General features: G+C 39.6%; 1 protein-coding gene and 1 long non-coding RNA gene across 2 annotated transcripts; one reads left to right on the top strand and one right to left on the bottom strand.

Moving 5' to 3' along the window:
- Window positions 1–11,515: 11,515 nt before the first annotated feature.
- On the bottom strand, window positions 11,516–15,595 carry LOC142175147 (uncharacterized). Its single transcript, XM_075241723.1, has 5 exons — window positions 15,497–15,595; window positions 14,319–15,404; window positions 12,819–13,072; window positions 12,302–12,392; window positions 11,516–12,187 (listed from the first exon to the last, which is right to left on the bottom strand). Exons 1-5 carry the CDS (start codon window positions 15,593–15,595, stop codon window positions 11,516–11,518), a joined length of 2,202 nt encoding a protein of 733 aa, XP_075097824.1.
- A 15,294-nt stretch (window positions 15,596–30,889) lies between these two features.
- LOC107822853 (uncharacterized) lies at window positions 30,890–37,259 on the top strand. Its single transcript, XR_001656486.2, has 3 exons — window positions 30,890–31,316; window positions 32,781–32,884; window positions 36,923–37,259. It is a non-coding gene; the product is annotated as an uncharacterized LOC107822853 (long non-coding RNA).
- The last annotated feature ends 34,830 nt before the right edge of the window (window positions 37,260–72,089 follow it).

Raw genomic sequence — 72,089 nt, forward strand, 5'->3', positions numbered from 1 at the left:
TTGGGTCCGCCCCTGCAAAGAAGTATACGCATGCTCAGAAGAAGATGTGATGAGCTTGAATTGCATCGTCTATTTTCATTGGAATTCCGGAGGAGGAGGAGAAATGGGGCTGAAATTGTTTAAAAAGTGGGTACAAGTTAAAACTTTTAAAAAATGGGTATAGCTTAAATGGGGGCGACCAAATAGGGCGCCCCGTACAATTTTTACAAAATTATACTATATGCCTATAAAAGATAAATTATTTACCTGCTTATGCTCATCTTAAAAGTTAGAACTACTTACCATTTTGAGCAAATATCATTTATAGCCACTCGGGCCAAATCTATAACATTCGGTAGCCCAAAATTACAATACACATTTTATAGTCCAAAAGTAATTCCAATGGCTAGCCCAAACGTACCGCTTTCTGCTTCTTTCTTCAGTAATTCGGATTTTTCCTTGTGAGATACCTCGATTGAGCTCTTCAGTTTCTCGATTCTCTGTTTGATCACATCGTTCTCTTGAAGAAGCTGGGATTTCTCTTGCTCCAGCGCCGCTATCTTCTATTTTCACAATATCAAGAGAGCTTTATATGTTTTCTGCTTCTACAGAAGTTACGAGGAGAGCGTTAAATCGCTCAAACATCATCCTTCCCCTCGGAGCAAGAACAGGTTCATCATGACTGTTCTCATATGCTATCTACTACTACATGGAATCAAAACTGAAGAGAAATGCTAAACAGCAATTGTCGTACATTTTAAATCACCGAATAAACATGTTAATTCCTATTTCAAAGTTGATCGTCAAGTAACACACAAAATTGGTGGTGTTCACATATGCTAGATAAAATTTTAGGGGCTCACAGTTAGTACAATCTAATTTTGGGGGTTCCTAATAAATCAAGTGGTTGAAATTAAGGGTGTTTAACGGGTGGACCGGGTTGGGTTAGGATTTTTTGTACCCGTATGAGTTATGGTCCGGGCCGGTTATGGATTGGGGCTTACCTGGTTTAACGGATTCGGGTTCATTCGGGTAAAAATTGAACCGTACGTGTTACAGGTTGAGGGGGCCGGGCCGGGTTTAGTGTATTTTTTTTTTGTATTTTGTATAACTATTGTAAGTTATATTAATATAAAGAGTACAAGTAAGATGGAAAAAAATTGCACTTATAAATTTCAAGTGCTACATTTATTTCAAAATTCAAACTTACAAATTGAAAGTTTTACACTTTACATTTAACAACTAAATTAACCAAAAAAGAGTAAATTCAAAGGTTTTGCATTGTCTTAGTAAGTTCTTCATAATCAATATGAACTAAGCGACCTTCTTCTGGAGTGTTAAATTCTCATGGGTTACCATGTGTTAATATATCTCCAAGTTTCTCGTCTTCTAGGCTATCAACATCTTCACGTCGTTGATTTCTTCGTTCCGATCTAATCCAATCTCTGAAACAACTAAAACTTTCAAAGCATTGCTTTCCAATGAGTGACGGGTGTCTCCAAGTTGTTGTTTTGCTTGGCTAAATGCACTCTCTGATGCAACAGTTGAAATTGGCACATTCAGCACGTCCCGAGCCATAGCAAAAAGAACAGAAAATTGCTTTCCATTCTCATGCCACCATTCCAACGGTGAAAATTCCTTTGTGCGAGGCTCTTTTTGCTTCTGCAAGTAGAATTGAAGTTCATCAATGTTCCTGCTACTGGTTTGAGTGTTAGAAAATATAGAAAAAATATTAAAACTATCAAGGCCTTCTTCATCATCCACAGTAGCAGAAGTGGTACAATGCATAGTGGGATTAACATTGCTTACATTAAGAGCAGCATCATCAACTACATTTGCATAATAATTGTATAATTGTTGTAAATATTCATTTAGCTTGTTCATACAAGTATATAAATCTGGGTTTCAGTTGGTCCAATCTCCATATAAGTATATAAAGCATTCATTAATTGGTGACAATCAGACATCTTAATAGAAGGATTTAAAACAACACCAATTAAGTAAATCGGAGGAATTGGAAAGAAATATTTTTTGAATTTTGCTTGCATTTTTTCAACAACATCCCTATATTTTTCTTTCTTCTTAAATTCAAAGAGTAGAAAAGAAATTTCAGCTATATGTACTAAAGCCATAGTAACAGTAGGGTAATATGCTCCAGAAAACTCAACAATAGCTGTATAAAATTTATGTAAAAATTTAACAACATCATTAATGACCTCCCAAGTAGTAGTTGTTAACATACGATTTGGATCAGTACAATGCGCATTAGCAACTTCAGTTATTGGGAATCTATATTTGTAGCAACATTTTAAAAATATATATGTATAATTCCATCTAGTAACAATTTCGTATGGCATGAATCTGGGTTTAAGGTTATACTGGACACACTTATTCTTAAATTTCTTTATTCTAGATTGTCTATTATTTCCTTGAATAACACTAACTGCTCTTCTAACATGAGTAATCTCAATTGAAAATAAATCAAGACCACTTTTAACAATTAAATTATAAACATGACATGCACACCTAACATGAAAAATTTCATCAAGAGGTGGTTGCAAATGCAGTTTTAATATTGAAATTGCGGCATTATTGTTAGAAACATTAGCAAAAGACATACATAATACTTTTTGCTTGAGATTATAAAATTCAACAACTTAACAAATAGTACTACTTATAAAAGCAACAGTATGACTGTGATCTTCATCATATCTAAAAGAGATAATACGTTTTTGCATATAAGTAGTATCATCTATCCAATGACATGTAATTGTCAAATAATCATTTCCATTAACAGCATGACCAATATCAGAAGTTAGACAAACTCTACAAGGAAGGTGGCTAAACAAATAACATATGTATGTTTGATATTGTCCATGAAGTCTAAAGATATCAGCTCTACAAGTACTTATAGGGATACCTTTAAATAAAGGATTGTAAATCCTTTGAATATACATAATAAGATATGATGAAGAAGCAAAAGAAAAAGGTAGACAACCCAAAACAATCATTTTTGCTAACTCCTCACGATCCTTTATTTTATCATATTTTACAGGACCACCAGTAGTAGGGTTTAGAGTTGATTGATTTCCATCTCCTTCAGATCCCCATTTTATAGGATGCTCAATTCTCATATGTCTACTAAGTGTCCCAATCCCCCCTAATTTTCCCCCAGTCTTATGTTTAAAAGTATCATTACAAAGTTTACATTTAACTCTATCACTACCATTTATTTCCTAAAAGAATTTCCAAACCTTACTTCCTTTTTTACGATTACTAGTCGAGGCCACAGGTGGTCTAGTACTAGCAACACGACCACCACCCCTGCTAGCAGCTCCAACACTACTAGGTGTAAGTGGTATCTCATCTTTCATTTCTAATTCATTATCATCTATACCGAAATCTTCCTGCAATTGTTCATAATCTATATTATTATCAGGTAATGTTTCAGGAATATTTGGAGAGGTATTTAAATTACTACCAGATGTTGAACCTGAAGTACTACCTCTTTTTTATTTCCCCGATTAGTAACCTTGTTACAAACTCTTTTTGCAGCATTAAACATATTGTAAAAATTTAACTACTAGCAACAAAACAAATAAATATGCAAATAAAATAGTAAATAAGAGAAAGAGTTGGAGGGAGTGAACCGAATTCGGCAATAAATTGAGCACTTGATGATTCCACAACTCCAATGTTACCACGAATAAACGTCAATTGTTCTAATTTTGAAGTTCAATTGTTCAAACTTCGAAAAATAAATACTACGATAAATTAAACTCCAAAAAAAAAAGTTAAATAGTTGATTGCACTTTAATAGGTGAAGAATGAAGATTGAAGAATGAGAGAATATGAGAATTGAAAGATGAGTGAAAAAATGAGGAAGAGGGGGGGGGGGGTATTTATAGATTTTGAAAGGGGAGTTAATTTTTTTAAAACAAAATTGGGCTATTTGTGCAATTCACCCGTTGGGCAACGACCATTTTCTGAAATAGACCGTTGCCAACGGTTAGATCCGGCCCAAATTAAAAAAAAAAAAAAATTTAAAATAAATTTTTTTTACCGTTAAACCGGGCCGGGCCAGGCCGGTTAACCGATTTACGAACACTGTTCATCTAACGGGTTGGACCGGTCCGAGTAACCGGTATCCCAAACGTAAACGGAGCAACCTGCGCGTCCCCTGTAACCCACCCCAACCCAACCACCTTTAACCGGTCCGGGCCGATTCCCGTTTTAACCGATCTGGGTCGGTCCGAAACCGGGCTGACCCGGCCCGTTTAACCTTAGTTGAAATCCAATTGCTCGCACGGACATCAAGGGTGTAAAATTGGGTCTCTTCCAACAAACTACTTAGGACCCTTTGGGATAAAAAACCAAATCACAAGAACGAACTATCGAGAGAGGCATTGGAAAGATGTAAGAAAATATTAGCCAGATCGAAAAGTCATACCTTTATACGGGGTGGAGGTAAATTAATTTTGGCAAAAAGTGCAAGGATTCTCTACCTACATATATCATATTATTATTCTATTTAATATATACAAAATAGATTATCATTATACAAAAATTATATAAAATAAATTATTACTATACAAAACATATACAAAAATAAACTGTCACCATACAAAATATATACTAAATAGAATTTCACTGTACAAAATTTTTTATTTAGAAGCCAAACTTTAGATGTACGAACATGTTCATCAACGAGTAAAATCGTTTTCTTATAATCTTATTCATTAACTATTAAATTGCCTTTTATTCGAAGACACATGGACTTCTGGTAGAGCACGTGTCATACATCTTAACATGGGTAGCATATGCAAAGCACTATTCTCTCTTACCAGGTTGTATCACCTCTGTAAGTTATTAAAAATTTTCTCCTCCTCTCTTATGTTCGCTCTGGATGAGTTATTTTTTGCACTATTTGTTTAATCCAAAAAATAGTTTTCAAGGTCAAAACAATAATTTTATATAACGGGCCACAAGCAATCGATTCAATCCGAAAAATATAAAATTTCGTTAATACAATGTGATAGAGAAGTGATAAATAAATCAATGACAGATAATATAATAAAAATAAAGCAGAGAAGAAAGAATTCTTATTGAATGATCCTTGATGGGATAATGAGCCGAACAGAGCTTGAAGGGCCGAACTATGGCTAACTTGAGAGCAAGATGCTATGAATTACAACAATGTATAGAATTGTAGAGAAGAAAATTAGATTCCCCTAATGGTGGTAAAAGTATGTCTATTTATAGGGTTAAATCTAAGTAAATATTCTCCTTTAAATATGGGTTCATTATGAGCATTTACTCAATCAATCCATTACTTTTGGAAGACCTGTAACAACTATGTAAATGCTGGAATTCCGTAACTGATGAGTTAATTCCATAACTGATGAGTTAATTCCGTAACTAATGAGTAATCCCGTGTCTGTTGCGTCAATCTCGTGTCTATTGAGTCAATCTTGTAATTGATTGTCTTGTTCTGACCGTTACAATCATTTATTGCATTTATTAATAATTGATTTGTAACTGATGGTGTATGATGGTAAATCTCATATAATCCGGGATTAATTGATTTCTTCATCATTTGTAATTATGAGATATTCTCCTGCACCTGATCTGGGCTATTTCATGATGATCAGTTCCGAGGCTAACATGCACAGTACGAGTATGTTCGGTCCCGGGGGTGTTTCACATATCATCTTTACATGTCATTGTTCACTTTTCTTCAAACTTTGCTGATACGTGTCGCCATTTGATAAACCCACATGACGAGTCTAATTTTTACTAATACAAATAGTCCCCCCACTTTTCGGTTACTCACTATGATGTGACCGAAAAGTGGAAGATTTTATCCTTTTTATCATTGCCTTTGCCTCATTAAAAACCTTGCCAGAAAAATCCAATAGGGACAAAAATCGGATGAAGGAAAAAAGAGTGCAGAACTTAGATATTCAGATGATAACTCCATCGCTTATGTTCCTTTCGTCAATAATCGGTTGGTTTACTACTATCTTGTTTCGGGGTTTTGAAGACAAATCTGTCTTATGTTTGCAAAGTTTGATATATAAATTTTGGCTTTATTTTATGCCTATTTTAATGTTTGTGTTTTTGTTTCACCCTTTAACTTTGCATTAAAAATGCTTCAATGCTCTGTGACTTTTTTGAATAAGCACGAATTATAAAAGAGGGCCCTTTTATGAATGACACTTAATGAAGAAGGCATCTCAACTTCATAATGGTGTAAACATACGAAAGAAGAAATAGGAACACACATATTTCTTTGAACAACTTTGAGGAAAGTTTTGTATCATTCTATCTTTCGACTTATATAATAGTTTACATGTATTTAAGTACTATCTATAACTTTTTCGTAACTGTTTTCTTTACAACAGATTTATAAAAAATTCAAGGGTATATCTTGTAACCCATGATTAAATATTGTCTTTAACCTAAACATTCGTAAGATTTTGAAATTTACATCCACGAGTGTATTCTTCATAGGTTTTTGAATCAGGATTGCGTTTTTGGTTCATGACTTTGCTCTTAACTTTCGATTTGTTGGGTAGACCTTAGGCTTGACTTTAATTGTGATTTTTCTAGTCTTCTTTGCCTTCCATATATATGGTCCCCCAAGTGTTAGAGCTTTGAAGTATGAAATCTCGAGCATTTGATTATTCCTTCCATGTGGTCCATTTCCTGAAAAGGAAAACATACAGGACTCGGAGTTAACTCATCAGAAGGGTTGTAACCTAGACCGGGAATAATACAGTGTTCCTCGTGTCTTTCGGGTCTAATATCATCATTTGGCATTTTAGGGAATTTATCCGAGTACTAATTTTTCTTGGCACTTTAGAAAATTATTTGAGTGCTCATACTTAGTCTTTTAGACTTAATATATATTTGGATGCATCTATATATATATTTGGATGCATCGTTACTTGTACGATGTCTAAAGTTGTATGATAACGCCAAACTATGCCTTATACAAAGACACACATGGACGTAGCAAATATAATCTGAGTAATTCTGCCCAGAGTCGAACCACAGAGAATTAACCTATCAATTACTTTTTGACTGATTTACCAAATTCACCGAATCAATTTTCCCCAAACTTTGTAATTCACAATTGATGATATTTCTAACAACTAAAGTCCGAAAATAATTAACAGCTGAAAATTAACTATGCTTGATGTGTAAACAGTTGGAATAAGGTCTAAGGTAATGGTGTCTCCCGTTGGTGATTTCCTTGGTTGTACGTTTCTTATTGTGATGCCTTAGTTGTCTCTATCAATCAAGAACTCTCCGACTATCATAAATCTCTATCAAGCAATTATGATAATTTACTAGACGCACTCTCTCAAGCTACGCTAGCTAGATTCACATTACCGTTCTTTTAGATTGCACCCGAGAAATCGTTATCTCTAATCCAATCTCTAAACCCTCGTTTATGACTCTCGTCTATACTCCGGGAATGATGTTGTTCAAATAACTACCTAAATATGCACTCTCTCTCAAGAAGATACATAATAAATAAGAACGGATAATTGAGGGCCCTTTCAACTAACCACAATCAAAATGTAGATGAACAAATAGAGATTAGCAACCAATTCAAACTATATTAATATAACAACCAAGTCATCCCCAACGGGTTTCACCAAAACCTTAGATTAAAGTATTTAGCTACTCATGACAACGTAAGAATAAACTACGAAAATATTCATAATGGAAAAATCGCAAGAAAATTAGAAGAGAATAAGAACTATGATGTTTTGGGTGATCTCTCACACTTGTTCTTCTTGCCAAAATAATCTCAAAATTAGCTCTCCCCTCTTGGGCGAGTTTCCTACATCTTATAAGGGTTTTACAAAAGTTTTCCCGACTTGACACTTTGGCCCCTTAAATTCTGGGCTGTGGACATGCCGCCGCAGCCGCGGCGTCGACCGCGGTGCTGACCGCGGAGAACACTGCCTCCAACCGCGGCGCGGGCCGCGGTGGCAACCGCGGTTCGTGTGTTGGGCCTTTTTGTCTCCGTGTTCCTTTTCTTTTTGCTCTTTTGTGTTTGAGTACTTCTTGAGTGGGTGTTTTCTTCACGTTATTGCCTCTAAACACTTCATGTTGCTTCCTCACATCTTATATTCCCTGCGAAACCAAATAGCATTAATTAAAGCATTTTATTGGCAACTTACATTATAAAACAACAACAAAGCATGTGCAATTATGGTATAAATAACAACTATATAGCCTATTATCAACACTCCATACTTAATTTATTGCTAGTTCTCGAGCAATTCACCACACTCCATAAAAATTCATTTCCTATGCTTTTCCCTCAACGACTCACACCATGAACATTTCACAAGAGTTACACCTAGTAGTGAACAACTTTTACCTCAAGAATCAAGTTTTTCGTACCCTGTAACATTTGCACTTACTCAAACCACTCTACACAATAGTCAAGATGCACCTTTCCTTTGTGAATCACATGCCCTCACATCACACAAGAGAGTAGTTCCATATATATAATAATAGTGATAACAATTAGGAACTCAAATAGATAGAATTCGCTCACTCTCCAAAAAGAACATTCACATGCCACAAAGATGCACCATAGGCTTGCCCCTAGTGTAGTACTCGACTAATCGAGCCCCACTTAGTCTAAGATCAATAGGACTTTATTTGGTTGTAATGTAGGCTAAGGGACGAGTAGGATACATTTGGATATAGTGACTAACCTCCCTAAGCACTTTTAGTACAATTACGTTGAATTTAAAAATGATCATTTTGTAAGCCAATACTCCCCCATATTTATTTAAACATCCCCATGCATTAGGTGCAATTTCTACAAGCTACCACTTATTAATTACTACAAAATATATATGAACTTTTTTTTTCGTGGTGCTTTTCTTTTTACGCTTCACATTTTGCACCTTTTCTCTATTTCCATGGTTCCACTTCAAAAACCAAACCACCACCCCACACTTTGTTTTCACATAATCTCAATACCAATCTAGTGCTTAGTGAGAGGGAGGAAAATTGGTTCAAACAGCAGGCTATTCAAACAAATGGTTAAAGTTCACATTGTGGTTGCCAAAGAAATAGGCTTATAGGCTCAATGGGGTTAACTAAGATGTAATGCATTCAGGTGGGTTCACTTTATATGTCTGGCTCAACAAAGAAATGCCTATATCACTTCTAAAACCGAATGAAGCTGCTATTTCGCTTTGCAAACACACAGGGCAAGTTCTAGGCATCAAATGTACAATATGGAATACAATGATACTCACACCCACATGGCACATGACTCACTCCGGATTAGTTTATCAAAACATTCTCTTTTGAGTGTTCAAGTTAGGAACAAACATACAATTTTTAAGGCACTTAAACAAGATTCAACCCTTGAAGCTAAGCGCTACACTCTAGCATCTATTGTGTTCGGGTGTAAGAACGCTAAGGGTTTTTCTTCTTCAATTTTAAGCTCGTCACCCATTAATACTAACCTAAAACAATTTTTTTTTACCTATACCCGGTTCAAGCTAAACCCTTGGAAAAGAACCGTGGCCCAAAGAAAAACCAAGGGGGAGTTACTATACTGTCTAAGAGATAAAAGATCTTTTTGGTGTTTTCTATAGACTAGCTTCCCTCAAGAAAATTTGTCTAAAGAATCCGTCATTAGGAAGAGTCTTTATATTTCAAAGTTTTTTTTTCTCGACTTAGTCCCTCAAGAACCCCGCCGAAAGAGATCCATCGTCGGGACAAGTCGCTTCTATTTTAACTTTTTTTTAAAAAAAACTGTTACTCTATTTCTAAAGCAACTAACACAAAACAAAAACAAACAGATAATATTCACAAGTACAACATACAACGAAGTTTCCCCTACCCCACTCTTAAAATTAAGACATGTCCCCATGGCTTGACAATATAAAGAGTAGTGAGGTAAAGAAACTTCCCTGAAGAGTCACTCTTGATCTGAAACTGTGTCTGGGTTAACGTTGCAGGTGCGACCCAGTGCTCTCAACCAACCCATGAATTTCTTTTCCGACTTCACCTGTCGGTCAGCCACAACATCCATGCGGGACCCCAAGCCAGTGACGGAGGTCCACAGTCCAGTCATTTCCCGCTCCAAAGCATCCATCCTAGTGCTCCAGCGTGGCTGTGACGATCCTACCTCATCCCCTCTAGGAGGGGCTGTTATCTCAACAGCTTCAGCAGCATCAAAATCATCCTCAGACTCAGACTCATCAGACGAGTCATCATTGCGTTGTACTGGCTCTCTTCCCTCTTGCCCAATTTTTCTCGCCCGGAAATGGGTGTTTATAGGTAATTTCCCATCAACTCGGGAGTTCTCAGGAACATTAGCAAGGCGGCATATACGGGTGACAAGCGAAGGGAAGTAGTGGCCTTTGCTTAGTTCGGGTGATCGGATGAACATTTCTTCAGAGAGGACTCAAGCGACATCAAACCCTTGGTGAGTCATGAAGTAGTAGATCATAGCGGCCCGTGGCCCATTTACTTCGGTGGTATTGCTGGATGGTAGCAACCGAGTGGTGATGACAGTGAGCCAACATTTGGCCTCCGAAGTAAGAGACTTGGAATGCAGAGTCATCGATTGCCGCTATCCATTTGGGCTGTCTGCCCGGTATACAGATGACCTCCAGAATTCTGTCTCAGTCAACCATCGGGCGACTAGTCATGATGTAATGATCATCACCCGTGAATGTACACTCTACGAATGACCTCTATAGTAGCATTGGCCGGGGTGTTGCGCACAGTCACAACCTTGTCCTCGTGTTCTGGCAGGTTTGCATAGAATTCCCTTACTAGCTGAATATTTGCTTCCTCGAGAGCCTCAAAGAAGATGTCCAGCTGACACCTCCGTAGCTCATCAAACATATTGGGGCATTCCCTCACCAAATCCTTCCTGTCGATATGGACCTCATGGAGTAACTTCCTGGCAAGTTTCTGATTGTACATTGCCTTTGCTTCATTAGAGACGAACCGAGTGCTATCAAACCGTGGTGCACTGGTTTGGCCCCTAGCTCGTGAGGAGCCTCCTGGGCCACTAGCAGAGGACCCGGTATTTTGTCTCTTACGGGCTAAACTCATAATACCTTGGGGGGAAGAAGATGAGGGAGGGGTGTTGTGAAGGAGGAAGAAGAAGAAGAGAGTATGGAGGGGAGGGTTTGGAGGGGAGGGTTAGAGAGAGAGAGAGAGAGAGAAGTGGGGATTTTAGGAGGGGGGAATTGTTGGGAAGGGTTTTAAAATTTAAAAGAAGAGTGGGAAAAAAGATTTTTTTTAACATTTCAGCGGACGTCGTCGCGGTTTGAGACAGAGTCTCCCGCGGTCGACATCGCGGTTCAAGCCGCGACCGCGGTGAAAAATCTGACGTCCAGGGATTTTCGCGGTCCTCGCCATGGTCCACGGTCGTGACTGGAAATTTCTTTTATTACACTTAGAACACATTTGTGGGTTGCCTCCCACGTAGCGCCTGATTTAACGTTGCGGCACGACGCAAGTAGTTGAGCCATCACTCCTGCTTCGCGTACTGGGGCTCTTTCAAATTGATCACCACTATATCCCCTTTTTCTTCAGCTATTCCAAGGTAATGTTTTAACCTTTGCCCATTTACTGAGAACTTGTTTGTCCCATCTTCCGACTCAATCTCGACAGCTCCAATTGCGAACATTTGCACCACTCTAAATGGTCCTAACCATCGGGACTTTAACTTACCCAGAAACAATCTCAGCCTTGAATTATACAATAATACCTTATCACCGGGTTTGAAATTTCTATCCACAATGTGCTTATCATGCATCTTCTTCATTCTTTCCTTGTAGAGCCTCATGCTCTCAAAGGCTTGATATCTAAATTCTTCTAGCTCATGCAACTCTGCCAGTCGATTTTGTCCAGCTGCTTTGAGATCCATGTTCAATTGTTTCAGTGCCCACCAAGCTCGATGTTCTAGCTCCACAGGCAGGTGACAGGCCTTCCCAAATACCAACTTGTATGGTGACATACCTATTGGTGTTTTGAACGCAGTTCTATAGGCCCAGAGTGCGTCATCAAGCTTCTTTTCCCAATCAATTCGTGTGGCATTCATCACCTTGGTTAGTACACTTTTTATCTCCCTGCTGGACACTTCAACTTGCCCACTGGTTTGTGGATCGTAAGGGGTGGCCACCTTGTGGCGTACATCATACTTTGCAAGCAATTTCTCGAAGGCTCTGTTACAGAAGTGAGTGCCTCCATCACTGATGATCGCTCTTGGTATCCCAAATCGGGTGAATATATTCTTTTTCACAAAACCTATCACCACTCTTGTATCATTAATGGGCAACGCTGCAGCTTCCACCCATTTAGACACGTAATCCACAACAACAAGTATGTATTTATTGCCAAATGAGCTGACGAAGGGGCCCATGAAGTCAATCCTCCAAACATCAAACACCTCTACCTCTTGAATCGGGTTCATGGGCATCTCGTGGCGACGAGAAATGTTCCCGGTTCGCTGACATTCGTCGCAGCCCTTCACCCATTGGTGTGCATCTCTAAACACTGTTGGCCAAAAGAACCCGGCCTCTAGCACTTTCGCAGTTGTCCTGGCTCCTCCAAAATGTCCTCCATATGCTGATGCGTGACAAGCCTGCAAAACAGAAGATTGTTCTATCTCGGGGACACACATCCGGATCATATTATCAACACAGATTCTAAACAAATAAGGATCGTCCCAATAATACATGTGGCAATCACGATAAAACTTTTTCTTTTGGACAGATGAAAGGTCATAGGGAACAATACCGCAGGCCAGGTAGTTTGCAAAATCTGCATACCATGGAGCTTCCTCAAGACTAGCTACGAGCAACTGCTCGTCTGGAAAGGTTTCCAGGATCTCTTCGACCTCGACTGATTTTTCAGCTCCTTCAAGTCGCGATAGATGATCAGCGACTTGATTTTTTGTGCCCTTACGGTCATGAATTTCGAGGTCAAATTCTTGTAACATTAGCACCCAACGAATCAGGCACGACTTAGACTCCTTTTTCTCAATTAGGTACTTGAGTGCTGCATGGTCAGTGTATACAATTACCTTGGAACCAATCAGATATGATCAGAACTTGTCAAACGCAAAGACCACCGCCAACATCTCCTTCTCCGTCACTGTGTAATTGAGCTGTACACCGCTTAGCGTTCTCTTTGCGTAGTAAATTGGGTGCATCAACTTATCTTTTCGCTGCCCCAAGACTGCTCCTATAGCATAGTCGCTGGCATCACACATGAGCTCAAATGATTGCTCCCAGTTGGGTGCAACAATGATGGGTGCAGTGATCAATCTCTTCTTCAAGTCCTCAAATGCCAACCTGCAATCATTAGAAAACACAAAGGGCTGATCCTTTTAAGGAGTTTGCATAATGGGTTAGCAATTTTGGAAAAATCTTTTATGAAACGCCGGTAGAATCCAGCGTGTCCAAGAAAACTTCTCACCGCCTTGACTGAAGTGGGCATTGGTAACTTCTCAATCACGTCAACCTTAGCATGGTTGACCTCAATTCCTTTACTGGACACTCGATGCCCCAGGACTATACCTTCTTGTACCATAAAATGGCACTTCTCCCAGTTTAGCACTAAGTTTGTCTCAACACATCGTTTAAGCACTCTCCTTAAGTTGTGAAGACAGTCTTCGAATGAATCTCCCACCACAGAGAAATCATCCATAAAGACCTCCATAATATCCTCCATCATGTCTGTGAAGATTGCTAACATGCACCGTTGAAAAGTCGCGGGTGCATTGCAAAGCCCAAAAGGCATTCTCCGAAAGGCAAAGATGCCATACGGACAGGTGAAAGACATTTTATCTCTATCTTCGGGGGCTATTGATATCTGATTGTACCCCAAATATCCATCCAAGAAACAGAAGTGCGATCGCCCAGTTAGCCTGTCCAACATTTGGTCAATGAAAGGTAGGGGGAAATGGTCCTTCCGGGTGGTTGTGTTTAATTTCTTGTAATCCATGCAGATACGCCACCCTGTGACTGTACGAGTTGAGATCAACTCATTGTTCTCATTTTTTACAACAGTCATCCCCCCTTTTTCGGCACACATTGGACAGGGCTGACCCAATTACTATCAGAGATAGGGAAGATGATTCCCGCATCTAACCATTTGATTACTTCTTTCTTTACAACCTCTTTCATGTTTGGGTTCAGCCTTCGCTGGTGTTTCCTGGAAGGTCTGTGCCCCTCTTCCAGGAGAATCTTATGCATACAGAAGGCTGGGCTGATACCCTTTATGTCTGCCATGGTCCAGCCAATGGTAGTCTTGTTTTCCTGCAGTACCTGTACGAGCCGTTCTACCTGCACATCTAACAAACCGGATGATATGATAACAGGCAAGGTCGAATTAGGGCCTAAGAACGCATACCTGAGGTGATCTGGGAGTGGCTTCAATTCCAACTTGGGTGGTTCCTCTATTGATGGCTTTGCTGGAGGAGTGGCCCTTTTTTCTAGCTTAAGGGACTCGAACTGAGGTTCCCTTGACCAGAATCCTCGGCCTTCCAGTGCCATGACCCATTCAGCTAACCCTTCACCATCCATTTCTTCTAAATTCTTCAGACATGCCTCCAATGGATCTTTTATAGTTAGGGTCATATCATCTTTTTGCAGGATTACATCCACTGCTTCAACTAGAGAGCAATTAGCATATTCATTGGGTCTCCTCATAGATTGCTGAACATTGAATATGACTTCTTCATCGTTCAATCTCATTTTTAATTCCCCAGTTTCACAGTCGATCAGTGCTCTCCCCGTGGCTAAAAATGGTCTCCCTAAAGTAAGGGGTATCTCCTTATCTACCTGACAATCCAAGATAACAAAGTCTGCAGGGAACACAAACTTCCCCACTTGTACCAACACATCATCAAGAATACCAGTGGGCCTCTTCACTGTGCGGTCAACCAGCTGTAGCAGCATCGAAGTTGGCCTAGCTCTACCAATGCCCAGTTTGGTGTACACAGCCAGTGACATCAGATTTATGATGGCTCCCAAATCACACAACGCTTTTGCAAAGGCATAACTTCCAATTGTGCATGGAATAGTGAAGCTACCTGGGTCCGACATCTTTTGTGCCATCAGTTTTGCCACCACTGCGCTGCAGGTCTGTGTCAAAGTTACAGTGGATAGATCTTGAAAATCAAACTTCCGTGACATTAGATCTTTCATCATCTTAGCATAGCCGAGCATCTCCCTCAAGGCATCCATCAATGGAATATTCAACTGAATTTGACGCAGCATCTCCATGAACTTCTTATATTGGTCTGTCTTCTTTTGTTTGACCAGTCTCTGAGGGAAGGGTGCAGGTATCACTCTTTGTGCATTGCTTGCTGGCTTCTCTCTGTTAGAATTTTCTGGCACAAGAGGTGCCACCTATTCTGCAACTTGCTCATTCATCTTATCTTTGCCTTTTTCCTCCTGACTCTGCTCAACCACTACTTCAGTAAATTTGTTGGCTCCTCTACCTCTAATTGAACTGGAGTGGCTGGTGTAGTGTCCTTGCTGGCTTGTGCAATTTCTTGCTCTCTGTCTAAATCTCTCCCATTCTGGAGACTTACTGCCATCAGCTGATTCGGGTTTTGGTCCTTGGGGTTTATGTTTGTGTCTACAGGCAAAGTTTACTGAGGACGGTTGTTCAAAGCCATGGATAGCTGACCCAGCTGCGTTTCAATATTCTTTATGGCTGAATCATGCACTGCCAATTTTTCCTGCACTTTATTATTTGTCCCAATGAGTTGCTGAAGCATACCCCTGATTTTCACCATGTTGTTATCTTGCTGCAGAGGGGGTGGTTGGTATGTCAATTGTTGCTGATTTTGCTGTGGATAGCCCTGTGGTTTCTGATATGGTATTGGCACCAATTGGTTTTGAGGGTGCATACCCCCAGGCTGCTGCATATTAGGCCTGTACTGCTGATTTTGCTGCGGTCTCCACTGCTGTGCTCCTTGCCTCTGACCCCCATAGTTGTTGACATAATTCATATCTTCCCTTGCCCCTTGATTTTCACCTTCTCCGCTCCATGAACACATATAAGACTGATTAATACAAGGTGTACATAATCCCCCATTTGTTGTATCAACAATGTGCACCTGTTTTGTACCCATCTCATCAATTTTCTTTGTCAATATGCTCATCTGGGTCATGAGTGTGGCCATGTTCTCTACATGCGAATTATTTGGGTCAAGAGGAACTGAATGCACTATGGGTGCCAGTGTTGTACCTCTAGTCATCCACCCCGAATTTTGTGACATCTTATCGAGAAGTATTTTGCACTCAGTGAACGTTTTACTTAAAAATGCACCTCCAGCTGACACATCCACATTTGCTTTCAAATTGTCAGCTAGCCCCATGTAGAATCTCTGGCCGAGCATCTGGTCTGGACTGCCATGGTGAGGACACTTCACTAACATCCCTTTAAACCTTTTCCAAGTTTCTTGCAAGGACTCAGAGGGCTGCTGCCTATACTGCAATATGTCATCAATCTGTTTTGCAGTCTTGTTAGGCGAATAGAACTTGTTCAGGAACTGCTTGACTAATTCCTCCCAGGTGGTGATAGAGTTGATAGGGAGCGAATTTAGCCAAGTCTGAGCTTCCCCGGTTACCGAGAATGGAAACAATAACAGCTTGATAGCTTCCGGAGTTGCATTTGTCTGCCTTTGGGTCATACAGATTGATAGAAAATTCTTCAAGTGTTGTTGCGGGTCTTCAATGTGTGACCCGGAGAACAGTCCTTTATTCTGCAGCAGATGCAGCATGTTGTTGGTGATCTGGAATGTCTCCGCTTGAATTGCGGGCACAGCTATGGCAGTGGCCAGATTATCAGCTGTGGGCTGTGCCAAGTCATAAAGTACAGCTTCGAGCACAAGAGGTGCCACCCTTCTGATATTTAAGTCAGCTGGCTCAATCCTGACATTTCCGTTGACGTTATCTACGTCACTCATGTCAAATTCGAGTTGGTGTGATTGTTGAGATTGTTGAAGTCTTTTGTTGGCACGGTTCAATGACCTGAATGTTTTATCGGGGTCTGAGAGTCCTTCTAGCAGTTCTCCAATCCTCGAAGAACTTCTAGGCATACACCTGCTTCCCACAAGAGTTCAAACGTTAGAATTTCAATGAAAAGATTGGGTATAGAGAAAACAGACTACACTTAAAATTTTTGTACTCTCAATTGTAATTGATAACACCGTTAATTCTCCGGAAACGACGCCAAAATTTGATAACGCCAAACTATGCCTTATACAAAGACACACACGGACGTAGCAAATATAATCTGAGTAATTCTGCCCAGAGTCGAACCATAGAGAATTAACCTATCAATTACTTTTGACTGATTTACCAAATTCACAGAATCAATTTTCCCCAAACTTTGTAATTCACAATTGATGATATTTCTAACAACTAAAGTCCGAAAATAATTAACAGCTGAAAATTAACTACGCTTGATGTGTAAACAGTTGGAATAAGGTCTAAGGTAATAGTTTATCCCGTTGGTGATTTCCTTGGTTGTACGTTTCTTATAGCGATGCCTTAGTTGTCTCTATCAATCAAGAACTCTCCAGCTATCATAAATCTCTCTCAAGCAATTATGATAATTTACTAGACGCACTCTCTCAAGCTACGCTAGCTAGATTCAGATTACCGTTCTTTTAGATTGCACCCGAGATATCGTTATCTCTAATCCAATCTCTAAACCCTCGGTTATGACTCTCGTCTATACTCCGGGAGTGATGTTGTTCAAATAACTACCTAAATATGCACTCTCTCTCAAGAAGATACATAATAAATAGGAACGGATAATTGAGGGCCCTTTCAACTAACCACAATCAAAACGTAGATGAACAAATAGAGATTAGCAACCAATTCAAACTATATTAATATAACAACCAAGTCATCCCCAACGGGTTTCACCAAAACCTTAGATTAAAGTATTTAGCTACTCATGACAACGTAAGAATAAACTACAAAAATATTCATAATGGAAAAATCGCAAGAAAATTAGAAGAGAATAAGAACTATGATGTTTTGGGTGATATCTCACACTTGTTCTTCTTGCCAAAATAATCTCAAAATTAGCTCTCCCCTCTTGGGCGAGTTTCCTACATCTTATAAGGGTTTTACAAAAGTTTTCCCGACTTGACACTTTGGCCCCTTAAATTCTGGGCTGTGGACATGCCACCGCGGCCGCGGTGTCGACCGCGGCGCTGACCGCGGAGAACACTGCCTCCAACCACGGCGCGGATCGCGGTGTGTGTGCTGGGCCTTTTTGTCTCCGCATTCCTTCTCTTTTTGCTCTTTTGTGTTTGGGTACTTCTTGAGTGGGTGTTTTCTTCACGTTATTGCCTCTAAACACTTCATGTTGCTTCCTCACATCTTATATTCCCTGCGAAACCAAATAGCATTAATTAAAGCATTTTATTGGCAACTTACATTATAAAACAACAACAAAGCATGGGCAATTATGGTGTAAATAACAACTATATAGCCTATTATCAACACCCCACACTTAAATTATTGCTAGTCCTCGAGACCTCTTTTATATACTTTAAAGGCTATGAAGAGGACGTCTCCTTTTCATTTCAGGCGTAAAATAGGATCGATTGATATGAGTAGACTTTTAGTGTGAGGGAATATTAATCCTGGTAGAATTTACAAGAGTATTGACCCGATTAAAATTTACGGGAATAGTGATCCCGGTAAGACATTGAGTTTGAGGGAATATTGATCCCAAATAAATATATATCTTAGTAGATTTGTCCTGAAGAGACATTTAATTTGATTGGATTTTGAATCCTAATTGAAGTATATGAACATACTTCCAAGTAGAAAGGGACACATGTCCGAAATAATATTTGAGATTTTCATTTATATATATGGGATAATCGATCCGAGTCATAATACAATTAGCCATTAAGAAAGGCTTATATATTTAACTTGGATGGTCGTTGTTGGACCGAATATAAGTCACGTGTTTGTTCAAAGTGAACTTTATTCTGGTGGCATATTTGCATACCTTTATCTTGACTTAGATGTAAAACTCTCATTTTTTATCGTGGGATTCTTGACTCTGACATGGAGTTCTCGATCCTTTTTGTATAGTATATGTATTTTTTAAGAACTCATTCAACACTGTTTGAAGTGTTTATGTTTGATATGAGCAAGACAACTAACTGAGTTGAAATGGTAATTAATGTAGGAATACTCTTAGGAATTCTATCTCCCAAGGAAATCAATTGCTTGTATCACTTCTTATAATGTCAGGTCAAATTGACTAATCTTCAAGTATAAGTAATCTCCCTAGTATTTGAGTTTTGAGGTATGAGAACTCAAATACTGGAATCATAATTTGACAGTCTGCAGTTTAATAGTCCCCAGTAGGATAGTTAGTTTCGATATTGATGGACTTTCAAATAGCCCAGTTCCAACATAGGGACGGTACCAGAGCTCTTTTTATCAAAGATTTGGTACTCTGGATGGGAACTACGGAGGTTCCAAAATATTATCGAGGATCGTGCCATATCTTGATTTGAGTTATTCATACTGACTTTGATGAGTTTTCGATTTAAAGCCTTATTACCGGAATAATTTTCACTGCTTTCTTTATAAATTTCTCGCATCATATATTTTGTTTGTTTGGTCCATGTGACATTTTAGATTTTTGGAGCCTTGAATATTCTCAAATATAATTCTCCTTCATCAAGGCAGGCAGTACGGGATGAGACGCACTCAGAGTTATCGAGAGCATGCTTGTCTTTGGGTAAAGTTCCATTCTGCAAGTAATAAATGAATTTATTATGCCAATTCCAAATTAAATTAGTCAGGCTTACCTCATTTTCATTCTAATTGAATATAAATCAGGGATCGCCTAAATAAGAGATGGCTCGATCCCGAGACTGTTTGATCCGAAAACGATATTTCTCAATAAGTGGCCAGAGTTGCTTTCTTAGTCAGTGATATCAGCAGTAGATCCGAGACTAGCAAATCCGACTCGATTTTCTTAGGCTGCATAGTTTTCTTGGATTTGATCAATCGTTAAATCTATATTTTTGCTCTGAGTCCCCTAGCTAATTCAAGCCCTGTAGCATATGCTTCATACTCGGCTTTGTTGTTAGTAATAAAATAACTTTTATGAATTATCTAACTACTTTCCCTGATAGGCATTAAGCATTGTCCCTAACTCGAAAAGTTAGTACTTGTGGACCTAATTGTGTAGAAGGTCCAGATCCTAAGAATTATCCCAGAAATAACATGTTCAGGTAATATGTTCGAGCTAAGATTAATCATGAAATCTGCTAAATTTGTGATTTTATAGTCGTACGTGGCTGATAAATAATATCATATCCACTTAGTTCGACTACTCATTAAGCTAGCCTTCCTGACAGTTCATGTTTATGCAAAATATTGCGTAATGAAAATATAGTGACTACGGGAATTGAATGACATTGAAAATAAAGCCTTAGATTTAGGGCAACTACAATTAATGCCAACTTATCAAAATGTAGATATGTAGTTTCCGTATCTAAGAGCATTTTATAATAGATAGGAGAAAGTGTACCTTTATCTTCTTGAATTAAAATTGCATTTACCGAGACATCCGAGACAATTTTGTGTACCAGCAATCACCTTTCTCCTCGGTATTTTGAAAGTAATGATGCGTTGTTGTTAGATAGCAAGTTCGAATGATTCGAATTTTCGGACAAAACCGATCTTTCGAAGTTCTGTAACTTTATCTTTTATTATTTGACTCCAGTTTCTTCTTTTACTTGACTACATTATACCACGGGTCAATATTGAGCATATAAACCTTTAAATTCGGTGTCGAGTATCGACCAACGTAATCCTTCCTATTTGGGAAGTCAATGATAATTTCTAGTTCTTCAGCATTTGACCTCGTGGCTTCTGATGCCTTCGGTTCAATGATTGCTTCTAAAATTATTTGTATAATTGTCCAAGGTTATTAATGAACCTTCCTTCCTAGTGGTCTATTCCATCCTGCAACTATCTCTTCTTGTTCAGTTGTTAGGTATGGTATCTTTGTAAGCTATCTCGTGGCTGTTTTACCCATGTTCCTTCTAATTTTCATTCTTCTCCTATGAAATTTTACAATTTAGCAAGGTAATTCCTTACCTGTTCGGATAGATCCGTATCTTTTCTAGCCCGTGAAGAAAATCTCGTATCTCTTTGCTCGGACCTATTTTTTTTAGATTTTTGCGTTTAGATTCGGATCACCCAAGAATCACATCCGCTTGATCTCCGGACCTGTTTTTGACTTTCAATTGAATGAAAGTCCTTAATTCGGAGCTTTGTACTATATTGAATGTAAATTTTACTCCTCAGTTCCGGGAGGGTCCGGCGTTATTCTTATGACTCCTTCAATCGGATCCGGAATCACTTCGGTTTAGTTTTCGAAGCTGTTTTTGGACATCTTATTAGTGTCGATTCGACTTACCGTGTCTTCTTCTATTTAAATTCAGGTGCTATAACGGTTATGCATATCATTCTCGCAGGATAGATATGAATTCCCGGAGATGTTCTATCCACTCGTTCTATTCCTTGATCTGTTTCTGTAAGGTTAGAACTAAATTTTGCAAATTAAAATTACCTGGTGTATCTGAACCTCCTATTCCGGAATTGTTTCGTACAGATCCGTTATAATCAGTTTTTGTACTGATAGTTGTGGTACCAATATATCGATGTACATTCTCCATTTTTCTCTGCTTGTTGCTTACATATCATTATCATGGCTATTCTTCCCTTTTTATTTTTCATGGTAAAACCATCTCCAACTTGGTTGTGCTCAACTGTGTTGATTGGCAAATTTCGGCTATGATGAAGGTTTAAATTGAAAACAAGCAAATATTAACAAAAATTATTACTATCTTTAGATGAATATCAAATTTGCTTGAGTTCCCGGCAACGGAACCAAACTGTTTAACCTAAAGAATAGTTTTCAAGGTCAGAACAATAATTTTATATGACGGGCCACAAGCAACCGATTCAATCCGAAAGATATAAAATTTCGTTAATACAATGTGATAGAGAAGTGAGAAACAAATTCAATGATAGATAATATAATAAAAGTAAAGCAGAGAAGAAAGAATTCTTATTGAATGATGCTTGATAGGATAATGAACAGAGCTTGAAGGGTCGAACTATGGCTAACTTGGGAGCAAGATGCTATGAATTACAATGTATAGAATTGTAGAGAAGAAAATTAGATTCCCCTGATGGTGGTAAAAGTATGTCTATTTATAGGGCTAAATCTAAGTAACTAGTCTCCTTGAATTATGGGTCCATTATGAGCATTTACTCAATCCATCCATTACTTTTGGAAGACTTGTAACAGCTGTGTAAATGCTGGAATTCCATAACTGATGAGTCAATCCCGTGCCCGTTGGGTCAATCCTGTGCCTGTTGAGTCAATCCCGTGCCTGTTGAGTCAATCTTGTAATTGATTGCCGTGTTTTGACCGTTACAATCATTTATTGCATTTATTAATAATTGATTTGTAACTGATGGTGTAATGATGGTAAATCTCATATAATCCGGGATTAATTGATTCCTTCCTCATTTGTAATTATGAGATATTCTCCTGCACCTGATCCGGGCTATTTCATGATGATCAGTTCCGAGGCTAACATGCACGGTACGAGTAAGTTCGGTCCCGGGGGTGTTTCACATATCATCTTTACATGTCATTCTTCACTTTTCTTCAAACTTTGCTGATACGTGTCGCCATTTAATAGATCCATATCATTTACGTGTCGCCATTTTTACGAATGTTTAGGTTAAAGGCAATATTTAATCATGGGTTGCAAGATATACCCTTGAATTTTTTATAAATCTGTTGTAAAGAAAACATTTACGAAAAAGTTATAGATGGTACTTAAATACATGTAAACTATTATATAAGTCGAAAGATCGAATAATACAAAACTTTCCTCAAAGTTGTTCAAAGAAACATGTGTGTTCCTATTTCTTCTTTCGTATGTTTACACCATTATGAAGTTGAAACGTCTTCTTCATTAAGTGTCGTTCATAAAAGGGTCCTCTTTTATAATATGTGCTTATTCAAAAAAGTCACGGAGTATTGAAGCATTTTTATGAAAGTTAAAGGGTGAAACAAAAACCCAAACATTAAAATAGGCAGAAAATAAAGCCAAAATTTATATATCAAACTTTGCAAACATAAGGCAAAGATTTGTCTTCCAAACCCCGAAACAAGACAGGGGTAAACCAACCGATTATTGACGAAAGGAACATAAGCGATGGAGTTATCATCTAAATATCTAAGTTTTGCACTCTTTTTTCTTTCGTCCGGTTTTTGTCCCGATTGGGGTTTTCTGGCAAGGTTCTTAATGAGGAAGAGGCAAGGATGAAAAGGATCTTCCACTTCCCGGTCACATCATAGTGAGTAACTTGAAAGTGGGGGGACTATCTGTATTAGTAAAAATTAAACTCGCCATGTGGGTCTATTAAATGGTGACACGTATCAGCAAAATTTGAAGAAAAATGAAGAATGACTTGTAAAGATGATATGTGAAACACCCCCGGGACCGAACATACTCGTACCGTGCCTGTTAGCCTTGGAACTGATCATCATGAAATAGCCCAGATCAGATGCAGGAGAATATCTCATAATTACAAATGAGGAAGGAATCAATTAATCTCGGATTATATGAGATTTACCATCATTACACCATCAGTTACAAATCAATTATTAATAAATGCAATAAATGATTGTAACGGTCAGAACAAGGCAATCAATTACAAGATTGACTTAATAGGCACGAGATTGACTCAACATGCACGGGATTGACTCATCAGTTACGGAATTAACTCATCAGTTATGGAATTAACTCATCAATTATGGAATTAACTCATCAGTTACGGAATTCCAGCATTTACACAGCTGTTACAAGTCTTCCAAAAGTAATGGATGGATTGAGTAAATGCTCATAATGGACCCATAATTCAAGGAGACTAGTTACTTAGATTTAGCCCTATAAATAGACATACTTTTACCACCATCAGGAGAATCTAATTTTCTTCTCTGCAATTCTATACATTGTAATTTATAGCATCTTGCTCCCAAGTTAGCCATAGTTCAGCCCTTCAAGCTCTATTTGGCTCATTATCCTATCAAGGATCGTTCAATAAGAATTCTTTCTTCTTTGCTTTATTTTTATTATATTATCTGACATTGAATTTATTTATCACTTCTCTATCACGCTGTATTAACGAAATTTTATATCTTTCGGATTGAATCGGTTGCTTGTGGCCCGTCATATAAAATTATTGCTTTGACCTTGAAAACTATTTTTTGGGTTAAACACTATTACCTCTTGGTTTATTTCAGTTTTTGTGGATAATCACCTCTTGTGTTTTCACTTCTACGAATTTGTCAATTTATTCTGTTTCTCTCGGATGTGACTTCTCTTATTGCTGGTGAGTTATTTGTGCAATTTTTCTCTCTTTATTGCACTTTTGGACAGAAAACGGATGGGAATAAGAATGTGACGGAATCTGTTTATCGACGAAGGTCGGATTTCTTAGTAGTTGTAAGTATATTTCTGGTCTCCATTATTTTAATTTATGCAACATGAATGGAGAAGTTGTAGCTCCTTATGGAGGTATTTCAACTTTTTGGGTGTATTTTGGTTGTTTTCCACTTGCTTTGTGCTGCTTCCTTGCCCTTGCGTCTATTTTTTAGTGATCCATTTTATATGTGACTCCATTTTCTTCATGTTCCTTTTTAACCTTGAAAGTTTTAAATATTTTTCACATATGTTGATTCACGTTTTGTGGCCTTTTCATTTCTTTGTAGGTGCTCCAGATTGAGTTGACCCCTTTTTGTTGTTATGGAGCTGATAGTAATATTTTTTTTGTCTATTTTAGCTTCGTTCTTGGTACAACTAATACGAGGCATGTAATGTCTGTTGTAAAAATAGTGCATAGCCTCACTGGAGAAAGACTTAAACTTGCTCGACATCACTAACATGTATTGTTGTCTAATTTATATCTGTCCTAAATATATAACAGTTGTATATGTAATTATTCAAAAAATATTTCAATATGTTTCCATAGCTTCCAATTTTGTTCATCTGTGAGATCACATTATAACCTATTTCGCCTAATTGCAGCTAGAAAAAGAAATTACTTGATATGGAAAAGAACATAGGTAGCCTTTCAATTTACTCTTTTCTCTGTTGAAGTTGGTTTGCTTTGAGGAAAGCCTGAGTAGGTGAGACTATCAACTTCTCTGGTAGGATACCTTCTGTGCGTTTATTGCAATCAAATTTATTTTTCCCCTTTTTGTTTTGAGGTTGTTCTGTCATATTAAGTTGCTTACTTCCATGACGATAAAGTGTTGTTGCGGCTAAAAAGAGAAAAAATTGAAGGATAGAGCATGGTTAGTCTTGTGACTTACCCATCTCATGAAAGAAAAGTTTGACTTTGGACGAACTTGAATTGATTATGGAGTTAAATTTGTTATTATTTCTGTTGAAAGTTAAAGAGTGTAATAGAGGATATCATTAAAAGTAACTTGAAAAAGATTGAAACTTAACTGAATTGTCATCATCACAATATACTCGATTTGAAGATCAAAAACTATTTTAGTAAGCAATCTACGCAAAAAAATTTAACCGATACAATCATAGTCGCATTGTACCAAAGATTTTCAACTTCTTAAAGAGGGATCATGCTAGCTAAGATCTTTGGAGAACATAGTTGTAGTGGGAAGGTAGGTGAAAATGTTGGTTTATGTTTAGTTAACAATGGCATGCTGAAAATGTTGGTTTATGTTTAGTCAACAATGGCATGCCAATTGGAAGAGTTGGTGGAAAGAGTTGGTGTGGATGCTAGGAGGAAGCTTCCTCCTTTGATGTCACCCATGACATCAAGAGGAGGTAGTTTGATGTCACCAATGACATCAAGAGGAGGTCTTTACCTCTATAAATAGATGCACTCCTTCACTTGTAGAAATCATCCCAAAATAATACAAAAATTGTAGTGAGTAGAGAGTTAAGAGAGAAATTCTCTTAAGTGTAATTGGGAAATCTCCCCTTCCTTTGTTAATATTAAAATGGCAATTGTTCTCTGGTGGACGTAGGATTATTTTGATCCGAACCACGTTAAATCTTATGTTCTTTCTTTTATGTTTCCGCTAACAATTGGTATCAGAGCGACATGATTCTTTAACGATCCAAGGAGAAAGAACAAGCAAATATGAGTTCCATGAAGTTTGAAATTGATAGATTCAATGGACGCAACAACTTCAATATCTGGAAGATCCAGATGATGACGTTACTGCGGAGGGAAGGTTCAATCCATGCTATTGACGGAAAGTATCCTACGTATATATCAGCTCCCGACAAGGAGAAGATTGAAGGGGATGCATTGAGTGCAATCCAACTATCCCTTGCACCTAAAGTGCTTTGTGAAGTGAGTACGGGTACCGAAGAGACGACCAAACAGTTGTGGGAAAAGCTAGAAGGGCTATACCAAGACCGATAAGTGACAACAAGAATGTTGTTACAACGGCGTCTTCACACATTTAAGATGAGGTCAAGTACTTCGTTACAAGATCATTTAGATGCGTTTAATAAACTTGTCATGGACTTACAGATTGCAAGAATTAAAAGGGAGGAGGAGACGCTTGCATGTGCTTTGCTATTTTCATTGACTTCAGGATATCGTGATATTGAGAATTCAATGATGTATAGCAAGGAGCCTATCAAACTTGAGCAAGTGCGGCAGGCACTTAACTCTAGTGATGTGCGGAGGCACATTGAAGGAGATAGAGATGACCAGGAAAGTGGCCTCTTTGTAAGAGGCCGGACTAGCCAATAGAGAAAGAGCAAATCAAAGCACAGATCAAAGTCTCGTGTGAACAAGAAGAATACAGAGTGTTGGGGTTGTGGCAAGAAGGGGCACTTTGAACGAGATTGCCTAATGTCAAAGTCCAAGGAAAAGGCGAGTGTATCTACAGTTGAACAGGTACATAATTTTGATAATGATTATGTACTAACAACATCGTGTAATAATAATAGTAGTTACAAAAACAAATGGGTGTTAGACTCTGCTTGTACTCTGCATATGACGTTCCGAAAAGACTGGTTTAGCAGCTACGAGAAAAGTGGAGGAACCGTAGTAATGGGCAATAATGCAACTTGTGCAATAGTTGTCATTGGCTCAGTTCGAGTTCGCTGCCATGATGGAATCGTGAGGACTATTACACAAGTCCGTCATGTTCCTGATCTAAAGAAGAATTTGATCTCCTTGAGTACTCTGGATGAACAAGGCTACTGGTACATGAGTGAAGCAGGAACTATGAAGGTGACTAAAGGTTCTTTAGTCATGCTGAAAGGCAAGCTGGAGAACGGCCTTTACACATTGGTCGGAAGCACCATTGTTGGCTCTGCAAATGAATCTACAGTGCAGTTATCTAATGATGACAAGGCAAGACTATGGCACATGAGACTAGGTCATATGAGCGCACGTGGACTGGAGATGTTGAGCAATCGTAAACTTTTGGAAGGTGAGAAGATCAGCACGCTTGACTTCTGTGAGCACTGCGTTCTAGGGAAGCAGAAGAAGGTCAGCTTCAGCACTGGCAAACACAAGACAAGAGGAGTGCTAGACTACATCCATTTAGATTTATGGGGTACTTCTAAACTTCCATCGAAGGGCGGAAAGAGGTATCTTCTCATTTTTATTGATGATTTCTCACGAAAGGTTTGAGTATATTTTTTGAAGGCAAAAAGTGATACTTTTGAAGCATTTAAAGAGTGGAAGATTTTGGTTGAAAATCAAATGGAGCGGAAAATCAAGTATCTTCGCACAGACAATGGCTTGGAGTTTTGCAATGAAGAGTTTAATGAATTCTGCAAGGTTCATGGGATCTCAAGACATATGACTGTCAGGCATACCCCACAACAGAATGGAGTTGCCGAGAGAATGAACAGAACTCTTCTTGAAAAGGCTCGTTGTATGCTCCTACAAGCCAAAATGTCCAAAGTATTTTGGGCTGAAGCAGTTCACACTGCTGCTCATATTGTCAATCGATCTCCAACATCGGCAATTGACTTTAAGACTCCGAATGAGGTATGGTCAGGTGAACCCTCTAACTATTCATACTTACGAGTATTTGGGTGTCCAGCTTATTATCACGTTAATGAAGGAAAGCTTGAACCAAGGGCTAAGAAGGCCATATTCGTAGGGTATGTGGATGGAGTAAAAGGGTACAAACTTTGGTGTTTGTCTTTACTCAAATTTATAGTTAGCAGAGATGTCACATTCGATGAATCCTCTATACTTGATCCCCGTAAAGTTTTCGTGGAGTTTTCAGGAAACAAGAACAACGAGCAGGTGGAGCTTCCGGTGGAGCTTGCCAAGGAAAAGGATCAAGAGACTCAAGTTAAAGATGAGTCAGAAGATGTAGGCGTTAAAGAACTTGTTGTCAATGAACCATACACAATTGCGAAGGGGAGGGAGAAGAGGCAGACACGAGAACCGGAACGCCTTATAAATCAAGCAAACTTGATTGCATATGCGTTCGTAGCTGCATAAGAAGAGATTAAAGATCTGGAGCCCTCCTCGTATATTGAAGCAACTTCTTGCAAGGATGCTGCACAATGGCGGTTAGCCATGACTGAAGAGATGGAGTCTCTTCACAAGAATCAGACATGGGTCTTAGTGAAAAGACAAAAGGGGAAGAGGACAGTTGGATGCAAGTGGGTCTACCGAAAGAAAGAGAGAATTCCTGAAGTGGAAGATGCTAGGTTCAAGGCGAGATTGGTTGCAAAAGGTTTCAGCCAAAAGGAGGGAATTGACTACAATGAGATTTTCTCTCCGGTCGTGAAGCATAGCTCAATTCGCGTGCTACTAGCATTGGTTGCACAATTTGACTTGGAGCTTCAACAGCTTGATGTCAAAACTGCTTTCTTACACAGTGATCTAGAAGAGACAATCTATATGGATCAACCTGAAGGTTTCCTAGCTGAGGGAAAAGAAGATCACGTATGCCAACTAAAGAAGTCTTTGTATGGTTTGAAGCAATCCCCTAGACAGTGGTACAAGAGGTTTGATGCATTCATGACTACACATGAATTCTCAAGGAGTACATTTGATAGTTGTGTGTATCACAAGAATATGTCTGGTAACTCAATGATTTATTTACTATTGTATGTTGATGATATTCTTATTGCTGCTAACAACATTACAGAGATAAATGCTTTGAAGAAACTATTGAGTAAGGAATTTGACATGAAGGATTTAGGAGCTGCAGAGAAAATCCTTGGTATGGAGATTTCAAGAGAAGATGATGTTGTATATCTTTCTCAGAAGAGGTATATTGAAAGGGTTCTCGAGAGATTCAATATGCAAACGTGCAAGCCTGTAAGTACACCATTAGCTCCTCATTTTAAACTTTCAGAGTCACAAATGCCTCAGTCCGAGGATGAGGTGGAGCATATGTCAAAGATTCCTTATGCCAGTGCAGTTGGTAGTATTATATATGCTATGGTATGCACACGTCCAGATATTGCTCAATCTGTAAGTGTGGTAAGTAGATACATGTCCAACCCAGGAAAGAGGCATTGGGAAGCTGTCAAGTGGATATTGAGATATCTCAAAGGAGTTTCTGGTGTTGGTCTTACCTTTCGAAAAAGTGGTATAGGTATTTCAATTCTCAGTTATGTGGATTCTGACTATGCAGGAGATCTTGACAGAAGAAGGTCCACAACTGGATACATCTTTACCCTCGTTGGCAGTGCCGTCAGTTGGAAGTCGACTTTGCAGTCGATTGTCGCTTTGTCTATGACAGAAGCAGAATACATGGCAGCAGCGTAGGCGGTAAAGGAAGCTATCTGGTTGAAAAGTTTAGTAGCGGAATTGAGTTTGGTTCAGCTGGAATCAACTCTTAGATGTGATAATCAGAGTGCTATTCATCTAATGAAAAATCAGAGATTTCATGAGCGCACTAAACACATTGATGTCAGATTTCATTTTATTCGAGATGTTATTGATGAGGGAACTATCAAGGTCGTGAAGGTTATCACAGACGATAATGCTGCAGACATGTTGACCAAGATAGTCCCGCTCGCTAAGTTTGCACACTGCAAGGACTTGGCGGGGGTGTGCATCAACTGATGCAACTCCGAAGAGAACAGTTGCTAGGTGGAGGTGGTATGTTCAACAATGGTTTGATTCTTCTTGTTTCTTACAACGGGGTTGCCCAGTAAGCTTAGAAGTTTTGGTCAGAGTTGTTCACACGCTCGAAACGCAAACCAAGGTGGAGATTGAAAATGTTGGTTTATGTTTAGTTAACAATGGCATGCTGAAAATGTTGGTTTATGTTTAGTCAACAATGGCATGCCAATTGGAAGAGTTGGTGGAAAGAGTTGGTGTGGATGCTAGGAGGAAGCTTCCTCCTTTGATGTCACCCATGACATCAAGAGGAGGTAGTTTGATGTCACCAATGACATCAAGAGGAGGTCTTTACCTCTATAAATAGATGCACTCCTTCACTTGTAGAAATCATCCCAAAATAATACAAAAATTGTAGTGAGTAGAGAGTTAAGAGAGAAATTCTCTTAAGTGTAATTGGGAAATCTCCCCTTCCTTTGTTAATATTAAAATGACAATTGTTCTCTGGTGGACGTAGAATTATTTTGATCCGAACCACGTTAAATCTTATGTTCTTTCTTTTACGTTTCCGTTAACAGTAGGGATTGTAAGGTAAGGATAAAAGAATGATAAAGAAAAGACTACAAAATTTTAATTATGAGAATGAGTTCCTAACTTCACAACAACATCGCAACATTTGAGTTGTTGTTATGAAGTTAGGAACTCACTCGTAAATTTATTTTGAGGCAAAAAAACTCTCTTATGCCTTACAGGAACTTTTGTAAGGCCTCTTTTGCCTTATAGGAATTATTTCATGAATTCGAACTTTCACATTAGAAAACTATAAAGTGATATTTGAAAACAAATACTCATGTATTTCATTCTGTTTATTTGCTTAATTCCATAGAGTCTATGCTAAATATTATTCAACATAAAAAGAGTAGTTTTGTCTGAATCATCTACCTAAAGGTAAACCCAAAACGACTTGATGTAGGGTACAAAAGCATTTTATAGTGGAGGGATGCTGATGTTGGATTCTTATTGTGCAACTAATTTGGACTCCTCTAATGTACAATCGAGAAGCATCGATTGTCTTCTTTCTTTCCACCCAAGTTTATCCTTCTTTGCTTTCATCTCATTTTTGCTCTGCTCTTTCTGGTAAGTGTCTCTTGTATTCTTCCACAATTCCTAAATTTCTCATTTTGAGTTCCATAATATCTCTATATGCTCTATTTTTTCAGTTCTTGTCAGTTTTACTCTGTTATTTTTCTGAAATCTTGGTGGGTGTCCAGCAGCTTCTCTATTTGTTCGGATATTTCAGTGCTGAATTTTCACATGTATGTCAACTCTTGCACACTGATACATTGTAGGTGTTTGTTAGTGTGCTGACTTTCTCTCAAACCTTTGTTTATCTCTTTTTTGTGTAAGTTTGCAGTGCACTTATAGAAATACTCTTAAATCAGACCATTTCTTCCATCTATATTCTTGTTACTATTTGTCTTACTTTGTATTAGCAAGAAAAATTAGATATAGATATATGTATTTTCAGATTCATACCAACCTAAAAATATTAGATTAAATTATACAAAACCATAAAGTGTTTGGAATAGAAATGTGTGGCAACAAAGATACTATGGATTTATTTGTGTATTTTTCAAAAGACTGAGGTATGACAAATTGTCGCTACAAATTTTAGACACCCCACTACAAACTTTGATTTTTTCGCAGTTGATGCAATTAAGGTGTTTCATGATATGCTTGAAAAAACTAAATGATTCTTATGCTCCTCTATCAAAGGAAAATCCATGAAAAGTAGAAGCCATCGTTAAAGGAATATAAACAATCTTAATGGACAACTTACTGTTAATGTCCTGATTTTATGCAATAATGATTCTGGAATTGGATTGACTTAATTGGATGTTCTTATAGGATTGTTGATAAGTCTTTGTTGAGCTTTGAAGGCAAATTGACTGGTCCTTTCCTTCTCAATAATTTTGCCTTTGTTTTTAAGATATCTTGGCCTAAAATTAATCTGATTAAGCCTATTACTTCACTCCTAAAATCTCTATGCTATTGATGTTTTGCAATAATAGTTCTACCCTCAAGTTTTCTGATTAGCTTCATATTCCCTATGAATAAAAATCTTGATCGGTGGATTTTCATGTTCTGTGGTAGTATGAAATATAGATCATCTAGATGTCAGATTTTTGTCTTTTGTTCCAGGTTACTTTGGAATTGTCTCGATTCTATCAGCATACTGTGGTTTGTAGTGAGCTTGGGTGATATTCCTTAGCTTTTGATTTAACCCAATTTATGCGTGTGGAATTGTTTTTTGGCCAGCATGTATATATGTTGTGTGTCAATTTTTCTGGCTCACAATCTTTTTACAATTTCCTACATAATCACTTTTTCAGCGTATATCAATTTAAACGACTTCACAACTCTTTTTCCGTTTCCTTTTTTTAATAAAAAAGATTGTGGAAACATTTCCTAAATGATTTTTTTTATTAATCTGATGTTCAATAATTTAGTGTGTGAAGTAGGTGTCTTTTTCTAGATTAAGTTCTAATATAATTTTGATTTCATCATTGTCATGTGTATTCTTCTTTTCTCACTTGTAAGACAAAGCAGTGTGCAACATATCAAGGACATCGGTTAGAATCAGGTTATAAGCTAAAGAAGATCACAGAGGAATCAGCTTCACATTGGAAGCATGGACTTTGAAGGTAAATGAGAATTCCAAAGTTGCTTCTTCTCTCCAAACTCACACGCATCATTGTTTTTCTTAGTTTCAAAAACTTTATTTTGTTGTTCTATTGATTATTAACTTGCTTGTGTACTTATTTTAGATTTTTTAAAATTGTTTGTGGAAACAGATGAACAATGAGATCACCCAAAAGGTATCACTTGTTTTAAAAGTAAATTCTGTATTTCGAGGCCTCAAAAACCTCTTTCGGCATCACCTTGATTTGCGTGCGCATTCCGGGCGCGTAGCCAGAAAGCCCTTATGTGAAAATTTGTGAAAAATGATAAATTTTGACTTTAAAATGGATTTAAGTTGACTTCGGTCAACATTTTGGGTAAACGGACCCGGACCCGTGATTTGACGGTCCCGAAAGGTCCGTAGGAAAATATGGGACTTGGGCGTATGCCCGGAATCGAATTTCGAGGTCCCAAGCCCGAGAAATGAATTTTTAAAGAAAATTATTTTCTGGAATTATTTATGAGTTTTGGAAATGAAATGTGTTTAAAACTTGATGGTATTGGGCCCGTATTTTGGTTCCGGCGCCCGGTACAGGTCTTATATGTGATTTAAGATAAGTCTGTGAAATTCGGTAAGAAACAGACGTGAAATGATATGAATCGGGCCTTATTTGAGGAAATTGAAAAATTTGAAGTTTTTAAGTGATTTCATGATTTTGATGCTAAATTCATAGTTGTTGATGTTATTTTGGCGATTTGATCGCATGAGTAAGTCCGTAGGGCGTTTTTGATGCAGTGTACATGTCTTGTTTGGAGCCCCGAGGGTTCCGGTGAGTTTTGGATAGGCGTCAGAGTGTTTTTGGATTTAGAAATCTGGTATTTCTGCTGTTGCTGGTGTCCGAATTTTTAACTCTATGCGATCGCGTGGTAACCCTCGCGAACGCAATGCACAAACGGGAAGGGGGCAGGTTTGCACTATGCGTTCGCATAGGATCAGGTGCGAACGCGGAGCCTTAGGAGTTCACTCTACGCGAACGCACCCTGGCTCACGCGAACGCATAGAATAAGAGATAAGCCGGGGCTGGGTAGTCTTAACCCTACGCGAACGCGGCCCCTAACTCGCGAACGCGTAGGTCAGGAGAGTCAAACCTATGCGATCACATAACATCTTTTTGCCCAGTCATTTAAACAGTAGCAGAACATACAGGATCAAACCTAAAATTCATAACTTCTTCTTCCAAACTCCAAATTGGGCGATTTTTGAAAGAGAACTTCACCACCAATTCATAAGTATGTAATCTTAGATTCATTTCTTCAATTTCCATTAACACCCATTAGATTTCTAGGACAAAAATCATGTTCTTTAAGGGTAGAAAATTAGGGATTTGGGTAGAGTTAGGGCTTTTTATATAAATGGAATTTAGACCTCGTTTTGGGATCGGATTTCGAAACTAATTACATATTCGGGCTTGTGGGTGAATGGGTGATCGGGTTTTGGTCCGAACCTCGTGTTTTGACCCAGCAGACGCGGGGTCAATTTTTGACTTTTTGGAAAAAATGATAGAAAACTTATAATTGAGCATTGGGTATGAATTCTTTAGCATTTATTGATGTTGTTAAATCAATTTGGACTAGATACGAGTTGTTTGGAGGCGAATTCTAAAGGAAAAGCGGTGTTTGAGGCTTGAGTTGGCGTGGAAGTTCGAGCTAAGTGTTTGGTCTAACCTTAGTTTGAGGGATTAAGAATCGAGTCCTATTTGCTATGTGGTATTTGTTGAGTACGATGTATAGACATGATGACAAGTATTTATACGTTGGTGTCAAGCATGCCCGTGAGTCTTATATTGTGATTATTATGACTTCGTTGTATTATTCATGCTTTGGTGATGATTTCTATTATTGGGTAAAGTTTGTGGAAGTAATTGTGACATTTGAACATTGAGGAGCATTGGCTCAAGTTGTATAATGAAATGTGAAAGTATAAGTGGTAATTGAACCTTTTAGAGTATTGGCTCAAGTTGTGAAGTGAGTTGAGAATAAGGCTGTATTGTGGTCCGGTCCCGGGCCTAAATGGCCCAAACGGGCCTGGGCTTTGGCGGTCCCGGGCCTAACGGGCCAAATGAGTGGAACCGGCCCACTGCGGTCCTAAGCCCACATGGTCCCGGGCTGAATGGGCTGGGCCCGCAAGCCTAAACGGGCTTTTTCTTTCCGGGCTATTTTTTTTTATCTAAGGCAATTTCTTGTAAACTATATATGTATATACTAATATAAATTGCTTATATATAGCTATATAAATATATATAGTATATATAGTATGTATATATAATTATATATTGCCTTATATAATATATAGCTTATATATTATATATACTATATCTATATCTATAATATATATATCTACAAATATATATATATATATATATATATATATATATATATATATATATATATATATATGTAGATATACTCGTATATAATATATATAAGCTATAGATATAGTTCAAATTAAAGTTTACATTTAATACTCGGTATCAAAGCTGCAAATTAAAGTTTACATTTAATACTTCAAATTAAAATTCAATACCTTCAGCATAATACTTCAAATTAATCTACCAAACTAGAACATTAAGCATAATACGTCTAATAATTTTAAAATAACACAAATTATCTCAAATCAACTTAAAATCTTAAATACGAATGTCTGGAGAACGCGCAAGACAACTCTTTATATGCCTCCTTAAAGAGCCCGTGCCCTCCTTTCGACGACGAGTGTAGACTCGACCACAGTTCTTGCACTTTATTATGTAAACTTCTTCATTTTCTTCTACCACATTAAAGTGTTCCAAAATAAATGAGTGCAATCTAGAATTATCGGGCATGATTTAACTTGAATTAAGAATTGGAGTTTAATAAATGAGAGATGAGTGAAGACTTCAAGACTTCAATTTGAGTTTGAGAAATGAGAGAGATTGATGAATTTGTGAGTAAAAATGAAAGAATGAGGGGATATTTATAGTTGAGAATAGGGAAAAAGTGTAATTATAAAAAGTTTGAGGTTAAAACAAAGTTTGGAAGCCAAATGACTATTTTTGAAAGTGCCAAACGGCTAAAAATGCAGTCCAACGACTACATTTTAAATATCTGATCGTTGTCCCCTTTTCAAATTTTTTTTTTTAAAAAATTAGCCGTTGGACCCGTTTAGCCCGGTTGAACCGGCCCAGGCCCGCCTGCCGGTCCTGGGCTCACGAGCTTTTTGGTAAGGACCAGCCCACTATGGGCTTTCACACCGTTTGAGATCGGCCCGTTTGGCCCGCGGTCCCGGGCTGGGCCCGGCCCACAATACACCCTTAGTTGAGAAGTAAAAGTGAAAAAGAGAAGAGAATCATTATATTATCTCCCTTACCGGGAATTTGTTGCTTTTAATGTTATCTCTCTAGTCGGGATGTTGATGCTTCCTATAATGTTGTTCCCTTGCCGGGACTAGATTGTTGAACTATTGTTCCTTTGCCGGGATTCTTATTGTAATTTCATTTATTCCCATGCCCTATTGTTTGTGATTGTTGTTTGGGGGAGGAAGAGTGTTAAAGTACGAAGGGTGATGCCGTGCATTATTTTGGTAAGAGAGTGTTAAAGCACGAATGATGATGCCGTGTATGATTTGTGAGGAAAGAGTGTAAAGCACGAAGGGTGATGCCGTACCGCACGATGTACAATTCCGTGCCGATTACATTGATTATATGGTGAGTACGAGAGTAAAAGCACAAATGGTGATGCCGTGCACATTTTTGTTACTTGATTGTTTTGGTGAGCACGAGAGTAAAAACACGAAGGGTGATGCCGTACACTTATTGATTTCTGATTCTTTGTTAATATCTGAGATATGTTGTTTCTTCCAATCACCTGATGTGTTTCTATTCTAAATTGATAGTTCCCCCGCAGCATGTTCCCCCTCCCATACTTGACTGTATATTACTGTTCTTCTTTTATGTTGTATATAGTTAAATTGCACAGGTTTATTTGGTAGTCTGATCCTAGTTTCGTCACTACTTCGTCGAGGTTAGACTAGGCACTTACCAGCACATGGAGTCGGTTGTGCTGATACTACAATCTGCACTGTGTGTAGATCCCGGAGTAGCAGCTTTTGGACCGTAGATTGGGTGGCTGCCTTCAGTCCACGCGGAGATCCAAGGTAGTTCTGTAGGTGTCCGCAGGCCCTGGCGTCTCCCTCTATCCCTTTACTCATGTTTCATCTACTTAGTTCAGAAACAATGTATTTTTTATCTTTCAGAATTTGTATTTAGTATTCTTAGATCGTCTGTGAAACTGTGACACCAGTTCTGGGTGTTCGAGGCTCAAACAGTTGTATTTGATATATATTTCAGATAAGTATATTGCATTTCTTCCGCTTATTGTAATTTTTGCTGTCTAAACGTTATTGTTTATAATTGTTAAAGAATATAAAATTGGTAGAAAGGTAATTTGTTCAAACAGTCGGCTTTCCTAGCTCACATTAGTAGGCTCCATCACGACTCCCGAGGGTGAGAAATTCGGGTCGTGATAAATTGGTATCAGAGCTCTAGGTTACACGGGTCTCATAGTTCACATACAAGCTTAGTAGAGTTTGAGGGATCAATATAGAGACGTCTGTATTTATCCCCAGAGGCTACAGAGTTAGGATTTTTTTTTCATATTTATTCTTTCCTGTCGTACGGTTTGGTTTGTCAATGCTAATCGAATTTCTACTCTGTTCTTTCACAGATGGCGAGAATACACGCTTCCTCATCCACTGACCAGCAACCCCGAGCCCCCAGCAGTAGCTCCCACGAGGGGCAGAGGGCGAGGCCGAGGCCGTGCTAGAGGTCGAGGTAGGGGCAGAGCTCAGCCCAGAGTAGCAGCACCAGCGGCGGAGCCTCAGGTTGACTTTGATGATGAGGTTCCAGTCCAGGCAGTTCCGGTGGGCCCAGATCAGGTCCCAGAGGGGTTCATTGCTACCCTAGTGCTCCAGGATGCTCTGGTCCGTCTAATGAGCCTTATGGAGAGTGTCACCCGAGCATGCTTGCTTCCTATACTACCAGCCGTCTCTCAGGCTGGAGGAGGAGCCTAGACTCCTGCTACTCGTACTCCGGAGCAGGTAGCTCCCCAGTTTCAAACTCCAGCAGTTTAGCCATTTGGAACAGTTCAGCCGGGTGTGGTAGCTCAGACCGGTGATGAAGCAACTATGTCTGCCGATGCTTTGTGGAGGTTGGACAGGTTCACCAAGCTCTTCACTACTACTTTCACCGGTGCATCTTCCGAGGATCCCCAGGATTATCTAGGCAGCTGTCATGAGGTTCTCAGGAACATGGAGATAGTGGAGATCAATGGGGTTGATTTTGCTACTTTTCGCTTGTCTGGATCCGTCAAGACTTGGTGGAGAGATTATTGCTTGGCTAGACCAGCCGGATCACCAGCTTTGACTTGAGAGCACTTTACTCAGCTATTTCTAGAAAAGTTTTTCCCTATTACTCAGAGAGAGATCTATCGGAGGTAGTTTGAGCGCCTCCAACAGGGTTCTATGACTGTTACTCAGTATGAGACCAGATTCATCGACTTGACCCGTCATGCTCTTATCATACTTCCCACTGAGAGAGAGAGGGTGCGAAGGTTCATTGAGGGACTTATTCAGCCAATTCGACTTCAGATGACCAAGGAGACCGGGAGTGAGATTTCTTTCTAGGAGGCGGCCAATGTGGCTAGGAGGGTTGAGTGGTTCTATCACAGGAGGGTGGTCAGAGGTCTGACAAGAGGCCTCATCATTCAGGCCGATTCAGTGGTACCTCGTCTAGAGGCAGAGATTCGTATGGTAGAGGCCATCCTCCTAGGCCTTTTTAGTCAGCACTTCAGGTTTTTCACAGTACTTCAGGTGGTCATGGTTTCCATATGCAGTATTCTGATCAGTAGTCCTACAGTGCATCACCAACTCCTATCAGTGCACCGCCGCTTTAGAGTTTTCAGGGTGGTCATTCAGGTCGTCAGGGTCAGCAATCTCAATAGTCGAGGGCTTGTTACACTTGTGGTGATATGGGTCACATTGCTAGGTTTTGCCCTCGAGCACCGAGTAGCTCTCAGCATCAGGGTTCCCGTGCCATGGTTCAGGCACCGAGTGTTCCACAACCCGTCCAGCAAGCTAGAGGTGGGGGTAGAGGTGCTAGAGGTGGAGGTAGAGGTGTTAGAGGTAGAGCTCAGGCCGCTAGAGGTGGAGGCTAGCCAGTAGCAGGCCGCCCCAGAGATGTAGTTCAGGGTGGTGGGGCCCAGCCCCGATGTTATGCTCTTCCAGCCAGGCCCGAGGTTAAGGCTTTCGATGCAGTTATCATAGGTACTGTTCTGGTTTATAGTAGAGATGCTTCAGTTTTATTTGATCTGGGATCTACGTACTCCTATGTGTCATCTTATTTTGCACCATATCTGGTCATGCCTAGTAATTCTTTGAGTGCTTTTGTTTATGTGTCTACACCGGTGGGTGATTCTATTGTGGTAGATCGAGTCCATCGTTCATGTGTAGTTGTGATTGGAGGTCTTGAGACTCGTGTAGATTTGCTTCTTCTAGACATGGTTGATTTCGATGTCATATTGCAGATGGACTGGTTATCACCTTATCACGCTAACTTGGACTGTCATGCCTAGACTGTGACCTTAACCTTGCCGGGTTTACCTCATTTAGAGTGGATAGGGACTCCTGGTCATTCTACCCGTAGTGTTATCTCATATATGAAGGCTCAGTGTATGGTCGAGAAGGGATGTTTGGCCTATTTGACCTATGTTCGTGAGTTTCCTAAGGTATTCCCTTCAGACCTGCTGGGTATGCCTCCCGACAAGGATATTGACTTTTGCGTTGATTTGGCTCCGGGCATTCAGCCCATTTCTATCCCGCCGTATTGTATGGCCCCGCCTGAGTTGAAGGAGTTGAAGGAGCAGTTGCAAGACTTGCTTGAGAAAGGTTTCATTAGACCGAGTGTTTCGCCTTCGGGTGCGCCGATGTTGTTTGTTAAGAAGAAGGACGGATTGATTAGAATGTGTATTGATTACCGACAGTTGAACAAGGTTACAATCAAGAATAAGTATCCATTGCCGATGATTGATGATTTGTTTGATCAACTTCAGGGTGCTAAGGTATTTTCGAAGATTGACTTGAGATCTGGCTACCATCAGTTGAGGATTAGGGCATCCGATGTCCCTAAGATAGCTTTCCGCACTCGGTACGGGCATTATGAGTTCTTGGTGATGTTATTCGGGTTGACAAATGCCCCAACAGCTTTTATGGATTTGATGAACCGAGTGTTCAGGCCATACTTGGATTCGTTCGTGATTGCCTTCATTGATGATATTTTGATCTATTCCCGTATCCGGGAGGAGCACGAGTAGCATCTTAGAGTGGCTCTTCAGACTTTGAGGGATAGTCAATTGTATGCTAAGTTTTCGAAGTGTGAGTTCTAGCTGAGTTCAATTGTATTCCTGGGTCATGTTGTATCAGCAGATGGTATTCAGGTTGACGCAAAGAAGATTGAGCCAGTCAAGAACTGGCCTAGACCATCATCAGCAACAGAGATCCGGAGTTTCTTGGGATTGGTAGGCTACTATCGTCGGTTTGTGGAGTGGTTTTCATCTATCGCAGCCCGGATGACCAGATTGACCCAAAAGGGTGCCAGTTCAGATGGTCAGATGAGTGTGAGGCGAGCTTTCAAAAGCTCAAGACAACTCTGACTACGACACCGGTGTTGGTCTTGCCCACAGGTTCAGGGCCTTATACAGTTTATTGTGATGCATCTCGTATTGGACTTGGTGCAGTGTTGATGCAGGATGACAAGGTCATTGCCTATGCTTCGTGGCAGTTGAATATTCATGAGAAGAACTATCTGGTTCATGATTTGGCGTTGGCAGCCATTGTTCATGCATTAAAGATTTGGAGGTATTATCTGTATGGCATGGCATATGAGGTGTTCACGGATCACAAGAGTCTACATTATTTGTTCAAACAAAAGGAGCTAAATTTGAGGCAGATAAGGTGGTTTGAGCTATTAAAGGACTATGATATCACCATCTTATATCATCCGGGAAAGGCCAATGTGGTGGCCGATGCTTTGAGTAGGAAGTCAGCCAGTATGGGCAGTCTTCCTTATATTCCGGTCGGTGAGAGACCACTTGCTTTGGATGTTCAGGCTTTTGCCAATCAGTTTGTGTGGTTGGATGTTTCTGAGTCCAGCCGTGTATTAGCTTGCACAATCGCTCATTCTTATTTATTGGAGCGTATCCAAGATCGGCAGTATGATGATCCCCATTTATGTATCCTTAGAGACACGGTGCAACACAGAGGTGTCAAGCAGGTTACCTTAGGGGATGATGGAGTTTTGAGATTGCAGGGTCGAATTTGTGTGCCTGATGTAGATGGGCTTCGAGAGTTGATTTTAGAGGAGGCCAATAGCTCCCGATATTCTATTCATCCGGGCGCCGCTAAGATGTATCAGGATTTGCGGAAGCATTATTGGTGGAGGAGAATGAAGAAGGACATCGTTGCATATGTGGCTCGGTGTTTGAATTGTCAGCAAGTTAAGTATGAGCATCAGAGACCTGGTGGTTTGTTCCAGAAGATTTGAGATTCTTGAGTGGAAGTGGGAACGTATCACTATGGACTTCGTTGTTGGATTCCTACGGACTCAAAGGAAGTTCGATGTAGTGTGGGTTATTGTCGATAGGCTGACCAAGTCAGCACATTTCATTCCGGTGGCAGTCTCCTATTCTTCCGAGAGGTTAGCTGAGATCTATATCCGGGAGATAGTTCGTCTTCATGGTGTGGCCGTGTCTATCATTTTGGACCAAGGTACGCAGTTTACCTCCTATTTTTGGAGAGCAGTTCAGCGGGATTTGGGCACACAGGTTGAGTTGAGCACAACGTTTCATCCTCGGATGGACGGGCAGTCCGAGCGGACCATTCAGATTTTAGAGGATATGCTCCGAGTTTGTGTCATTGATTTTAGAGGCTTATGGGATCAGTTTTTGCTTTTAGCGGAGTTTACCTACAACAACAGCTACCAGTCGAGTATCCAGATGACTCCTTATGAGGCTTTGTATGGTAGGCGGTGTCGATCACCGGTTGGATGGTTTGAGCCAGGGGAGGCTCGGTTGTTGGGTACGGATGTGGTTCAGGATGCCTTGGACAAGGTCAGGATTATTCAGGATAGGCTTCATACAGCTCAGTCCCGGCAAAAGAGTTATGCCGACCGTAAGGTTCGAGACTTGGCATTCATGGTCGGTGAGCGGGTATTGCTTCGGGTGTCGCCTATGAAGGGCGTGATGAGATTTGAGAAGAAGGGCAAGCTTAGCCCTAGGTTCATTGGCCCGTTTGAGATTCTTGATCGAGTGGGAGAGGTGGCTTACAGACTTGCGTTGTCGCCGAGCTTATTCGCCGTGCATCCACTGTTTCATGTGTCCATGCTTCGGAAATATCACGGTGATCCATCCCACGTGTTAGATTTCAGCACTGTCCAGTTGGACAAGGACTTGTTTTATGAGGAAGAGCCGGTAGCTATTCTAGACCGGCAGGTTCGTTAGTTGAGATCGAAGAGTTTTTTTTTCTGTTTGTGTTAGTGGAGAGGTCAGGCCGCTGAGGCATCGACCTGGGAGTTCGAGTCCGATATGCGGAGCCGTTATCCCCATCTTCTTCCCGACTCAGGTACTTCCTTCTTCTGTCCGTTCGAGGACGAACAATTGTTTTAGAGGTGGAGGATGTGATGACCCAAAAGATCATCACTTGTTTTAAAAGTAAATTCTGCATTCCGAGGCCTCAAAAACCACTTTCGGCATCACCTCGATTTGCATGCGGAGTCCGGGCGCGTAGGTAGAAAGCCATTATGTGAAAATCTGTGAAAAATGATGAATTTTGACTTTAAAATGGATTTAAGTTGACTTCGGTCAACATTTTAGGTAAACGGACTCAGACCCATGATTTAACGGTCCCGAAGGGTCCGTAGGAAAATATGGGACTTGGGCGTATGCCCGAAATCGAATTCCGAGGTCCCAAGCCCGAGAAATAAATTTTTAAAGAAAATTATTTTCTGGAATTATTTATGAGTCTTGGAAATGAAATGTGTTTAAAACTTGATGGTATCGGGCCCGTATTTTTGTTTCGGCGCCCGGTACAGGTCTTATGTGTGATTTAAGATAAGTCTGTGAAATTCGGTAAGAAAGGGGCGTGAAATGATATGAATAGGACCTTTTTTGAGGAAATTGGAAATTTGAAGTTCCTAAGTGATTTTTTGATTTTGATGCTAAATTCATAGTTGTTGATGTTATTTTGGCGATTTGATCACACGAGTAAGTCCGTAGGGCATTTTTGAGGTAGGGTACATGTCTGGTTTGGAGCCCCGAGGGCTCGGGTGAGTTTCGGATAGGCGTTGAAGTGTTTTTGGACTTAGAAATTTGGTATTTCTACTGTTGATGGTGTCTGAATTTTTTACTCTATGCGATCGCGTGGTAACCCTAGCGAATGCAATGCACAAACGGGAAAGGGGCAGGTTTGCACTATGCGATCGCATAGGACTAGGTGCGAACGCGGAGCCTTAGGAGTTCACTCTACGCGAACGCACCCCGGCTTACGCGAACGCATAGAATAAGAGATAGGTTGGGGCTGGGTAGTCTTAACCCTATGCGAACGCGGCCCCTAGCTTGCGAACGCGTAGGTCAGGAGAGTCAAACCTATGCGGTTGCATAGTCTTGTTCGCGATCGCATAACATCTTTTTGCCTAGTCATTTAAACAGTAGCAGAACATACGAGATCAAACCTAAAATTCATAACTTCTTCTTCCAAACTCCAAATTGGGCGATTTTTGAAAGAGAACTTCACCACCAATTCATAAGTATGTAATCTTAGACTCATTTCTTCAATTTCCATTAACGCCCATTAGATTTCTAGGCCAAAAATCATGTTCTTAAGGGTAGAAAATTAGGGATTTGGGAAGAGTTAGGGCTTTTTGTATAAATGGAATTTAGACCTCGTTTTGGGGTCAAATTTCGAAACTAATTATATATTCGGGCTTGTGGGTGAATGGGTGATCGGGTTTTGTTCCGAACCTCATGTTTTGACCAAGCGGGCGCGGGGTCAATTTTTGACTTTTTGGGAAAAATGATAGAAAACCTATAATTGAGCATTGGGTATGAATTCTTTAGCATTTATTGATGTTGTTAAACAATTTGGACAAGATACGAGTTGTTTGGAGGCGAATTCTAAAGGAAAAGCGGTGTTTGAGGCTTGAGTTGGCCGTGGAAGTTCGAGGTAAGTGTTTGGTCTAACCTTTGCTTGAGGGATTAGGAGTCGAGTCCTATTTGCTATGTGGTATTTGTTATGTACGACGTATAGGCATGGTGACGAGTATCTATATGTTGGTGTCAAGCATGCCTGTGAGTCTTATATTGTGATTATTATGACTTCGTTGTATTATTCATGCTTTGGTGATAATTTCTATTGTTGGGCAAAGTTTGTGGAAGCAATTGTGACATTTGAACATTGAGGAGCGTTGGCTCAAGTTGTATAATGAAATGTGAAAGTATAAGTGGTAATTGAACCTTTTAGAGCATTGGCTCAAGTTGTGAAGTGAGTTGAGAAGTAAAAGTAAAAAAGATAAGAGAATCATTATATTATCTCCCTTGCCGGGAATTTGTTGCTTTTAATGTTATCTCCCTAGCCGGGATATTGATGCTTCCTCTAATGTTGTTCCCCTGCCGGGACTAGATTGTTGAACTATTGTTCCCTTGCCGGGATTCTTATTGTAATTTCATTTATTCCTTTGCCCTATTATTTGTTATTGTTGTTTGGAGGAGGAAGAGTGTTAAAACACGAAGGTGATACCGTGTATTGTTTTGGTAAGAGAGTGTTAAAGCACTAAGGGTGATGCCGTGCGCACAATGTACAATTCTGTGCCGATTACATTGATTATATGGTGAGGACGAGAGAAAAAGCACGAAGGGTGATGCCGTGCACATTTTTGTTACTTGATTGTTTTGGTGAGGATGAGAGTAAAAACATGAAGGGTGATGCCGTACACTTATTGATTTCTGATTCTTTGTTGTTATTTGAGATATGTTGTTTCTTCCAATCACCTGTTGTCTTTCTATTCTATATTGATAGTTCCCCCGCAGCATGTTACCCCTTCCATACTTGACTGTATATTACTGTTCTTCTTTTCCACTGTATATAGTTAAATTACACAGGTTTATTTGGTAGTCTGGTCCTAGCCTCGTCACTACTTTGCCGAGGTTAGGCTAGGAACTTACCAGCACATGGGGTCGGTTGTGCTGATATTACAATCTGCACTGTGTGCAGATCCCGGAGCAACATCTTTTGGACCGTAGATTGGGTGGCTGCCTTCAGTCCACGCGGAGATCCAAGGTAGTCCTGCAGGAGTCCGCAGGCTCTGGCGTCTCCCTCTATCCCTTTATTCCTGTTTCATCTACTTAGTTCAGAAACATTGTATCTTTTATCTTTCAGGCTTTGTATATAGTATTCTTAGACCGTCTGTGAAACTGTGACACCAGTTCTGGGTGGTCGAGACTCAAACAGTTGTATTTGATATATGTTTCAGATAGTTTACTGCATTTCTTCCGTTTATTGTAATTTCCGCTGACTACACATTATTGCTTAAATAATATAAAATTTGTAAAAAGGTAATATGTTCAATCAGTCAGCTTGGCTAACTCACATTAGTAGGCGCCATCACGATTTCCGAGGGTGGGAAATCCGGGTCGTGACAAACAAGCAGTTTGTAAGTCAATTTTATTTTGTTGTATTCTAAAATCCAACATATTACATCTAAGTTTTCTTTGGAATCTCGAACAAGTGTTTTGATAGTAAGCTAGAACTAGCAGTTCCAACAAGGATGGATGATTTTTATGCAAATAAGATTAGGTGAAATATCTTAAGAGCTCTCTAAAGTTTTTCAATTTTCCTCTTTTTTCCTGGTTATGACTAAATATAACTATTCTCGATTCTACTTGGTAACTTTGATGAGAATAATATTATTTTATCTTCAATGGCTCAAAACTCAGTAAGATAAATTTTTCTTACTGTTTGACCAAAAAGTATTAAACCCTTTTGTCAAACTAATTATCAGAGATATAGAAGATAAATCTTAGCCAAACATAATTAAATCTAGATCCAAATATACCGAGTACGAAAATCAAAGAAGAACAAGAACGTGTAATATTTCTTAATATGATTATCGTACATCGAATATGAATGACAAGCTTACATCTAAGACAGATTTGCACCATAATCATAGAAGTAAGGAAGGAAAAGAGAGAAGGAACTGTTGATGACAAAGAGATTCCCCTTGTTGACTCTATCGTGATGGCTATCAAGAATCCTCTCTCTTTTATCTGGGCTCAGCTCCCCTATATATATTAGAAATTTTCCCTGTTATCCAGTTGTCTTTGACCGGCGTACTTTCTTATGACTATACCCTTCATCGCTCGCTCAAACATTATGCTTGTTCTGCGATGTAAGCTTTTTGATGATTTGACCCCGACAATGGCCGAGGTGCTCTTTGCTATCATGCCTCGTGGGCATGATTACGGCTTGGTCGACCCCTTATCGTTCCTTTTAAGAACAATCATCCTATGGTCAGATTTTGACCCATATAGTTAGTCCCTCTTTCTGTCGGGGTCGCCTCTTGGCGAGCTCAACGGACAGACTTTGTTGATTCAAAAGTTAGGAGAAATTTGTATGTTACGCGTTGAATGAGATCCTTAAGTCGAGGTGGCTGCCTGACGCTTCAGTGGTATCATCGGACCGTTATGTCAGTTCGGAGCTGAATCGTTGCATTGATTCGAGATATCATGGATACCCATTATGATTATGGCGCATGTTTCCCCAGTACCGTATCGTTTCCCATGCCCTTTTAATTTTTTGATTGACGGCTCTTGGGTTTCCCGCTCAGGACATTTATGTTCCTATAAATAGGGGAAACCACTATTCGATTGTTACGTTTTTCGATTCATCTGAGAAATTTTGCAAACCTCCACCTTCTTTAGTATTTCATACTTCTGCTTTCATCAGAATTTGACGTGACCATCTTCTCTTTTCTTTCATCACTCTTGTTTATTACGATCAAGTTAGACAAATGCCTGGTACTTCTTCTCGAACTGATAGATTCGTCGAAGCTCCGATGCCGAAAAATGATGTACCTTTTCTTGGAGAGGGAGTGGAGGTAACAGAAGATGAGGGAGTTCCGACAGTGGCTGAGATACTACCACGCCCGGGGAAATTATGGACTGATTTTAACAGCCCCGCCGGAGAAGAACTGGAACCTGTCCCTTCTACCATGGATGAAGCGTTTATGACACTCAAGACCAAGAGGGGAATTCCAAACCATATCGAAATGGTGCCGGCGATGGGGACAGACATTGTGCACTTGCACCGCCCGGGGTACTGTGCATTTTACGTGTATCATTTTGTTGTCGGATATATGCCTCCTCTCCCCTCTCTAGTGGTGGACTTCTTCCGCTTTTACGAAGGGTGCCCGGCTCAGCTTTCACCATACGCATACAAGTTCTTCCTCATGCTTCTCAAGTACGCGTAGCTCACCGGTTGAGGAATCACTTTGGGGCACATACTTAATATTTTTGCCCCTCAATTTATTTAAGGCACGATGATCTACATGCGCCATCGAGGAACCAAGAGTTTGGTGGTGAAGATGGATTATAAGGCTAATAGCCGCTTCTGGGAAGGTTATTTTTATGTGCGGACAGAGAACCTTGTGACGGACTCGGTAGGCTTCCCTGAGACGTGGAACTTCACACGTAAGTTTTCCTTTGTTTATTTTGCGATTCTAAGGCGATCGTCGACCGTTCTTCTTTAGATGGCATTGCTAATGACTTGTTTTCGCTTTCGTAGCCGAGAGATTGCCTCCCCTGCCAGTTGACGACATCCACGAGTGGTTAAACGCCATTCTTCCCCATACAGTAGGGGTTTGCTAGTAGGCATCCTTCTACGAAAGATATGGGCATAAGCCCCTCACTGGAGAGTTGGCCTGTTGCAGTTCTTTGTTCTTTGACTTATAGTTTGATCTCTTTGTTGTATGACCGTCTTTCTTTGCTAACAGGGAGGGTGCGAAGGACGAGGGATTCTCCACTTGCGTTACGTTAACCGACGCCTTCTACTTGTCCTGCACCGAGGGCTACTGCCCGTCTTGTATCAAGAACTTCTACTTAGCCTACACTTGTGGCCGAAGCTGCACGTCTGGAGATTACTCAGCCGGAGGTTTCGACCCCTGCACCCTATCCAGTTGGCGAATCTTCTCGCACAAGTAGTGAGGAGGCCCCACCCAAGAGATGGAGGGTGGTGTTGGAAGAGGTTTCCCTGGTCGATACTTTTTCTAGGGGAGCCCTTACCCCAGCAGTGATAGAAATCGAAGATGATGTCCGCCCTGCTGTGGAGACGGTGCCTGTTGTGAGCGGTCAACAGGCTAATATGGTGGAGAGATGGAGTCCCAGGATTGCAGTTACTATTTTTGGCGACCCTTCGTCATCCAGGCTGAACTGCACTTCTTCTTCGGCCGAAGAGAAGGGAAAAGGCATCATGGTTGATGATTACGAGTTTGAATTCGTCCTCAATCCTAACAATATGAGGATATTCGATGAGGGCTTTACCCGAACTGTGGTAAGAGCGAAGAGGTCCTTCCCGAATACTCAAAATCCCGTCGGATCTCAACCTTTTGCGAGGTACGGTGGATTTTGTGCCGCAGTTTGACCTTCTATGCTCTGCCACCGAAAGTGGGTCTCTTAAGGAAGTTGACGACGCCGAACTATCGCAAGGTGTGGCCGCGTTAGGCTTGAAGGTAAGTTTCTCTCCTTTGTTTTTCTTCTCTTTTATTTTTACCTTGGCTCTTATCGACTCTCTTCTCCTTGTTGTTTTTAGACTTACATGCTGGAGATCGAGAGTGCTCGCACGGCCGAGACTCGGGCCAAGATTTTTCTAAAGATGCTTGAGAAGTATCGGCGGTATCGCAACAAATGTCGGCGCCCAATCCCTTGGTGAGGAGTTGGAGAAAGGAGACCAGGAGTTGATGCAGTCCATCCGCCGATGCAATGAGCTCGAGGAGCTTCTCCATGCCAAATACAAAGAGCTTGAGTTGGGAAAGGGGGTCGCTGCGAAATGTGAGCATCTTCAAACGAAGGTGTCGTCGTTGCAAACCGAACTTGAGTAGAATGCCTCTAGAGTCGAAGCTTTGAGTGCATAATGGATAGGGAAGTTGGCCGAGCTGGAGAGAAAAATGGCCTAGATTGAGAATGCCAAGAGCGCTTGGGCATCGGCTTTGGCAAGAGCAGCGACGCTAGAGGATACTATCCACGTCCTCCAATCTGAGAAGGAATCTGAGAGAGCCACGCCCACGCTGAGGGAGGCGCGGCTAGAGGAGCGCATTGGTGAGATTGATATGGAGGCTTCAAGCCTAGGCGACCGGGTCGTGGCGCTCGAGGCTGAAGGCGCGCAGTTGTTGGTTCAAGTTGAATCTGCCTTTGCCACCGTTCCTCGTCACTTACATGAGTTGTGGGTCCATGTTGAGGCTCAACGTGACATATACAAGGGTTTGTGGGAGGCGAGCAATGTTTCTGAGGCTGCTTATAAAGAAGCCCGAGCAAAGGCACAAGAGGCTCGTGTCAACTGCGGCTACGACCCTATGACACTAAAGACTGGCGAGGACATTAATGTTGAGAAGGAGTTTCTTGAAGAAAATGATGGGGAGAACGGCGGTGATGATGCCGAGTGAAAAGTTGCTGCTGCTTTAGTATTTATTTTTTGTTGTTCATTTTCATTTTTTTTGGTTGGGCCCATTTTGGCCTTGTGTAAGGTGCGGTTGTTGCGCACGTATATATAAATAAAAAAAATTGTTTCTCCTTTGTATATCTTTTGATCTTTTTTCCCTTCCCCTTGCTTTCTTTTTGTTTTGGCGTAGACCTGCGGATTTTTGTGTGGCGAGTCTCTGGTTTTTCGATTTGGGAATCTGACCTTGACTGGATCGAGTAAGGTCTCATCGCGTGAGTCCGAATGGAATTGCTTCGGACTCGCACACCCGAACGAGATCGACTTCTGATTTGTCGCTTTACGCAACATCATCCTTGATTCAAACGAGGTTGAATTTAGATCCATCCTTTTGGTCAAAGTTGTTTTTGACTTGAACATTCGAGTGAGGTTAAGTTTAGACTTGCTGACTTAGGCGGAATTAATTTTTTCATGTGTACTCGAGTAGGGTCGAACTTGGAATCGTCGTGTGGAGCGAGGCCCATTTCTAACTTTATTTGAACGAGTTTGAATTTGGAGTCGCTGTTTTGGGTGAAGTCGACTTCTGGCTTGAACAATTTCAAACTTTTCCTTTGATTTGACTGTGGCCGGCGACTGTAAAGGTGTTGTTCCGAATGAGGTCGGACTGTGACCTACTTGTTTTGAAAATGGCCAGTGGCCGTAAAGGTGTTATTTTGAGAAAGATTAAAATAGTAACCTATTCGATTCACCGATGGCCAGTGACCGTAAGGGTGTTATTTCGAAGTAAGGTCGAAATGTCAACCCGTTTTAATTTGAGCGGGGTTGAATTCTTCTTTTGGCGATGGCCTTCGGCTGTAGAGGTGTTATTTCGTGTAAGGTCAAAATGTTAACCCGTTATAACTCGACCGTGGTCGAATTTTCTTTTGGCGATGGCCTTCAGCCGTAGGGGTGTTATTTTGAGTAAGGTCGAAATGTTAACCCGTTGTAATTCGAGCGGGGTCGAATTCTTCTTTTGGCGATGGCCTTCGGCCTTAGGGGTGTTATTTCGAGTAATGTCGAAATGTTAACTCGTTGTAATTCTAGCGGGGTCGAATTCTTCTTTTGGTGATGTCCTCCGGCCATAGGGGTGTTATTTCGAGTAAGGTCAAAATGTTAACTTGTTGTAATTCGAGCGGGGTCGAATTCTTCTTTTGGCGATAGCCTTCGGCCATAGGGGTGTTATTTCGAGTAAGGTCGAAATGTTAACCCGTTGTTTCATTATCGTAGATTTTGGGGAACTTAAGAGATCACCGTACTATTTATGCGTATGTCAGGGTAAGTCCTGGCATGCTCGGTTTTGTTTTTACCGGAGAATATTGGGTGTTCCCTGGGGGAGTCCCAGTTTGCTTTTGTGCGCTTCCTGGGTGAGTCCCAGTTTGCTTAACTTTTCTTGCTTTGGAGAATACCTTGGTGGAGAGTACAAAATGTTGCTCTATTTTATTCACTGGAGAATGCTATACATGTTCGTTTCATACATATATTAGAGAAGTTTCCATGTATCTAGTCCCTTCATCACCCGACCTAGGGAAGCATTCGGCAGGCAGGGTGATGAATCATACTTGAACTTTGAGACGTCCCTTTCGTCGCCTTGTTAGAAATCTCCCCGAGAAGACCCAATTGGGACAAAATTCGGGTGAGGGAAAAGGGTACGACTTGAGATGTGTTCTTTTTCAGAAGTTGAAGTATTTGAGGTGGGCGACATTCCAATTGTTTTGTAGTAGTTTTCCTTCCATTGTTTCTGGTTGGAATGCTTCTTTGCTTTCTTGCCCATGCGAGTGCTCACATTTCTGTTTGAACCAACAAAAGAGTGAAGATAAACGAAAATGAAATTTTCTGTTACCTCGACCCAACGAGTCAGTGAAAGAAGGAGTGACGTTGTAGTGTTAATCGCTCCGCCTGGTGCTCAGATGGTGGTTTTAGATTTGGCGGCTGTTTGGCTCCGTCATTAATAGCGTCTAAGCTTCGCATAGGTTGGGCCTGCCTCACTCGCTGAAGTGTTGAAATCGGGTCCCGGTCCGATCTCGTCTGATTTGTACCAACAACAAGGTAAACATGTCATACTTCGTTCATAGACCATCCAATGTGTGGGGGAATGTGAAAATAAGGCAAGATGTGCCCATTCTTTCAAAAGACCGCACAACAAGCTGCCGTCCCCTCCCAAAGGGTGGGAATGTGGGTCAATATATAAGGTAAATATGTCAAATGAGGTTGCGGTCATACCAGGTGACCGTGATCCTATTTTGAACGTGCATACATCGTGCCAAACCTATCAGTACAGGCGAGACGTGGGTTTTGCATAGACATTGGTTATAACTTCTACTTTGTGTAGCAGCCTGACCTAGATTGGTATGGTTGTCTCGAAGGCTTATTTACCGCTCTTTCGAGTGGGTAGTGACATTTCGCCGGTTCTAGATCTAAAGGAAACTAAGAAATTTGGCTAAGAAATTCCCACAGATGGCGCCAAATTGTTTGACCAAAAAGTATTAAACCCTTTTGTCAAACTAATTATCAAAGATATATAAGGTAAATCTTAGCCAAACATAATTAATTCTAGATTCTTATATACTGAGTACGAAAATCGAAGAAGAACAAGAACGTGTAATATTTCTTAATATGATTATTGTACATCGAATATGAATGACAGGCTTACATCTAAGACAGATTTGCACCATAATCATGGAAGTAGGGAAGGAGAAGAGAAGGATCTGTTGATGACGAAGAGATTCCCCTTGTTGACTCTATCATGATGGCTAGGGGTGTACAAAGGAAATCGACAAACCGCACCAACTCGATAATCCGAGTCAAACCGAGAAAAAAACTCAATTATGGTTTGGTGTTGGAAAAAAAGCGCGATCATAATTGGTTTGGTTTTAACTAAAGAAAGTCAAACCGAAACCAAACCAACCCAACATTACATATATGGAAATTTTAGATATATTTAATATATAAATATACTTATTGTGATGTAATTTATAAATATTTCTTAATTTTTTTTTCATAATTTTATCTCTTAAGGTATTATTTCAAGGTCGGACTTCGAACTTTTGAATGTTCCAATAAGTTTTATAGCCATTAATATTAGTAAATTAGATAATGCTAACACAAAAGCCCAAACCAAAATCAAATTAATACTAATGCTAACAGAAGACATTCAATTCAATACTACAAACATGAATGTGTTGAATATCTATTTTTTGTTTTGCAATAATTTAGATAAAAATGCATAACCTATTTTTATTTTTTCTTTAGCGTTTAGTCATGTAATTAATACTGCCTTATTAGTCTATTTATTGCAGTATGACTTAATACTTTTAGATTATGTTTATTTTTATTATGGCTTTTTTAATTTAGCAATATTTATATTACTTTATTTTATTGTCTTTATTGTTAAATATTTTAGGATAATGCCATGACACATCTCATAATTTGTATTGAAAATACTTTATATAGTTGTATCTTACTAGGATTAAAGAAATATTTTGAGCACAAGTTATATATTTTGTTCTACAAAGATTTTACCCGTAAAAAACCCGAATAACCCAAAAACTCGAGAAAAACCGAGAAAAATCGAGATTGAAAAACCCGAATTTTATTGGTTTGGTTTGGTCTTTATATTTAATAACCCGATACAATTGGTTTGATTTGGTATACAATCCGAACCAACCAGACCTATGTACAACCCTAGTGATGGCTATCTTAAATCATCTCTTTTATCTGGGCTCAGCTCCTCTATATATGTTAACTATTTTCCCATTTATCCAATGGTCTTTGACCAGCGTACTTTCTTATGACTGTACCCTTCATCTCTCGCTCAAACATTATGCTTGTTCTGCGATGTAAGCTTTCCGACAATTTGACCTCGGCAATGGCCGAGGTGCTCTTTGCTATCACGCCCCGTGAGAATGATTATGGCTTGGTCGATCCCTTATCGTTCCTTTTATGAACAACTATCCTATGGTCAGATTTTGACACACACTTGCAGCACTAAGTTATTTTTTCCCGACATTGCTAAGTTTTCCTCTGCCAGGAATTAGTTAGGACCTGATCCTATAAATATACGTGCTGCCTCAGTCAGTGTTCAATTTTTTTACAAATGATATACTTTTTCTTCTGTGGTTTTATAGAATAAAGGAACTTACAAAAGAAAGAGTTTAATGCTGTTTGTATTTTCTTTTAATTATTAAGTACGTGGATCATTACCATCAAATTTTGATTGGGACTCGGCCTACGTAAGTTCTGCTGGAGCTTCTATACTTTCTTTCTTATTTGGATTGTCTAGAATCTCGAGCTGCTCACAATTGCTCATACTTTAGTTGTGTACGTTTTTAACGGTAACTTGGCTACTTTGACCAATTTGAGGAGCATGTTCCCTCAAAGGGAGAATTATGCTTTTGCTGTCTCTCCCATATATGCATTATTATTCGACTTTAAAACTTTTAAGTTTTTAATTCTACTTTTGTGGTATATTTGTTTGATAGACTACGTGCTGGTTGAGTTAAAAACTTAAAGGCAATAGAGTAAAAAGGAGGATGATGCTTTAAGGACTTCAATTTCTTTTTGTGGGTGTAAGCTATGTTTTTATTGGAATCATTTTCCACTTCAACTTTGTCTTCGACATTTTCAGCTTTAGTGTTTGAAGTTGGCATTGACAGAGTTCATATTTTGCAGGTCCACTATGTCACAAGCGGAAAAAGCTTTACTCTTTTCATCCTAAGTTCTCATCGAATATTAGGAAGTTGCATTGAAATGAAACAATCTTTCGCCAACTCTAGAAGATATATTAAGTTTATAAACTCTCAAGTTGCACTCAAAACTGAGGTTGATACATAAAATATCTTTTATTATGTTTTGATAATTCACTTTATTCTCAAAGGGTATTCAAAATTCTTGTTGGGTCCATGATAGCACGGGCATACAATACTAGTATATATACAAAATATACTATCACTATACGAAATATACTAAATAGACTGCCACTATACAATTTATATACGATAGACTGTCACTATACAAAATATATGCAAAATAGATTGTCACTATATAAAATATGTAAAAAGACTGTCACTATACAAATAGACTGTCAATATACAAAAATATACAAAACAGGTTGTCACTATACAAAATAGACAAAATAGATATTTCGGGATATTAGATGCAATAAGTTTGGGCCGAATGACCATTTCATATAAGTGGGAAAAAACATGGGCTATTAAAATTTTGAGGGGCTATAAAGGGTAGTTTTCCCTACCATTTTTACCTATGAGGCCCAAATTTATTACCCGCCTCCCCATCCTGTTTCCTCCTAATGTTTCTCTTGAAGCAATAGTCAAGAATCCCACCTAAAATGCAAAACTCTTCATATTAAGGGTGTGTTTGGTACGAAGAAAAATATTTTTCTTTACTCCATTAATAGAAATATAAATTTCTTAAACTATAATAAGAATAAATAGTTTAAAATAATTAGTGGACATATCATTTAGATAAAAGTCCATGTCTTTATGATAGATATAAATATATTGTTATATTATTACCTTTTATTTTTTATATTTTAGATTTCTCAATATGTCTGTTATATCACTGCGTGAAATACTTGAGACCAACAAGTTGGTAGGACCAAACTTTGATAACTAGTATAGAAAATTGAGAATTGTTCTCATAAATTAAGTGTCACGACCCAAAAATCAAATAAGAGTCGTGATGGCGCCGGACACGTTGTCAGGCAAGCCAACACCAAGAAAATTAATTAAATTCTCGTTTTAGGACTTATTGAAATCGTTCTTTTTATATTTAACTAGTAAAAGATAATCTTTACAAAATAAGTAAAAATATTTATAATTTAATACTGAATACCCCATAATCATCCCAAAACCCGGTGACAGAAGTGCATGAGCAATTTCTAGGAATTTAAAATGTAATTTAATAACTGTCCGGAATACAAATCAGACAGAAAAGAAAATACAATACTCTAAAAGAGACTCTGCTGGCTGCGGATCATCTCGAGGGATGCAGCTCACCTAAGTCTCCGTATCAACCCTGCCGCTACGCCCAACTAGGCCACTAGACATACATATACCTGTACAACAAAATGCACAGCAAGTGTAATATGAGTACGAAAACAACGCGTACCCAGTAAGTATCCAGTCTAACCTCGAAGAAGTAGTGACGAGAGGTCTACTTTGACACTTACTAATGGTCCAATAATACAAAATATAGTAAAGAAGTGAATAAATATGAAGTAGAGTAAATACATAAAATAAACATGTATAAAATACCTGGTACAATTCCTTTCTTTACAATTTTTCTCAAGCTCTCAACCAACAAGTTCCCTCCATAACCGGAGAATATGTATAAAGATATAGTGGATATCATCAAGAGGTTGTCATAAATCAAATCAGGGGAAAATCCAAAGATACACTTGCTTTTAGCCAAATATTACGCACGAATTCCATAAGAATGACATATATATATATATATATATATATATATATATATATATATATATATATAGGAAATGCCGAGGTGTACGGCTCGATCCAACATAAAAGTAAAATGTGCACTGCCGAAGGTCGAACGACGTGAACCATAGATGCATGTATTAACCTGCCGAGGCGAACGGCCCGCTCCCATGAGAGTGTGGTACATAAATCCTGTCGAGGCAAACGGCCCGATCCCATAAGAGTAGTAGAAGGAAATACCCCGCTCAGAATCATATGTGCGATGCAGTCAAATATAATTTAAGGAATTTCCCCGCTCGCGAATCATATATGCGATGCGGTCAAATATAATTTATTAATAAATCAAAATTCTTTTTCTTGATTCCTTTCAAAATAAGGACAATTCAACGTGAAGCTTTTAAAGAGATTTTCCCCGCTTGCGAAATGCACATGCGAGATGCAGTTACACATAGATTTCTTAAGTCATTATAATATTTTTCAATTCTTTCGAAAATACGAAGTTTCATGGAAACCCTTAAAATCTTAAATTCTTCAATTCAAATTCCTTTCAACACAATTATTACGCAACCCTAATCTTGCTTCTTCTCAGGACCACAATAACATAAATTAACAACATATCAACAAAGCATGATGTAAGCCTAAAACTATCCTGACATAGGCATAGCTAGTAGCTACGTACGGACTCTCGTCACCTCATGCGTACATATCCCCCACAATTTGAAGCACATAATAATTTAGTTCACCTATGGGGATAATTCCCTCTTACAAGGTTAGAACGGAGACTTACATCGCTCCGAAGTTTCATAACCGGCTTCCAAGCCCTTCCGATGACTCAAACCGATGCCCAACGCTCCAAAACTAGCCAAATAATGGACAAACCAATGAAAATATAACCTAATACTTATAACAATTCATTTTATATAAATTCTCAACTCCGCTCGAAAAGTTGACAAAATCGCCCTCGGGCCCACGTGCCCGGATTTCAAATTTTTTTGAAGATAAAGTCTACCCATAACCTCACGAACTCAAATATATAATTTACTCCTAATCTCATGGTCAAAATCCAAGAATACCAAATTTCTAGGTTTTTCTTCAAAACCCCAATTTTCACTAATTTCCCATGATTTTCCATGTTAGAATCTTGATATAATCCAAGTAATTAACTTGCAATAGGTGGGAATCACTTACCTAGATATGGATGATGAAAATGGAGCTCCAAAATCGCTCCTAGGTCGGATCCCATGGAGGAAATGAGATGAAATGAGCCAAACCCATTTCTTTACACTTATACACTTCCCATACGACTGGCGAAGAAGAAAATTCCTAAAAACTAATTTTCAAACTCTTCTCCGATAGCCTCTATTATAATGGACATAACGTTTTGTACAAAACTCCAAATGACAAATAGTTTAATGTTTTGAAAACTAGCCAAAGTCAGCCCTGTGCAACACAAATTTCTTCTTCATCTTCTCGGATAGCCTATAGTATACCAGTCATATCTTTTCGTACACAAATCCAAATGCTACATAGTTTACATTTATGAAAACTAGACACAAAGTTCTACAACTTTTGTTTTTAGATTATCTCCAAATTCCTTGTATATGGTGAGATATGAGCCTATGAAGTAAGACCTGCGCAACAGAAATTATTCTTCTTCGCGAACGCGAAGAACAAAATCCCAGAAGCCAAATCCTTCTTCGCGAATGCGAGAGGACCCTCGTGGACGCGAAGAACAACACCAGACACCAACATCAACCATTGCAAAATAGCCCGAAAAGATCCGAAACCATCCCGAAACACACTCGAGGCCCCCGGGGCCCCGTCCAAACATACCAAACAGTCCCATAACATAACACGAACCTACTCGAGGCCTCAAATCACATCAAACAATGCTAAAACCATGAATCGCACTCCAATCCAAGCTTAATGAACTTTAGAATTTCAAACTTTTATATTCGATACCAAAACCTACTAATTCACCTCCGATTGACCTCAAATTTTGCACACAAGTCATATTCGACATTACGGACCTACTCCAACTTCTAAAATCGGAATCCGACCCCGATATCAAAAAGTCCACTTCCGGTCAAACTCCTCAAAAACCTTCAAATTTCTATCTTTAGCCAAATGACTTCAAAATGACCCACAGACCTCCGAATTCACTTCCGTTCACGCTCCTAATACCAGAATCACCATACGGAGCTATTCCCAGACTTGGAATCCCAAATGGACATCGATAACACTGAAATGCACTTCAAACCAAACTTATGAAATTCTTTAAAAAATGCCAACTTCCACAATAGGTGCCGAAATGTTCCCGGGTCTTCCAAAACCTGATCCGGACATACGCCCAAGTCCGAAATCATCATAAGAACCTGTTGGAACCTTCGAATCCCGATTTTGAGGCCGTTTACTCAAAAATTCAATCTTAGTCAATTCTTCCAACTTAAAGCTTTCGAAATGGGATTTCTCTTTCCAAATCAACTCTGAACTTCCCGAATCAATTCTAACCATGAGTACAAGTCATAATACCTGAAGTGAAGCTGCTCATGGTCTCAAACTGCCGAACAACGCGCTAGAGCTCAAAATGACCGGTCGGGTCGTTATATTATCTCCCACTTAAACATACGTTCGTCCTCGACCGTGCTAAGAACTGCGTTGGAGTTGTCCAAAATTACTGTTTAATACCTCGAGCACCTACCTGTGTTACCGCAACTCAGTTGAGCATATTAACTCGATCAAATCGGAAGATATTCTCTTTTATTTAGGTGAATAAGCCTTAGAGCCCAGTTTCAACATTCGCAATTCTCTGCCAGGCTTGTTCCTAACATATGAACACCGTATCAATCACCACACTATGCACCAATACTTGACTGCATACCTTTGCTGAAGTCACACCTTGCACCACTTCATTCACAGGATCATGATAACATTCTCTAATCGTAATAGCCGGAATTCCACGAACCTGATGTTCCCAATGCATCTCATGACATATATAAGTCTTGTTCCAACTCTTACAATACCGCCATGACGGAAGAGACGTGTAGAAATTCATAACCAACTGCCAAGTCAATAATTCATTGAGTCTATACTCCTGACAAGGACCATCACATCTTTGCTGTTTAATATACTTCATATAATCCGATCGCATTGATCCTAGGTCCAATAATCCTATCTCACCCAGTACGAATTGCTCAGGCAATAAGTCACCCCCGACATTACCAAAAGTCCCATATGATGCCACAATGTGCCAATAGGCTACAAACTCGAATGTGATACATAAGGAAACAAACTCTGGAAGGGACTACTCAACTCACGCAACTAACATGAGCTTTCCTCAGAAAATGGGAAACAAAACACACAAAAGATAAAATATGAAAACTGTATTCAACATAACACTGTTGTGGCGTGCAACCCGATCCAAACAACATACCCGTGGCGGCGTGCCACCTGATCCACATATAAAACTCATATAAGGAGATACACACCGAACTAAATTGCTCATTACTACTAAATACCGAATATCGATCACAAGCACGCTAAGTGCGTAATACCATCCCTGGGGAGACAAATAGCGCCATACGCTACAAAACTCAAGCACAATTAAGGTGCGATATACGATCTGAATCTCAAGAGCCATCCTGCTCACATAACATCATCTCAACACGAAACCTCAACACATAAGAAATTTATCAAGCTGTCTCATAGCTTACACGACTGAATATAATATTACATGAAATAGCCGACGATGAAACAACATCCAACGTCCGAATACTCCTTTATGAGGAGCGCCATGCTGAAATGAACACATCTGGCCTGATGTAGAGCCCACTTTCATATTTAAATCCATCCACAGACCTCAAGCCTATTCTAGTCGCACCATACCAGGCTAATAACCTTACAAGGGTTCATAATAACCCCTTTTTTCCCATAACTCACAAGAACATCCGTCATGACCGGGGCAGACCCCCACAGTCCACAACCCAATAAACCGAGTGTCCTCCAAGCATAAATTCTCAAATTAATGATATCACCACAATCTTCATACTTGGTTTAATTCTTCAATTAATCAAGTGACTACATGCCACACTTATACAATCTCCCCGTGGGGCATGCTCCCACGACCTTCGCACCAGATAACAAGTTTGCACATCCATAGCACCAGCCACACTAACGCTGTAATGCGATTAAGAATCCATAACCAGAATGCAAAGCCTTTTTCACAAAACACCGATCTCAGGTGACGCTGAAGAAAATTCTAGCTTACTCTAGACATTCAAATCCCTTTCCTGCCCATCTGAGTTCATGACATCCTTGTCAATACCGAACCGCAACCTTGATTCTTGCTTTCAAATTCCATAGCACTCACTACACGTAACATGCCAATATGCAATAGTACAAGATTCTCATCGTAACTCCTGAACCACTAATAGATTAATACTTCATCGTATAGGAACTTTTCACTTAACTCATTTCAGGAGAACCATAGCAACATGCGAGTGAATCCTCATAACTGTAGAACATGCAAATCTTCAAGTAGCTTCTAGACTACCATAACCCTTCTGGGATCCACCTACACATAACATGCCATAATACTAGAATACCTCCTAATAAAATCAATTACAATGGCCATCAAGCCTTACACGTACCGTAATAAATCACATGCATAACTTAATCACGCTAAAGGAACTGATCACTGCCACTAGTATGCCAATTCAACCATGTCCAACCAATCTAACCTCTTTTAATTCATCCTTAACTCACCTTAGAGATAATAGTAGCTCCAACATTCTCATCACAAACCTAACTCGTACCCATCTTGGGTGACCCCATTCCACGAGACCACGTCATCTCCAAACCCATGAACTGTTTCATAAGTTCCTTGAACGCACATTTGTATCTTCAACTGGTGCACCCATTCTGAAATTCCTCTATGAATCCGAAGTCATTTTCTCTCATTTTCCCTAAATGTTACACTGCAAGTTGTAGATACCGCAGAACATCCCAAGCCTCTTTTCATAATTCGCTGCAAAAGCTCGATTCTTACCCATACTTATGGACTCGAAATCCTTAGGCACCACATTTTTGCCTTTGAATCCACTAGGACCATTGTTGAGAGTCACCCACTTTGGCTTGATCCTGAATATAATCAACTTCAAGGCTCTTCTTGCACGTAAATACCCTCTCGATGAAGCTTAAATCCTGAATCTTCCCCAAAGCCTGAACGTGAGTCAATAAGGCCAACCATAGCACACCTTTATCATATCCCTTACCCAAGTCACCACTTATGTTCTTTTCCCTTAGCTGTAATAACTCACTAATACGCCGATAACCCAAAATCTCACAAATAGGCGGACATGCAATCCGACCGTAGGCTGTGGAACTCTCCCACTTAGCTCGAAGCAACTATTACACAACTTTGGAACCCACCAAGAGTCCTTATCTCTTATTGACATGACCTTGCACAATCAAACTGCCAGATTCCTCAAAATCTTTCTGTTAGCATTTTATGAACACTCTGAATCTCTAGTAACATCCACATATTCGACCTCTTATTGGAAGCCAGTAAAACCCTTCATAGGAACTTCACAAACTACACGACCGCTGACCTGCTCACAGGAGATAACTCACATGTGAAAATTACATGCCGACATCCCCCAACAACGCTGCACTGCCCAACTATTACGAAATCAGTAACCCATCCTGAGCCCATGCTCACTCACTAGCTGCACAAGTCCATTCACTCCTCATGGACATTAACTAAAGGTGTGACAATACATTCCAATATAAAGTCATGTTGTATCCTTCTTCATATCAAGCAACTCCTTTTTGTTGCACCCAATTTCCCGCCGTATAACAACCAATATTTCAAATCGAGCTTGTAGATCTAGTCACTAACCACTGTGAATCCCAATTCATTCTAAACTCATCCTAAGGCGCGTAGTCATCCTACCACAGAACCCCTGTGCTGCTATGCCACTCTCCCACTTTGGTTAAACTCACTTCTTTAAGCGACTACTCGACTCCTGTTTCCCACACTTGGCCTTCTAGGAGTTTAATCACCACAAGACACTTCCCATATGCCTTTCCTCATCCTTCGCTACCCATTCAAATACGCAGGAGGAAACATCCTGCACCACATATGCAGTACCATTTCAATCCCTCAATTCTCGATTTATAATAAGCGCTTCGCGTCACATAAGATTGAGTAGGAAGGAAATAAGGGCATAAGACTCAAAGGAATCAAACCACCCGATAAGGAATCAAGAAGGGGAGTGCTCCAAATACCCATGTAGCCTCTTGAAGATAAGTACAAACGTCTTCGCATCGATCCGCAAGACTCTACTAAACTTGCTCATGACTCGTGAGACCTAAGGGAACCTAGTGCTCTGATACCATGTTGTCACGACCCAAAATCCAATAAAGGTCATGATGGCGCCAGACACGCTGTCAGGCAAGCCAACCATAAATACTTAATTTAGTCCTTGTTTTAGTATCTTGAAAACTGTGATTTTCCTTCAATTTAACTAGTAAAAGATAATCTCTACAAAATAAGTAAAAATGTTTATAATTTAATACTGAATACCCCATAATCATCCCATAACCCGATGTCAGAAGTGCATGAGCAATTTCTAGGAATTTAAAATGTAATACAATAACTATCCAGAATACAAAACAGACAGGAAAGAAAATATAATACTCTAAAGGAGACTCTGCTGGCTGCGGATCATCTCGAGGGATGCAGCTCACCTAAGTCTCCATATCAACCATGCCACTACGCCCAACTAGGCCACTAGACATACATGTACCTATGCAACAAAATGCACAGCAAGTGTAGTATGAGTACGAAAATAACGCGTACCGAGTAAGTATCCAGTCTAACCAGTAGTGACGAGAGGTTGACTTTGACACTTACTAATGGTCCAATAATACAAAATACAGTAAAGAAGTGAATAAATATGAAGCAGAGTAAATGCATAAATAAATATGTATAAAATACGTGGTACAATTCCTTTCTTTACAATTTATCTCAAGCTATCAACCAGCAAGTTCCCTCCATAACCAGAGCATATATATAAAGATATAGTGGATATCATCAAGAGGTTGTCATAAATCAAATCAGGGGAAAATCTAAAGATACAGTTGCTTTTAGCCAAATATTACGAACGAATTCCATAAGAATGATGTATATATATAGGAAATGCTGAGGCATACAGCCCAATCCAACATAAAAGTAAATTGTGCACTGCCGAGGGTCGAACGACGTGAACCACAGATGCATCTATTAACCTGCCGAGGCGAACGACCCGCTCCCATGAGAGTGTGGCACATAAATCCTGCCGAGGCGAATGACTCGATCCCATAAGAGTAGTAGAAGGAAATACCCTGTCATACCTCCTTTTTCCTACACCTGCCGAAAAGGGTATAAGGGAGTTTTTTCTAATTTAAGTGACAATTGAAACGAGATTAATTTTTAGATTCAGAGTCACCATTTGGGATGATTTATGGTGTCCCAAGTCACCGGTTTATAATCCTGAATCGAGGAAAATTTGACTCTATTTTATAGTCCGCGAACACAGAAACCCAGGTAAGGAATTCTATTAACTCGGGAGAAGGTGTTAAGCATTCCCGAATTTCGTGGTTCTAGCACGGTCGCTCAACTGTTATATTTGGCCCATTTACCTGATTTTAATACATTTTTAGCCTATGGTTCAATTTTAACTTTATAACCGCTTTATTTAAATATTTTTCAGGAAGATCCAACGTCATCTAAAACATATCTTGAACCACGTCACATATCCCGCTCTCCACGATACATTTTATTTAACGTTGTTGAGATTTGGATTTAGGTCACACAAATGCACACTCGAGTTTAAGGAAATTAATTTAAATTACGCGCCTAAAGCAACTACGCACTCTCAAGTTTGCGAGGGTCATGAAAAATTCAACTAAATGGCACACCTCGATTTCTAAAGGATTAAAATTCATTAAGTGAGGGTCATGCATTTGAGATTTTATTTGACATGGCTCGCCTCAATTAATCTATTAAAAGATTGCTAAAATTAGTTTTGGAGGTCCATAAGCTATTTGTATTATCTAATATGGCTCACTTCCACTAACTAATGGGCCTAATTAATTTATTAAAGACTAAAAGAAACTTCTACTTTATTCTAATGAGAGATGCTCAAACTCAAATAATGATCGAAGGATTTGGGCTTAAAAATGGATCCAATCATTCCGAGGACGATTTGGGCCAGCAAAAGTCTCCAATTGAAGTAACTGATTCGAGAAGGACAACAAGCCTATGCACGACAAATATAAACCAAGTCCTATTAGCAATGGCCCTCTGACTTGGGCCTAAAACGAGCCCGAATGTGGGCAGGAACGGACTCGAGTTCGAGTCTGGATGGTGCCAAATCAATTAGGGCATCAAGAGGCCCTGGGCTCCAAATGGCCATTCTAACGTATAAACTCCCAGTACTTTACTTAATTTCAGTAGTGAACAAGCAAGCCATCAATTACTGGGAATATCCAAATACATAAAATTTAAACACCATTCAATTGAACATTTTGAGAGCTGCTGTTATAATCCCATACACGAGCAAATTATTCAATAACCTAGACATTAGCATGATTCCCAAATTCAGTATACGTGTATTAGCATATGCTCCTCTATATTCCATTTCCCCCACCTTAAATCCTCATTCCACATGACTTTAAATAAACAATTATCTTTTAAAATAAAACATTCAACCATTTCTCATAACATCTTGCCTCTAATATAACTCAATCTATGGGCAACATTCATACAGTAGCATGAAATCATGGACAAAGCACTATGTTACAATATTTAAGTGAGTTGCAAAGAAGTAAGAGGTCTAACACATATACTCTAGCTAATATGCTTAACACAAAATCTAGCTAATGATTAAATTTCCATCAAGTTTCCTTTCTTAACAGTTCAAAATTAGCTACAATAACAAGGACTCAAAAACAACACCTAACTATGAGTACTTTGCCAGGAACTAACTTCATACCAGATGCAAACTAACTAAAGCTCTTGTAATGAACATACAACGCATCAATTAAGTTCAAAACCATATATCTTATAAAGACTGAAACTAAACTAATGAATCCGAGCATGTTGAGGCCATGTTTTAAACTGCAGATTTCTTTTCACTCTTCAAGTCAAACCTCATATGAGGTGAATTCAGAAACATGTACCTGGAATAAGGAGAAACAAAAAGAAGTGAGGAAGCAGTAATCAACAGCACCAAAATCCAATTTTGATCCTCAACAATGGAACAATAACCCCAGAAACCAAACAGCTTCAAACCAGATTTTCCAACCCAAAAAACTCAAACCATTTCTTTCCCAGAGAAGAATTTGTGATTTTCATAAGTTAAAGCTAAGCAAGAAGGCTAGGAAACTAGAATAAAACTCAACTTTTGAGCAGTTTTCGACTAAAGAAAGCAAAGAATTCAATGTTCTTATTTTAGCTAGCCGTCTTTGTTTTTCAGGATATTTTTCTCCTCCTCCTCCCTTGAGCTTGAAGAAAAGGATACCTTTATAGGCAAGGTACTAGGGTATCCTAAAGAAATTAGATTTTGCATTTAGACCCTTTTGGAATTTTTTTATTTTTTGCTTAGAAATCCTTAGGTTAAAGAAATAATTTTCAGCCCAGTGCCCCCAGCTTCCTAAAAGCTTCCTCAGTCTATTACATAAGATTCCCCTAGCCTAAATTCCTAGACTACCCTTTATGACCCCTGTTATTACCCCTGCGCCAGGTAGAGTATGAGTCAAATTGATCCAATTTAGAGTGTTAATGGGTCTGTTAAAAAAATCAATTCAACTCCCTTTTGGGCTCTTTGATTTCCCAATTCAAATCAAGATTGAAAGCTCAAAAATTTCTTGAATATTCAATTACAATTTATTCTTCTTCAAAATTCATTTCTTTTTCTTAAAATTAAAACCTAAACTAAATCCTAAAACTCAATTAACCTATCAAAAATGCTAATTAAACCTAAATAATAATTATAATAACTAATTAAAAAATCAAATTTAATGAAAATATACCAAAATTCAAAAACCTAAAATTAGAACGTGCAAAAATAATTTATTTTTTGTGATTTTTCCATTTCTTATAAAACAACTAATTTGCTAATTAATCTAACAAAATGTAAGATTAAATCCTAAATGCAAATGCAACATATCTTTGTATTTTTCATGAATTAAACAAAATAAACATGCGCAGACAAATGCAAGTCAAAACAAAAAAAATGGTACGAAATTGCAAACAATAGAAAAAAAATTATTTTGTTCTGAATTTGTGGGAGTAATTCATATAGGGCAAAAATCACGTGCTCACAGCTGCCCCTCTTTGCTTGGAAACACGAAGAGTTTTCGTGCAAAGATAAAGTTAGCGGATACGAGCGAGTTTTGCCCGTTTCAATACTCCGTGGTAAGCACTTTTGAAAGATTTGACCGCACACTGCTTCCAAGGTTGCCTACATATCCTTGGCTATAAAGGAATCAGGTCAGTGTAGTTCGACAAGTTTCGGTAGCTGGGACTACCATGAAGCTGTGGTTTCATTGCTGTTGTTGCTGCTACTGCTTACTGAACTCCTTATTACACCATGATAAAATAAAAGAAGCTAGACTAAACTATGATCTAAACATTTCAAAAATCCTATCTATATCCTCAAACTTAATCTTGTGGTTCCTGTTGCCTTGTTGACTTGTATTCTCCATGTGAAGTTCCTTTATTGCCAACTTGAATTGTAATCTGAGATGCTTTCCCTTTTCTTCAGGTGGACGCCTGATTGCTAAACTTGAACCGTCTTCCTTTGAACATTGCTGCTTTCCCTTCGTTATTCAGGTAGGCTCCTGATTACCGACACTTGTGCTGCTTTTCCTCAAAACTTGAACTGCTGCTTTGTTCTTCATGTGGGCTTCTAATTACCGACACTTGAATTGCTTTGTTCTTCAGATGGGCTCCTGATTACCTACACTTGAATTGCTTTGTTCTCCAGATGGGCTCCTGATTACCAACACTTGAATTGCTTTGTTCTCCTGGTGGGATCCTTATTACCGACGCTTGAATTGCTTTGTTCTGCAGGTGGGCTCCTGATTACCGACACTTGAATTTATTTGTTCTCCAGGTGGGCTCTTGATTACCAACACTTGAATTACTTTGTTCTCTAGGTGGGCTCTTGATTACCGACACTTGAATTGCTTTGTTCTCCAGGTGGGCTCCTGATTACCGACACTTGAATTACTTTGTTCTCCAGATGGGCTCCCGATTTAAACAAAATAGATAAAACAAAGAAATTTTTTTGCCCCAGTTTAGTAGCTGGGCGCATCTGTGAGTGTTAACTGAATCATGTTACCAAATATCGCTAATAATTTGAAAGCTAGATCCCATTATCCAGGAGGGTCCTGAAAACTCCTAGTTAAATGACAGTTTAAAATCTAAATCATATCTTCTAAAGGTGTGACTTCCGCTAAATCTTGTTATCTAATGGAAATTTTAGAGCTAAGTCCCGCTATTCAGGAGGGTCTTGAAAACTCCTAATTGAATCATATCTCGAGCATGCAAACTTTGAAGCCAACTTATATTCCTTTGGGGTACATTTATGCTAGATTTTGCTACTCATGATTGTTTTGAATTTTAAATTAGGTCCCATTTTCCAGGAGGGTCCTGAGAATTTACGGTCAAACCTGTCTGGTGCTTGCTCTTCCTTACAGAGGGTTTCTCCGAAACAAACAAAATTTTCTGCCCCTGTTTCAATCAAAGAAAAATCTTGTCAGTGTAAAGTGTGGTGGTTAGTTTGTGGCATTGTTGCTGAAAGTGGCCTCTCTGTTGTCGTGCTTTGCTTCGACTGGTTTCCTTGAACTGGCCAAGAACTGTTTGACTTTCTGACTGACTTTCACCCACATGACCTTGGATAACCCGATTGTTCTATACCCAACTGTTGTGTTACATATCTGACCCATCTATCTGAACCTCTGCATCTCCCACGAAATTACTAAACCATCTCACCTATGGAACTTTCGCTGACCCTTTATATCCCTTTTCACATCAAACTATCTCTAGCAATGCTCTGGCCGCGCTGTGCTTTGTGCAATTTTGGAAGTTGGTAGTGAGCTTTGAAATCCTTTCTTATTTGTTTGAACACAACTGATATTGAAAACATCTTATAGAAATAAACCCGAAAGAAATGAAATACAATGACTTTGAGAGTTAGGAATAAGGAAGGAAAATCCAAAACATGGATGATTGTTTGAAAGGGAAAAAGAAATGAGACTTATCTGAGTGGAGCAGCTGGTACCAATGATCATGACATGCATTTCGGATTAATCAGCCCAGCCTGTCCAACCAATCAACTTTCGATTGTCATACTTTATGCCTCGAGATCTTCAAAATCCAGTTTCTTCAACAAATCACTGACCTTATTCGGCCTGCGGTGCCCTGAAGGGTTTTCACCAACAAGCCTCTCTCATTTGTTCATCTCTCAACTCACTTTTGCCTTAAGGTGCCCGTGAGGGTTTTCACCAATAAGACTCTGTTAGTTTTGATTTCTCTCAGCTTTCATCGCCTTACGGTGCCCGTGAGGGTTTTGACCAATAAGACTCTCATTTTTCATTTTCCTTGTTTGGACCGGAGTGTTGCCCCTGATATGAATCACCTCTACTTGCTCAATTTGGCATCTCTCGAGGACTGATCGAAAGTCTTTTTCTGGACCGTAATGTGGGTTTTTGGATGAGGTTATAAAGAAAGGATAAAAGCTCAAAAACAGCTTAAAAAAAGGCTTAAGATTACAACTTTCGGAATTAGATTTCTTACAATAACCATAACGTTTGCCCCAGTTTCTTTGCTTGGGAACTTTTGAATTTTTATTTTGATGGGACCGAACCGTGAGGCTGCCTACGTATCCTTAAAAGGAATCAGGCCGAACGTAGTTCATGACATAGAAATTGCTTTGTTGTTGTGATTTTCTCTTTTCTCTTTCTTTTCCTTCTCTTCTTTTCTTCTTCTTTTTTCTCTTTTGTTGTTTTGTTGTTTTTTCTTTTGTTTTTCTCTTCTTTTGTTTTTCTTTTATTGTTTTTTTTCTTTCTCTTCTTTTTTTTATATTCTCTTTTTTTCTTTTCTCTTTTTTATTTACTTATCCTTCGCGCTTGCGTTTCTGAACCTTACTATTGATTCCAAAGAGGGGTATGAAAGGAAATAAATAAGGCTCAAAAGGGTAACAAAGGATAAAGTGTTTAGATAGAAGAACAAAATGCCTTCGTCATTCCAATCTTCAAAACATACCAAGTACAAACAAGCACAATTTAACCAAAGAAATCATATATAATATCTTTTGACTGCATCAGAATTGATAGCCATTTTTACATACTTGCCTTCTATATCTGTTAAATACAAAGCACCATTGGACAACACTCTCGTTACGATGAACGGCCCCTGCCAATTTAGGGAGAACTTGCCTTTTGCTTCAGCCTGATGAGGAAGGATACATTTCAATACTTGCTGACCCACTTCAAACTTCCGTGGGAGCACCTTCTTTTTATATGCTCTTGCCATTCTTTGCTGATACAACTGACCATGACATACTGCTTCCAATCGTTTCTCATCGATCAGACTCAATTTTTCCAGGCGGGTTTCGACCCATTCATCATCATCAATTTCGGCCTCAGCGACAATCCGAAGGGTCGGGATCTCAACTTCCGCGGGTATCACTACTTCAGTGCCATATACCAATAAATAAGGAGTTGTCCCTACTAAAGTGCGAACGGTAGTGCGATAACCCAACAATGCAAAGGGCAGCTTTTCATGTCATTGCCTGGACCCTTCCACCATTTTCTGAAATATCTTCTTTGTGTTCTTGTTGGCCGCCTTGATTGATCCGTTCGCCTTGGGGCGGTGTGGGGTGGAATTGCAATGCGTAATCTTAAACTGTTGTCATACCTCTTTCATCAAATGACTGTTGAGATTGGCACCATTATCTGTGATGATCACCTTTGGGATCCCGAACCAATAAATGATATTTGAATGCATAAAATCGACCACTACTTTCTTGGTCACAGACTTGAAAGTTTTTGCTTCAACCCACTTGGTGAAATAATCGATGGCCACTAGAATGAACCAGTGCCCATTGGATCCTGCTGGCTCAATTGGTCCAATGACATCCATGCCCCAAGCGACAAAGGGCCATGACATTGACATTGTATGCAATTCAGATGATGGAGTATGAATCAAATCTCCATGCAGTTGACATTGATGACACTTGCGCACAAAACTGATACAATCTCGCTCCATGGTGAGCCAATAATATCCTGCTCGGAGAATCTTCTTTGCTAGAATGTACCTACTCATATGTGGTCCACAAACTCCAGAATAGTACTTCGGTCATGATAGCTGTGGCCTGTCTAGCATCTATGCATCTTAACAATCCAAGATCTGGGGTCCTTTTGTATAAAACTCCTACACTAAAGAAAAATCCACTTGCCAACCGTCGAATCGTTCTCTTTTGATCACCTGTGGCTTGTACTGGATACACCCCCATCCTGATATACTCCCTGATATCGTGGAACCACGGCTCACCATCAAGTTCTTCTTCCACCATGTTACAGTAAGCATGCTGATCACGGACCTGAATATGCAAAGGGTCAACATAAGCCTTATTTGGATGATGTAACATTAACGACAGAGTATCCAAAGTATCAGCAACCTCATTATGGATCCTTCGGATATGCCTGAACTCTACCGATCGAAACCGTTGACAAAGATCATGCAAACACTGTTAGTATGGTATGAGTTTTAAGTCCCGTGTTTCCTATTCCCCTTGAATTTGGTGCACCAGAAGGTCCGATTCTCCCAAGACCAAAACTTCCTGGACACCCATATATGCAGCGAACCTCAAACCTAAAATGTATGCCTTGTACTCAGCCATGTTGTTAGTATAGTAGAAACGAAGCTGAGCCGTAACAGGGTAGTGATTCCCTATTTCAGAAATGAGTACAACTCCTATCCCAACGCCTTTCATGTTAGCAGCTCCATCAAAGAAAAGTTTCCAACCTGGCTTTCAACCTATTCCAACTCATCAATGTGCATCACCTCTTCATGGGGGAAATAAGTTCTCAATGGCTCATACTCTTCATCAACCGGGTTCTTGGCCAAATGATCGGCCAATGCTTGGACCTTCATTGCAGTCCGAGTCACATAGATAATGTCAAACTCTATGAGCAAAATCTTCCACTTCGCAAGTCTCCTTGTGGGCATAGGCTTCTAAAATATATACTTTAACGGATCCAAGCGAGAAATGAGGTAAGTAGTGTAAGATGACAAATAATGCTTCAGCTTCTGTGCTACCCAGGTTAGGGCACAACATGTCCTTTCCAGGTGAGTGTACTTAACCTCATAAGATGTGAACTTCTTGTTGAGATAGTAGATGGCTTGCTCCTTCTTGCCAATGATGTCATGTAGACCTAATACACAGCCAAATGAATTGTCCAAGACCGTCAAATACAGAATCAAAGGTCTCCCAGATTCTGGTGGGACCAACACATATGGGTTTGACAAGTACCCCTTTATCTTATCAAATGCTTCATAACACTCATCTGTCTACTTGACCGCAACATCCTTCTTTAACAGTTTGAAGATAGGCTTACAAGTTGTCGTAAGCTGATCAATAAACCTACTGATGTAATTCAACCTCCCTAATAGACTCATCACCTCGGTCTTATTCCTCGGGGGTGGAAATTCTTGGATAGCTTTGATCTTTGACGGGTCCAATTCAATACCTCGACGGCTGACTATGAATCCCAATAGTTTTCCAGATGGCACACCGAATTCACACTTTGCAGGATTGAGCTTAAGATTGTACCTGCGAAGCCTTTGGAAGAACTTTCTCAAATCTCTGACGTGGTCAGACTGCTTTCTGGGTT

This window comes from Nicotiana tabacum, chromosome 21, assembly GCF_000715075.1.
Source record: "Nicotiana tabacum cultivar K326 chromosome 21, ASM71507v2, whole genome shotgun sequence".
In the NCBI taxonomy this organism is placed as follows: domain Eukaryota; kingdom Viridiplantae; phylum Streptophyta; class Magnoliopsida; order Solanales; family Solanaceae; genus Nicotiana; species Nicotiana tabacum.

What these genes read in the sequence shown, in the direction of transcription:
- LOC142175147 (XM_075241723.1), bottom strand. Translation starts at nt 15,595, where the DNA reads ATGGCAGTAAGTCTCCAGAATGGGAGAGATTTAGACAGAGAGCAAGAA. An exon ending in AGTCTTGAGGAAGCTCCATG is followed by an intron (nt 12,393 to 12,818) that starts GTATGCAGATTT and finishes CCCCTTCGTCAG; the next exon opens with CTCATTTGGCAATAAATACA. An exon ending in CCATTAATGATACAAGAGTG is followed by an intron (nt 12,188 to 12,301) that starts GTGATAGGTTTT and finishes TTGCTTGCAAAG; the next exon opens with TATGATGTACGCCACAAGGT.